The sequence below is a fragment of the Larus michahellis genome, chromosome 1 (genome assembly GCF_964199755.1).
Source record: "Larus michahellis chromosome 1, bLarMic1.1, whole genome shotgun sequence".
Lineage (NCBI taxonomy): Eukaryota > Metazoa > Chordata > Aves > Charadriiformes > Laridae > Larus > Larus michahellis.
In genome coordinates this window covers 8,740,146-8,808,086 of record NC_133896.1, presented here as the reverse complement: position 1 = coordinate 8,808,086, position 67,941 = coordinate 8,740,146, and the positions used below count along the sequence as shown (strand labels likewise).

Sequence of the window (67,941 nt, the reverse complement as noted above, 5' to 3'; positions counted from 1 at the left end):
ATAACATTGAATTTTAAATGCTTTACAAGTTTTAGCAGCATTTTGATTTTTGGCCAGGAAGTAGGGTCCATTTTTTTGAAAAGAAATACAAAGCGATCATGTACAATTTATATTAAACTGACACGCCCGACTGACGTGATACCATTATGCAGGATAACCAAAAGCAGAGACCTTGCTAATCTTAGAAACACAGGTCTGGAAGCAATCTCCAGGGCAGTGGATACCTCATCCACATTCCAGGCACTGAAACTCCCGGCCTCATGCAGCGACTCTGGGAGCCGCTTTTATGAAGATCATTATCTTTCTTAACCTCGATGCAAAATTCATAGAAATGGAGAGCGCTGAGAGCCAGGATTCACTTTACATCAGTCATGGTAATAGTCTGACACTCCTGGAGTCCTTATTATTCCATGCAGCAAAGAAAAATATATATATTCAGTTTTCATTGTGATTTAGACCAGACAGGCCAAATCCTGGCTGACAGAACCAGTCCTACCTGCTTAATGCATAAAATCATCCCCTGAGAATCCACTTTTGTCACCTAAAGAAGTTCTGCCTTTAATCACGTCATTAGGAGAACCACCTCTCAGATCTGCTGTAATGCAGAACTGGCCGGGATTGCCTCGGAGAGCAGCTTTGGACAGAGGGCAGCATAAACTAGTCTCTTAGTCTTCATTGTAACCCTGGAGCATAATGACGACATTTCTTCATGAAATAAACCAGAGGCAAATGCACAGATTTATACAGTTATTGAGTTGTAATTCTGGGGCAAAGAATAAATAAAGCAGAAGCAAAGATGATGGGGAGGGAGCAATGTCCCACTTGTGTTTGTTCGATAAAAGACGGTGTTTTTCAGGAGAAAAATACAGAAACATTGATCTTAGGTCCTTTCCCAGCCAGCTGATTGCATGGGCAGAGCTTTAAATTTGGGTGGAACCCAGCTGTCATTTTCACGGGAGAATTCAGCTTATACATATTATACATAATTTCATTTTATTATTAAAATTATAAGAGAAAGGACTTCAGTGTGACCCTACTCACTGGGATTTGCTTCCCAGCTAAGCCCTGTCTATACTGATGCTTAAGGACAGTCATGATTTCCTGCACCAATTTTATTGTAAAAGGGGATATTGATGAACCAAAAGAGATAAATCACATGAAATCTGCTTACGTGCCAGTGTTTTAATCACAGGGAATTGGAGGATTCCAAGTTCTGTCTTGGAAGGTGCAATAGGGAGTGACACAGAGATGGACAAGTTGCCTCATTAGGAAGAGTTCTGTGAATCAAGCTAGGTTTTTATTTCTTTGTTGTTTTTTTTTTTTTTTAGGAATTACATACGAATTCATATGAATAGTATTCCTCCTAGATAAAACTAAAAGGAAAGAAATCTCAATGCTTTCACACAGTAAAATACCATCTGCTTCTATTTAAGAAATCCACGATAATGGAACCCAAAACGCTTTGATCAGATGTTTAATGTGACTTTAAGAGTTTCGAATTAGTATTCCAGCTCAGCCTCGCAAAAAGTTGTCAGCTCCAAAATTGCTGCTCAGCTCCTTCTCATGGAGACCGAGAAACAAAAAAACAATATTTCACTCTCTGAGAACAATAAAAAAAGACTTCCCCACAAATTTGATGAGTTTGTTATAAGCACAGAAAACCCTGACATGTACTCAGAGTGTACACAGTCATAAACATCACATTTGGGTCAGAGCAAATGAAATGGCTCTTACTCCGAATCATCTATTTAAGGAGCATTGAAGAGACTCTTCCTGTAGACTGTAAATGGGAATTTTAATATCCCAACACATTAAGACTGCAAAATGAATACCCCACAAAATGAAGACTGGGTAGAAAGTTAAAATGACAGAACGATCTCTCTAACCTACAAAAAAAGATTAGGAACCTCAGATACAATTTCGTGCATTTCAAAATAAAAAGCTATGCTCCACTGCAGAGGCACTGACTGCTGTGACCTTTCAGGGATTTCTCCGATGGTGGTAGGACATGGCATGGGGAATGAAGAACAAAATCTGGTGTTGCTGTAGGCTGGGTCAGGACACTAAACACACTCAGGATTAACTCAGAAAGCTGGAACGAGACTCAATCAGACACAGGAGGGTGAGGCAGTCCACCCTGAAGGATCTGAATTAGAAGTGAAGCAGCTTCAGAAACCAACAGGCTGAGAGCTGCAACAAGGAGCCAAGGCAGGGTCACACTAGCAGGGCTGACACCAGCAAAGGCAAAGGCAGGGAAGAGGAGACACTTTAAGAAGACATGGTCCGTAGGTAAGGACTCAGCAGGACCTTGTTTTCGGTGAAGCTCTCCCTCCTAAGCTTCACCAGCACATGCTGTTGCCCTTGGACTGCTGTTGTGGCCCAGCCTTGCCCTTCTGTAAAAGGACTATGCTCTTATTGGAGGTGTCCAAGCTTCTACAGATCTTCAAGATGGGAAGTCTCTATACAGTGTGGGCAGGCATATAGAGTTATAGCATCATAGAGTCATAGAATGGTTTAGGTTGGAAGGGACCTTAAAGATCATCTAGTTGCAACCCCCCTGCCATGGGCAGGGACACCTCCCACTAGACCAGGCTGCTCAAAGCCCCATCCAGCCTGGCCTTGAACACCTCCAGGGATGGGGCAGCCACAGCTTCTCTGGGCAACCTGTTCCAGTGTCTCACCACCCTCACATTAAAGAATTTCTTCCTAATATCTAATCTAAATCTGCCCTCTTTCATCTTAAAACCACTACCCCTCATCCTATCACTATGGTCCCTGATCAAGAATCCCTCCCCATCTTTCCTGTAGGCCCCCTTTCAGTACCAGAAGGCTGCTCTAAAGTCCTCCCAGAGTCTTCTCTTTTCTAGACTAAACAACCTCAACTCTCATCCTGTTTTCACAGGGCAGGTGTTCCAGCCCCCTGGTTGTGTCCCTCCTCTGGACCCTTTCAAGCAGGTCCATGTCATTCTTATGTTGGGGGCCCCAGAGCTGAACACGGTACTGCAGGTGGGGTCTCGCGAGAGAGGAGTAGAAACAAGCAGATTTCCTTGACCTGTCTGGTGGGGAGTAAGAGCCCCTTCATAGGCAACCCACAGATTTTCTTGTATTTAAATATTCCATGGTTAGTTCTTTATGGTCAACTCTGGTGGTCACAGAGGTCACAGCAAGCTTTCCAAAGCTTGTGAAATATGGGCTGGGCTGGGTAGATAAGAGTGGTCAATGGCTGTGTCAAGGAATGGTGAAGGATCCAGGAGAGAGCATCAGATACTGTGAGAGCGTGGGCGATTCCTGGAGGCCCCACTGCATTTGGGACTGTTGGTTTCTCTAACTTTTTCCTGGTAGTATGGATGGATTTGACTTGGGGTCCGCATTATGGCAGAAATGTTTGCTGTTCCCTAGGATTCCTACGGAAATGAGAGATAAAACAGTGATAAAATCCATTACTTGCACCCCCCAAAAAAGAAAAGACCAATGGACCAAAAGGCTAAAAAAATTGCAAAATACCAAAAAGTATTCCAGAGCAATTCATGGCACACACTCCTTGTGAACTTGTTTATCTCAAATCTACTGGCAAGATACATTTGTGCCCTGTTAAAAATACTCAGTAAAACCTGCAAGACTAGTACGTGTTCACATTTCCCAGTATATATCAAAACATATCAAAAAGTGTAGTGTAATGTAGAAGCTGGCAAAGTCCTCATCCCTTTCTGTAAAAACAATTAATTCCTTGCTATTATTGTCAAAACCGTGTTTTTTCCTTCGGTAAATTATGTAAATTCTAGTTATATCAGTCTTTATTCTCTGAAATTCAAAAGTGCTTCAGAAAACATATTCTAAATTACTAAAATCCCAGGTTCCCAAAACCTGGGGATTATTCAGATTTCATATATTTTTCTTGTTTTGGCTGGAAAATAAGGAGTTAAGATCAAACATTTGTGCCTACCCAACTCTGGGACAAATAAACCTTTTAAAGGAAAAGAGCAGTTAATACAATTTATTGCCTTTACTTGGTTATGGAAAAGCTAAATTAAATTCATTTTCTGGATAAGTTACAGTGAAAGGCAAATGCCATATGGTTTTCCCTAGGATTTGTTAACCTATATTGAGCGATAACTGAAATCAGATGACTTTTAGATTATTCAGGCTAAGATATTTTAAAAGCATATGTATACGAGTACGTTTTAAATCTTCGAAGACATTAGCAGTCCTGCCCTTTCGCCTATACGTGATGTGCATGATGAGGAAGAAATGGCCACTCCTTTAGATTACAATGGAAATGAGATGTCCAGCTCCTACCTTCAAATCTCATCTCCAGCACCATTTCCACCCTAAATACAGGCATTTTCGGTCATACTCATTAATGGGATGCTCATAAACTAGCAAAAGCCAAAAAAACCCACTCTCTGAACCATCCAGCTGCTGCTGCATTTAATACTCGGATATCAAAATATCACAGACCAGACCAGACTAGGTTTATTCCAATTCTTTCTGTCTTTCCCATTTAATTTGTACACTTGGCAGTCTCTCAGTGTTGCCCACTTTGCAGCTAGTTTGTACAGGAAAAATTACACGAGGTGTGCGTATCAGTGAACCGAGGCGCCTGGGTTGAAAAAAGCCTGTACGCTCGCCAAGACAAATAAGCTGATCAGGTGTAATCACGAGGAAATTTTTAAGAATGTCATCTTTAATTCCTGTGAAATATGCCTTTGGGTTTCCCGATACAGTGAACACCTTCCTATAAAAGCCTCAAGGAACAAATAGAAATTGCTGAGGTTATTTCAGTCTGTAAGTGACTGCAGCCTCATGAAGACAAACTCCCTCTTTTCATTTGTGCCGGCTGCAGAATTGCTTCTAAATCTGCCTAGGATCTAATAAATCATTCACATCACCTTTTTCCCTTTTTTTTTTTATACATGAATATTCATGGTAATGGTTTGCAATTATAATTTGCAGGATGCTAAACTTCTGGTAAAGTTTGCACAGAAATAACCAATTCCTTTTTTGTTTTAATGATCACACAGCTTTAAGGCACTTGTCGGAACTGCCCTCAGGAATTCCGAAGGGCACTGCCAGGTAGTGAAACTCCAAGTATGCAGAGCGTGCTGCTAAGACGCAGGTGAAAGCTTTGATAGGAGAGAGAGAAAGGGTTAGAGGGGAACTCCCTCTTCAGTTCCTCATTTCTTTTTGTCTTGCCTTTGGGATGTCCAGAGAAATCAGAGTTTGGGAGTAGGCAGAGCTGAACAGCCATCTCTGGCTTTTTCGTGTGTCCTTCTGGCGCTCCTGGCTGGGCAAGATTTCCCCCCATTCAGCAAAATAAAGCCATTTTCTCTTCTGGGAATAAAGCACAAAGCTGAACACCAGGCTTGAAATAGCATCACACCAGGCATGAAATTTCTCTTTGGTAGGAAAGCTGATCCGTGTAGAGGGAGCATCTGTTCAGAAAGCCGTTCTGCCCGTCTCTACTCACGGGAGTTGGGTGTGAGTTGGGTGATTCGGTCCTTTGCAGACACGGTCTGCAGCGGGGGGCTGGCTCTAGACATAACCAACAGCTTCCTCGAGGGCAGCTCTGCCGCAATCCTGTTGGACTTAGTGGGGATGCACAACACTGAAAATGACCGTCTGGTGACCTGGTCCCATCTTGTTCTTATGTACTCTTATTTAAGCATAATTACTTTTATTACACTGGAAACTTCCTGCTTAAAAATTAAAATAATGCAATGGTACAACAAGCCCCTGTGCTTTTATTTAGGGCTGTTTTTTTAAATCTCAGGTCTCTCTTTACAGAGCTGAAGTACCACAGGGCTTTTCATGTCAGCTCAGGTTCTCCATGATTTTCTGAGAGACACTGAGATTTTATTAATATTTTGACCATGTAAAACATCCCAGTGGCATTAAAATGGCCATGAAACTTAAAAACAAGTAGTGAGTGAGTTTTCTTCCATTTATCCAGTATTGCCCCTTTGGGTATGTCAGGGCTTTTGCAGGATCCAGATGGCTCGTACTCAAAGATCAGGTTCAAACACAAACCTGCCTTTTTCTTCCCCCTTCCTTCCCTCCCCCTCCTTCCTCCCTTTATTTCCTTCTGAATTGCTAATACTCGAAATAGGATATAAATGCCTGGACGATAAGTGAGCGTTCACTTGAGGGTTTGACAGGGAATTAAGCTATTTTGTCTCCTAGCAATAGAGTGACAATCCAGCCATCTTTGCACGGCTGCTGTGGACTGAGCCCATCTCCCTCCCTCTGAAGCCAGCCCTGCTGGGGCAGGGGAGAGGAGAGGAGAGGAGAGGAGAGGAGAGGAGAGGAGAGGAGAGGAGAGGAGAGGAGAGGAGAGGAGAGGAGAGGAGAGGAGAGGAGAGGAGAGGAGAGGAGAGGAGAGGAGAGGAGAGGAGAGGAGAGGAGAGGAGAGGAGAGGAGAGGTGGAATCATGTCATTAACTAACATCAGCATGCAGAGGTATTGTGGGCTAGGAAAGCATTTTTTAACACCTAAAATTTTGAAAGTTGAAGGAAGATGATGCAGTACCGCAAGGCAGCTTGCAGGAGCTCATGACCATCTTTGCTTCAGATTCACAAGAAAAGACTTTGTATTTTTGATAGAAATCCCTTGCTGGATATGTGTCCTGGAAATGGAAACCAAATCACTGTCCTTCAGCCAGCAGGTAGGACTGGGTCGGGTCAGGATTGCCTGTGACTGTAAAGAAACAGAGGCAACTGTGCATGAAAGACTGCCAGGGCAGAAATAAGCAGGGTATAGACAAAGTGCTAAAGAGGCTTTGCAACTGCTTGTTTCCCATTTCTTTTTCCTGGCTATTTAATGCTTTTCTGAAAGCCTACAATGACAGCACATTGAGCTGTTTAGCTATTAACTATTTACTTGACAAATGTATTAACTTAATACATTCTTAATATGTTGGTGCAAGCTCTTTTACAGTCCCGAGTCAAACCATGGGCTGCTTGGCACAAAAAGAGATCCTACAGGTCTCTTCAGATCTGCCGAAGAAAATGGAAATGTGCAATTACTCTCTAGCAAGGATACTCCTGATGAGGTTGGTTTCTCCATATACAATTAACATAACTCTAATAAAAAAGGAGTGGCTTTCTGCAGCTCCTGAAATCACAGCTCTTCAAGTGAATTCTGATTCAGCATGGAGATTCCTTCCTTAATCAAGATGATAACTATTTCATTCAACGCATGGGAGCTGCAGTGCTGGCTGTCCCAGATTCTTCATGGCTATAAAAGATGTATGTGTAATGGTTTGTACCTTTCCACAGAATATTTATAGGGCGAGACTGTCAGCTCAGCCGTAGACGGATATTTTCTGAGGTTGTGAAATGGGGGAACCAAAATGCCGGCACCTAAGATTGTAATCCTATGTGCAACTGAAAAAAATTAGACGTGTAATTAATCTAAATAAGTCTGGAAAGCATGGCTTGCAGCAAGAGGGAAAAGATACCCCTTTTCCTCCATTTATTCAAAGAAGGTTAAAGGTGCTTTGTTTGGAGATGCCTCATTCACAGCCTGTACAAGAAATGTATTTTGGATTCTAGGTGGTTCCTTCCCCCTAAAAAGACACAATGAGAATCATCTCCAGCTGGAGGCTGTTGCTAAATAATTTCACGTTAAAAATAAGATAAGAAAGGTGACAGGAAAGGGGAGTCATGGAACAACGTGTGTAGGGTTGTGTGGGTCATATATTACCAGAAATCTTTAAGTCATGGGCAGATATTAGTCTGAAAGGTCTGCTCCAGCTGAAACAGAATTTCCCACTCCATGAAGAAATAACTAAGTGGGATTCGCAGGTTGTGCTACGCGAGGTGAGTGAGTTAGAGGCAACAACGGACCCTTGTAGCTAAAACCTGATTTTGTGAAACTGCTGAAAGTAAATGTGAAAGCAAAATGATATCACTAACAAAAGGCACATGAAGCCTGAAAATTTTATTCATAAACTCTCATTGAGCAGAAGATGATACTCAGCACAGCATTCAGCATTCAAAGGTTTGACGGGGAGAACATGAAACCTGCCAGCAAAGGTTGTTTTCAGCACACTGGATACCGGATGTTATGGTGACTGTTTGCCTACATCCACTTTTTAAGTTGAGAAATTCTTTGTCTCTGCCCCTCTCTCCGAGCGCTGTGGAAAGGGGAAGTCGATAAAAGCTCCATTGCAACTATAACAGAAAAAGAGCAAACAAGAGCCAAAGCAAACAGCAGCTGGCTCAACAAATATGAATTTCAGGTAACGGTCATAAACAACAGGCTGGAACTGTGGACGCTAATAAAGTGAAAGCAAAGGTCAAATCTGGCTTTTTAGCAACATGGTTTGGTTCAAAACGACAAAAAAAAAATCTTGGTTCACAAAAAAAACCCCTGTGATTCTGTGAGTAACGCAGACAACTCTTCCCCAGCAGTCCCTCAGATCCCAGCATTTACGGGAGTGGTGCCTCCAAACAAACCGGCAACGAAAACACACCTGGGAGACTGAAATTGCTGCCGATCCTCCTGACCAAACTCCCTGTGTCATAGCATTCCTCAAGCTGTTGATTTGCATTCGCCTGCCATTTCTTCGCTGATAAACAGACTGTAAACTGTTGGGAGCAAAACCACCTTTTTTATTCTTTCTGTGTGTGGTGGGTCACACAAGGGGGTTCAGGTCTTGGCTTTGACACTCTGGATCTATGGAAGCAGTTGTAAAAGTAGTAGATAATATTTCATCCTTAATCACTAGCATGTGCAGAGACCCTGGAAACAAACAGAACTCACACCGGTATCCAAGCACTGATGTTTAGGGAAGAGATTCAGCATTTACACAGTATCGAGGATATTAATTCATAGCAGGTCAAAACCCAGGGAAGGTGAGCCTTGGTGAGGTCATTGCTGGAGTTGGATTCTTCCCCACCTGGTTGTGGGATATTTCGGATGCAGCTGTGCTGACATGCCGGGGGCAGGATGCTGAGCCACACAGATGTCGATGCAGATCTAGACTCTCAGCTCCTGTGAGAAGCACTAACCCCAGATAGCTGTAAGTAATAATAATCAGATTTCATGCTTATCACAAGAAAAAAAAAATGCCATAATTGTCCTAATAGCTCTATAAACAGTTTATCCCACTATTTCTGTGTTTGCCAGTGCAGTAACCCAAAGACGAACAGCCAGGAAATACTTTTTCCATCGTGTGACATTTGGGGTCTATTGTCAGCTTGCTTTCTGCACCACGGAGCAAGCTCATTTGTGAAAAGGTAGAGGAAAAAAAACCCTCATCGGAATAGCCAAGAACTTTGTACTAAATGTATTCAGTTGGGCTGGGGGAATGTACTTCTGAGTCCGAACCATCTTGAAACTGGCTACTTCCACGGCAGAGAAATCTCTGACTGACCCGAGGACTGTTTAACTGATTAGAGAAAGCATAACAGATCTGAGAGGAGAAATTAAGAATCACTCCAGGAAGCCAACAGCCGTGATGCCTGGGGTATTCAGGAGGCAGGCTGAGGTCCAGGTCACTGCCCCGGGTCAGGACTAAAGCCTGGTGCTGTCACACACCTACTTCTTCATTTTGCGTTTTCATCCTGCCACAAGGAAGTTCTGCTTTTGAAACTCAGAAGCAAAGACAGCTGGAGGTAAAGAAGCTCTTCTACAGCTTCCCATGCTCTAATGAGGAATGTGGCTCCCAAATTATGACGGGCAAATGGCTGAACAAGACACACAACCTCCGCACAGTAACCCACGTGTCACGGAGGCCTGAAAATGATCCCAAACTGGCAATGGCTATCTAAGTGGCCATGTTAGAAGGCAAAATTAAAGAGGCAATTTCAAATTCAAGAGACAAATGAATACAAATGTTTGCCAATTATGTCATCTGGGGATACCAAAACTGCATCAAAAGAAGCGTGGCCAGCAGGGCAAGGGAGGTGATTCTGCCCCCCTACTCCGCTCCGGTGAGATCCCACTTGGAGTACTGCGTCCAGCTCTGGGGCCCCCAACATAAAAAGACATGGACCTGTTGGAGCAGGTCCAGACGAGGCCACAAAAAAGATCCGGGGGCTGGAGCACCTCTCCTATGAAGACAGGCTGAGAGAGTTGGGGTTGTTCAGCCTGGAGAAGAGAAGGCTCCGGGGAGACCTTATAGCGGCCTTCCAGTATCTGAAAGGGGCCTGCAGGAAAGCTGGAGAGGGACTTTTTACAAGGGCATGTAGTGATAGGACGAGGGGTAATGGCTTCAAACTGGAAGATGGTAGGTTTAGGCTAGATATCAGGAAGAAATTCTTTACTGTGAGGGTGGTGAGGCACTGGCACAGGTTGCCCAGAGAAGCTGTGGATGCCCCATCCCTGGAGGTGTTCAAGGCCAGGCTGGATGGGGCTTTGAGCAGCCTGGTCTAGTGGGAGGTGTCCCTGCCCATGGCAGGGGGTTGGAACTAGACGATCTTTAAGGTCTCTTACAATCTAAACCATTCTATGATATTGTTAATCTAACTTCACAGCATTTTTAGACAGTAAATAATGTTCTCCTTAACTCAGCAATGGAAAACCTGCCAGACTCATGATGATGAGAGAGAGAGGGAACAAGCTGCAAAAACACACTGGAATATGGTAGTGCTTGGACTGGCATTTAAAATTGCTCTTGCACCTTTGAGTGGAACAAAACTCTGCTATAACCATGTTATGAAACTGTGAAAACCTGTACAGGAGTCCAAACTAGGATATGTCACACCACGAGAACAGCTGTGTTACAGATGATGCCCCAGAGCCTAATGTATTTTAAAAGCACAGCTCAGACGTCTCCTTCTTAGAGAAAGGAAAATAATAATACATATTTTTTAAAGGATATTTTTGTTTAGCATTTTCTTATTGAAAATAGAGCTTAAAGCTTTTTTTTTTTTGTGATCAAAACCAAATATTGTTACCAATAACGGTATTATCAACAACTGTTTTAGAGAAAATTCTCATTTTTGGAAAAGGGGTGAATTGAAAATCGAGTAGTTCTAATTTCCAAGCAGGAAAAGGCGTAAGTACTTCATGCGAGGTTGAGCAGCAACGCAGAAGCTTAGTGAGGAGACAGGACTCCTGGCACCCTGCCGTGTGTGTCACCCTACCTCTGTACCACTCTTCCTTCCATATATTTACAGTAGTCAGGGATTTCCTATATACAGATGCGGGACAACATGAGTTTGCACAGTGCTGTTCAAATCAAAAGGTAATGATTACCTGCAATGAGCAAACAGAAAATAGAGACTTTTTTAAAGAAATCTGTCTGTCTCTCACATATGCTGCTGGTGAAATGTTTTTTCAGGGTGTTTTTTTTTCTCCTCGTGATAAACTTGACTCACCTTTTTCCTATTGCCAAAGCACAAAACAGACATTTTTGTTAATTTACTAAGAAGTTAACTCTCTTTGCAATTTTTTGAGACTAACCAATGTCATGAGGTTGCATAGAAATAATTTCTGGGAAAATACATCATGCTTTTGTCACTTCTTCGGTGCTGTATTCACATCTCCCTCAGCTCTTCGTGCACATAATGGAGCTATTACACACAGCGAGGTTAAAAAATATCTGCGAAGAAAAAACGGAACTTGACTGGCACACTCCATGAAGGTCACAGAGCGAGAGGGACTTCACACAATTTCACACAAAGGGCAAACATCTTATTCTACTGAATTTTGACAGGCGTCCACATCCAAATCCCTTCCTCTGAATGCTACCAAAACTGGGAGAAGGCTGGATGTAGGTACAACCTCCACAAGTGGCCTTTGCTGCCTCTCGGCCTTCACTTCAGAGATGAGCAGCTTCAAATTCAGGAAAAATTCAGAGCCGGGTTTGAAGCACATTGGAAATCTGCACCCGAAACCTACTTTTTAATGATGGAGTCCGACTTTCTCGCTACCGATGAAGAGCGTCTTAGAGCTAAGGCAATTCCATCAGCCTGAAAGAGGAGGAGATAAAAGGCTAGATCCTCCCTAAAGTCAATTAGAAGGGCTTCTATGGTCAAATCATCATTAGAAAGGGAAAGAAAGAGGAAGAAGCCAGGACTCAGTGCGCAGCATCCTGCATCAGAGCTGAAAGCCTAACTGGCGTGGCTCACAGCTGCTGCCGCAGCAGGCAACAAACAGCTCCGACATTAAAGGCACAGTACAGAAAAGCAAAAAAAAAAAAAAAAAACCAACAAAAAAACTCAAAACCCAAACAACAATTAAATCACTGATTTCAGCCACATCACTGTATATATATCAACAGTACTTATTTGTTCTTTTATTGAATGAAGAACTTCAATATTTACTCTCAATTGAAATGTACTTCTCTTGGCTGTTTCCCTACCTTCCCCTCTACTCTTCACAACTGTGTGTGACGTCTAATACACTCTAGGGATACATGAATTATTAAAAGCTATCTTTTCAAGCACTTTTTCAGGTGCTATGAAATGCCTGAAATGGCTGACGTTACAATTGACATTCTTTCAACCATGCATTTGGGCTGGGTATTTATCAAGATTTTTTTTCATATATGTAACCAGAACTGATTTTTTTTTTCCAAAAAAAATTAGGAGTTGCTAGGCCTTCTAACCATAGGGCTGTTTGCCATAGCTGTCAATATTTCTGATATTACAGTTGGAAAATATTTCTATTTGCCATAGCTGACACTATTTCTCAGCAGGGGATTTGCAAAGAAAAGCCTAAAAGGGATTTGCAATACTTGTGCAAGGACCTCAAAGTCAGGCTCTTTAAATTCTGTGACTCCTTGGATTTCAGCTCTAAATACCCAAATATCAATTACAAAAATTGTATAGCATTGGCTCCCAACATGGATGTTCCTGATGTAAATTCATAGAAACAGTCATGATCGAAGTTAAGAATATACTGAAGTATTTACACGCTGTGAATCCCGAGCACCGATATTTTTCATTTCTCAGCAGGACTGTGTTGAAAAAGGTGAAGATCCTGTAGATGTTAAATGCACATTTCCTCCGGCTCATATGGATGCTCACATTGTCTTAAAGGGAAGAACACGCAGGGAATGGATCTTAGGACTACGATCTTAACACTGATGACTTGAGACCTTCTTTCCAAACTAGCTTATTGATGACAGAATAATTAATTGGCATCTTGGTCACTTGAGGGAAAAAAAAGTGATTTTGTAATTCTTTTTTCTCCTTGTTAGTCCTCTAAGCAGAGACGCTTTTTTTCCCCTGTACATAGATTTTTCTGCTCACCAGTGACATGCCTCATCAGCTGCAGAGATAAAACAGAATTTCCTACATAGATAATTCAGACTCACCTGTTAGAGGCAGGCCAGGTGTCCTTTCACTGCTTGTTAGACTGATGGCTAAAACTGCTTTTTTAACGATATAATGCCTCAATTCATTTTCTGCCTGTAGATTTCCCTTGTTATCAATGTTAGAAAAGGCCGTGTTTCTGAGTTCCAGACACATTTTTGATTTAGTGAGAGACGGAGATGGAAATACAGATTCTGCTTCTAGCTGAAATGTCCCTTCCAAATTTCTTATTGTCACCGAGTGACCTCTGCCATCACCAGCATCTCCTTCTCCTGCGTCCTGTTCCTTCTAGATAACGAGTTGCCCTGAAAGGTGCCCTGCCAGCAACCACACACCATAGGTAAGGATTTGTGCTGATTTAATCTGAGAACAAATTTGTCTCAAAAACAAGAGCACAGATGAAAAGAGAAATTATAATGGGAACCAGGATGCAGGTTGCAGTATAGCAGTCACTGCTACAATACAGGAAAGCAGCCATATGTTCGCAAGTGTAATATTTTGTGCTTTATTTTAATTCTGGTTGGCTCGAGATGGTTAGAAAGCTTTTACAAATGAGTTGAAGGAATGAGTCTGATATCTGAAATGTAAATCCTGCTCGCTTCATTAGTAAGAGTGGTCCCACTGGCTAACTCCATCAGTTTAAACCAAGAATATGCTGAGAAATACTGGACAGATTCTGACAAGAGTCAGCCAGGTGGGATAACTCCCGATTTACAGCAATACAAATCAGGAGGATATGACCCACCTGGCATGAAAAAAAAAGCACATAGGAAAAAGATCTTCCAGATGCATTCAAATCCCTAAGAGGATCACTCCTTTTCACTCATAAAAGTGAGAGAATAATGTGTTTCGGTCCTACAGAGAGAAACTGCCACTATCAAAATTATCGTAATGAAGAAACTCAGAATAACACGCATCATTTTCATACTTGAAGCAAAGTTTTCTGCTTGGATGTGATTCGATTTCCACCACAGACAACGTACTGACATTTACTGAGGGCTTAGCACATCATTCTGCATCACGTCAAATATAGCGCAGCAGTATAACCTCTGCCCCCACACATATGGTTGCCGTTTGATACCAATGTGACTTGCATGAACGCTGCAGCAGTGTCAGCCCTAGGTGAGCAGACGTGTTTATTAATGCCTACCAGAGAAAGCTGCCCTGTAACTCGGACCACGGAGGGGAAAGGGAATCTCAGCCAATGGCAAAAGCCTGATAATAAATCTAGGATTTATTAGTTCGATCCATTTTTGAGCTGGTTGTGAGCTGAATCCTGCAGCTCCCAGGGTGAGGAGCCTTGCCATGACTCTGGGAAGGCATTTTAGCTTCTGCTCAGCACTTGCTTCTGAGCTGACCCCACCGAGAGGTGAGTGGTGACTGCACGCCTTTCAGCATAACCACATGGGTTCCCAAATCACTAAAAACATACATCACTGAGTTTAAAAACCAACCCAAACCCTATGGGGTCAATGTGCCAGACGGGGAGGCACATCTACAGGTACAGACCAGGCTGGAACTAAAGGATAACCTGGGATTAGGACAGTCCTCAAGCAGTATGTCATCTAGCTGAGGTTGAGTGAGGTTGGAGTATCCACCATGTCTTTGGTGAACAAATCCCTAAAGTTGGTTTCATCTCCCAGGGCTAGAGTAGCCCGGAGGTTGCTCTCAGCAACCAAGCTGGATAAATCGGCTCCTCGGGAATGAGGAACTTCTCTTGCAGCCTGAAGTCATTTGCACAACCCTTTACCGGAGCTGGGGGATCGTTGCTGGAGCACAACCAAAGGGCAGGACTGAGACGTATTAAAAGAGCTGAAAGGCTTTTTATTGCTGACAGTTGAATTCACGGACCAGTTTCTCATTTGATAAATCCATAGCTGTCGGCTACAGACGCTTCTGGGCAGATTCGTTGTATAAGAGCACAACGTGCTGTAACCCCAACTCTGATCTTGGCAGATATAAACAGAAGAATCAATTTCTCGCTCCTTTGTTCAAAACGTGGCTGTTTGTAAATGCTGACTGTAAACTCATTTTCCATGAGATCCGTGTCTTCATCCTTGCCCTCCACTATGTAGAAGAAAAGTATCCAAAATGCAAGACAGGAAAACTGGTTATGTGGTAAAGGTTGTACAATGCATGGTGATGGTACATGGGCAGTTCCTGCTCCACCGGAGCACAATCTGAGCAACTCGGAACTGAGGTTTGCAGTAAACCAGAAAAGACAGACCAACAGATAGCCTGCATCTGGACGGGACAATCTCCGTACTCTTTCACCCTCCAGAATTGCATCCTTAGTTGGTCTGAATCTGCACAGCTCAACTGACTGCAGTGGAGCGCGTTTACAGCAGGTAATTATTCATGCCTAGAAAGGTAAGGGTTGTTGGGACCACAGAAGAGCACGTCCATCTGTAGCTTGAAGAATTCCATTTATCAGAGAAGTTGTGGATGCCCCATCCCTGGAGGTGTTCAAGGTTGGATGGGGCTTTGAGCAACCTGGTCTAGTGGGAGGTGTCCCTGCCCATGGCAGGGGGCTGGAACTAGGTGATCTTTAAGGTCTCTTCTAACCTGAACCATTCTATTCCATCCTTCTGACTTCTGCAGAAACTGCTAAAGCAAAGGGCTTAATGAAAACAGGTGAAAGCATTGAAGTAAGTGTGGGGAAAAGACTTGTTGCATCATGTATCCCACCAAGGCAGGGATAGGTACCGAAAGCCATTAGTTTTCCAGAAAATTAATTTTTCACCTTTAATTCAGAGAGTGGACAGCAGGGTGCAGACTAAGGGACTGAACCGCTCACAACCAACAGCGAAGGATTTAGATCTGGTGAGTCTTGAATCATCCTTTAAATGCGCCGGAACACACGCTGTCAGCTGTAGGATTCTGGAGACTGTGCTACAGATTCAAGAGAGGGGCTCCTGAAGATGCAGATGTGGAAGCCCCGTCTGCATTTTCACATTGGGCTCAGGGCTCCCACTGGCGACTGAAGGTACCGATGGCAGTTTCACTGGTGGAACAAATTCAGGAATTGTGCCCCCAGCAAGTAGCTTTAAATTAACCTGATTATTTCATCCCAGCTCTTTGACAAATGAGTCTGATTTATTTAGCTCATTTGAAACAAGTTCATTTTAATGAAGTTATTTATATAGCTCCTTGATGCCATTAGCCAGATTACATGCTGTCCAAAGGGCATAATACATGATCTCATTTCCAACTTAACCCCCTTCTATTTCTTTCATCCTCTAACTTAAGTAGCAGGAGTTCACAACTTATGTTCTTCCATTTTCTCTCTAGACGGCAAAAAGTCATTTGACAGCTGCCAGGTAGTATTATCAGCTCATTTACTCACTTTTTCTCTAGCCTAGGAAATCAGATTAAAATGTGAAATATATTTCTGCTAAATCACATGGAAATACAGGCCTCTCTAATCCAGAAACATAACACTTTGTCACTTTTGGAAATGGATAGTGTTATCCTGGCCACTGCCCTGTAAAATGCCAAATTTGATTTACCGCTTTCATTGCTTCTGAAGATTATTCTCACCAGTTTTTGCACATCTCTGATAGGAAAAAAACAGATCGACTGTGGCTCGGGTTTCAAGCCCTACCCTGCAATGAATCTTCCAAGAGATGAACTCCTTGCACTTGTACTCAACCTCCCCGACATCAGGGGGACAGGCATATGGGCACGGAAGTCCACTTCATGGAGCACTTGGCATGGCTGAGTCTTGCCTTGAACACGTGAGAGAACCTCAGATGAGGGACACAGGTGCTTCAAATCACCACTGAAACTGGGCACTGGGTACAATCTTGCACACAGAATCCTCCATTCTTTGTGACTTCAAGTGGAATTGCAATCAGGAAGATAAATGCACCTGAAGAACTCAGTCGTGCAGGATAGGACTGTCATTATTGATGTTATTTATGAATTGTTGACTTTGGAAACTGCTGCCTGAGGCCCGGATATGCTTGTACTTCAGAGGCCTGTCCTTGGTCCTTCTGATGTAAATGCAGACGTTTCTCAAGGTGTCAGAGAGAGAAAAGTGCCTCTGGACATTTCTGATCTTGTCTGCCTAAATTAGCTTCTGTCTCTTCTTCTTGAGTGTAAGGCATTCACAGGAAGTGTTAGGCACCTACACCCTAAGAAGACCCATGCACCTGGCCATCACCTCAGAACAGGTCTCCAATGGACTGGTTTATTAAAAGGGAAAAACGTGAGAGGAGCACTGGTGCTCACTTCTTTTTGCATGAGAGCTGCTGGCACAATCCCTGTCCCGGGAGTTGGCGGGCTTGTGTCCCGGCTCCTCCTCAACATGGGGCATGGGTCCATGGGCATGTTGTCCTCAACAGTGAAGCCATCTAAAGAGCTTTCTAAGGTACTCCTCCTGCAACCACTTCTGCTCACACGTCCTGCAGCCCTCTCCCATGGCTTTGTAACAGCTTTGTGGATTTGTGCTGAAAACAGGGTCACTGAAAAGATCCAGGGCAAAGCAGAAAACCAACAAAAAATACTTATTTTCTTAACCCAGATCATTTCAGTCACATTGCATTCTGGCAGGGATGGTGAAGGTTGGGGCGGGGGCAGGGGCTGCTCTTCTTACACAGAGCCTGACGGTGAGCCCAGGGCAGGAATCCTGATGCCCAGCTGAGCAAGACAAAACAGGGGTCTCACACCCAGCTCCCTGGAGTGTGTGAGATTTTTACATTACACCCTCACTGGAGAAATCTGAGGCTAGTGACAGAAATCCTTGTTTGGCTCCAAGTGTGCTGGCTGCAGAAATAGGGTCTTTCTTTTTCTTGGTGCTTCTGGCCTTCAGCTCCAGCATTTTCAGCCGCTCTCCAAGAATATGGGTGAGGGGCTCCAGGGACCTCTCAAGCAAAGCAAGGAGAAGTGTGAAGAGTTTAAGCACCTCTAGCAGTTCTAGAAAGCAGATGAGGTCTATCCCTGACTTTTCAGCAGCTTTTTAGACCTTTAAATTTAGAGATTAAATAGGCTGATCCCACCCTTCACTAATTCCTCCAAATATTCTTTTTTTCAACAGGAAATGGTTTGGGCTTGTTTTCTGTTGTTTCCCAGAAAGAAATCACTGAGAAAAACCTTTAATCACACTGTATGTTGCAAGAAAAACAATCAGAAATAGGCCACAGTATCAAGCAAATGAGATAAAATAAAAAGAAACATTAAAAACTGGAGCAGAGGTGACTCTCAGAGGTTGTTTAGGTTGAGTCTCCAGTGCATCTACTGACACAAACTCCAGACTACCATTAAAAGGAGGCTGCAAGACCAGCATGGGCCCAAAAGGCAGGTTTTGTAAACACAAGGAAATCCTACATTGAGGGGAATAATGCCATGAATAGCTTTTCTTCCAATGGAAAGATTTAGGTTTGGAGTTGAGTTCTGCCTGCCAGCTCTGTGCTAATCCAAGGAGACAAAAATAAAACTGGCCAACCTGCTTCAATAGCTGAAGTTGGAAGCAGAACAACGAAGAGAAGAATTTCATTTCCTAGTAAAACAAATTGAGGAGCAAACCAGAATGAAAATAAAAAGTAGATGCTGCTTCCTGACATCCCCTCTGAGTTGAAGCTGGTTCCCAGCTCCTGGATATATCGCAGCACCACCTGCCAGCACAGAGTAGAATTACACGATAAATGGTACATTTTGCCTGAAGAAAACACTTTTTCCCTTTCAAATGCACGGGAGCTTTGTCATTGCTTTCATGGTAACCAGCATTTGGCAAACACTGCCAAAATGCTGAACCTACGTGAAAGATAAATCAACCTGCGGCTCCAGAACAGGATGCATTTTTCCAACGTGGAATACATCACTCTCCTCCCACAGCTCCTCCAAGAGTTCAAGACCATGACCGTACAGCTCCAATTACTGGAATTTTATGGGTAACATAGGCCAAAGAACCAGCTCTTGTCTCCTGTGTCGTCCCTCCCTCCCTGGCACAGCTGCCGCTCCCCTGCCCACCCATAGCCCCTGCCCACGCAATCCGCGTACGATGCCACGCAGAAAGCACCTGTCCGCTTTTGCCTGTCCCTCCTACAGCAAGAACTACCTTTTGCCACCCTCTCCTCATGCCTCCCCCTGCCATCAGCGCCTTCGATTTCGGTGGCACACAGAAAGTCGCTTCCCAACTGGGATCCATCTGCTCTTCCCATCTGCTCTGTCCTTTTCTCTCCCTTCTCTTCCGCTAGTGATTCTGTAAAGACTCTTTCCTTCTCCTCTTCTACTGTCCATACACCCATCCTACAGAAACCGGTTCCTCCTTCCTGTTCTCTGGGTATCCCCTGCAGCTCTCCTGGGTATTCGCTGCAGCCACCAAATCCTTTATGGATCCTGTGAATTGCACAGCTCCCTTCCTGATATACTCACTAGCAGGAAGGATGCATCATCCCAAAGCCACTGGCAGCTCAGACCCATGTAGACCTTGATGGCAACTTGCCCTCTTCTTACTGTTTATGGGACTCTGTTCCTTTTTCTTCTTCATATTTAGCTATATCAACCAAACATGTTCATTGGGATAGCTACTGCTGTGGCCCAGTCTGCGGGGAGAGCTGGGCACCTCTAGATGGCAACCCAGGTGGTAAGTGTGCTTGCCCATGCAGCCTAGGCTGACTGTGATCGTAATTTATGTGTCTCAGAAGAGGTTTCCGGAAAAAAAAGAAAGGAAAATGTCCTCCTTCCCAGCTTCACAGGCTGTCTATAGAGGTTCCTGAATACATTGACATTCTGTAATATTTGCCAGGACTCTGAGAGAGGGTAGGTGACACAGCAGGCATTCAAAACGTCTCACCAGAGGCTTTCAAGGTGGGTCAGTCCATTACAGCCTCAAGCAGGCACAAGTGAAGAAATATATGAGATTGTCACCAAAGACAAGGTCTCAAAATGAGCGACCACTCTCTACAGGATCTTTCCCAGGCCAGGCCCCAGAGTAATAACTTTTTGCACAGGAGATTCACTCTGCAGCGGAGAAGCCACACAAGCTCATGCCATGCTCTGTTACTCTTTCTCAGGCATCTCCCTTTCATGGCAGCTCTTCAGAGCCTGAGCAATCCTCCAGAGCCAGCACCTACCAAACTGCGAGCATATGAATGGACAAGTGTTATATAAATGCTAGATTTTTTTATACATAAAAATATTTTATTCTATAAATAAGTAATAAATATATTTGCCATGCCCATATGTAATTAGATACATATCCATGCAGACAGAAATATATGTAAAGATGAACAAACTCATAAACAAACAGGAATCAGACTGGTTGCAGGATAGCGCAGTGAGGAGAGGTGTCTTTCCCTCTAGGTTAGCTCCCTCCAGCTTGTGCCAACTGCCACCTCCCCTCAGAGAGTAACATCTCTGCGTCTGCAACAGCAAGATAGAGTTCCTCATGAAATGACGGAAAAACACACATACAAAGGCTTAGTCAGGGGATAATCCGCAAGGGACAGTCCAGCCCTTCTCTGTGGACTTGCCTTTTGCTTGGAGCAAAATTTTTATGACTGACATGAAGATGCATTTTTGGAATGTGAATCCCAAACTGCTGCTCAGCTCCCCGACGCCTGTCAGTGCAACTGGGAATGGTTGGAGTTACAGCAGTGGACATTTGACGGGTCAAATCTCTGGTTCAGTTCTACCAGCCCAAAGCAACAGAGGGAGAGGCTCACGATAAGTGGGTACAACCAGTAAATACATGCAGCCAAATGAGAAGAACCTCCAGAGCTGCTAATTCCAACAGCCTGGGGAAAAAGGCACAGCTTGTGACAGCATCTTTCCATGAAACCACAGACAAGAGTAAACCAGTTCAGGGTCTGAATTGGGACCAGTGCACCAGACTGCATTAAGCAAGGCACATCTTACATACCAAAGCAGAGCTGAAGGGCCATTTTTGTTCCCCTGTGAGCATCAAAGCTCCTTCTGCTGCCAGTGCAGAGACATACAACCGAAGATCCTACTGAACTGAAATTAGTAGTTCCTTCTGCACTTAATCATTTCATGCATAACACGAACTTCCAGAAGTCAAAACCCTTGAGATCCCCACTCTTTCTGCAGCACAGGGAGTGGAAAGCCCATCTTGCCTCAGAAGCAGGAAGCACAACAGGGCCGGCTTTGAGCAGCCGAGGTCTGCGTGTGCCCTGCATGGGGGGAGGGTATGGCCTGCCCTGGGACACTCACAGTAGCTCCAACCAGCTCTGAAACCGCTGAAAATGAGTCATTGTGTGCCAAAACACCAGCCAGTCAGGTGAGTGCGTGGAGCCCCTGCTCAGGCAGATTTAAAGCAGAGAGGCAAATGGAGGAGGTACATGTAAAGAGACAAGCAAAGGGAGACACAGCGGAGGAGACATGTGGCTGGAGATGTGCTCTTGGAAGGAGATGCGCTCTTGGAAGGAGGTGCGCTCTTGGAAGGAGATGCTCCATGCCAAAAGGGTGCACTCCCAAGGGACGCCCCACACTGGGGCAGGGACACCCCTGAGGGACTGCAGCCCATCAGTGACCCAGGCTAGAGCAGAGGAATATCATTCAGAAGCAAAAAGCAGCAGAAAGAGACTGTTACACACCCGGTAAGAGCCTGCTGCATTGTCACCTTACCAAATGCACTGGGATGGCCTAAACATAAACCCACCGGGCACCTAAGGGAAGCTGAATCTGCAGAAGGGGGAGAAAAAGTGTTTAATTCAGTGTTTGATTGTTTATGTTCTTTTTTGATACCCAAATCAGGGATCAGAAGTTGGTGCCAACTGGTAATAAATTAAATGTAAGTAAAAACTCCTCCAAATTCAGGACTCTCTTTCCCACAACAACTACGTCCTCTGAAGCTCCAGGGAATGGTCCTGTACCTGTCCATAGCAGGAGAGGGCTTACCTACTGGGATGTTGGTGCTCTCTACGCCAAAGGAAAGGAACAGCTTCACCCCAAATGTTTGTCTGAAAGTGCATCTCAGGGGAGCTGAGGACAGGAGGTGGCTGTTATCTCAGAACAGAAATACTTAACATATCCCTGGGAAACTAAAGTTAGGAGCCTAAGGGACTTCCCAGACAGGAGTGCTCTAAGTGGTTAGGTTGATCTGAAGCATTAGCAGTTTGGACTGCCTGCTGGGATCTGCAGGACTTCAATGTTTAAAGCAATTTTGGTAGGTTTTAGGCATGTTGATGCCAGCCAGTTAACATGAGGGAGAAAGACAGAAATAAAAGGGTTGTGCAAAGTGTCTCCTGCACCTTTGCTAATTGCCCTGACTTGACATCGGGGAGATCCCTGTGTCAGTTCATCCGTGCTACCTGCCAAGCCCTGTGACAGCTCCACCAGCCTTTTCTGCCCCGAGCCCTGAGCTGCACGTCACCTGCGATGCCGAGAGGCATAAGGCAGTGAGCGATGTGTTCATACTCCAGCCCATGGATTTGATAATATAAACAAGATCTATGATTTTCTCTTCCAGCTGCATGAAAATCTGCACCAGGGTTTCCTATACTGATTACTGTTCCTCTCTGTCACCTACTTCATATTTACACCATATAGTCTTACGGGTCAGTCCAAAAGCAAGCTGCTAAGGCCAGCCACACTGCTTGTCATCTTGTACGTCATCCACTCTGCCCACCTCCCAGTGCTTAATACATACGATTTAAGGGCTTCTCTAACTTCTACTTTTTGCTTTTCTTCTCTTGAATCTTACAGAATAAAACTTTTTTTCTTCTATTAAGAAAAATTATCTATACCACACTTTCAGTCTTCTGTACTTCCTGTCACCATCCATGTAATCAGATTTAGGATTATTAAATTTATGCCTTGCCTTCGGGATTTACGGTGAGTCATCAGCATGTTGATGACCCTTCATCTCACATCTTCTTCTTATCAAGCAGTGTCACAGTCTCACTTTCCCCCTAATGCCTGATGAGGAGTGAACACACTGCACCTCCAGAGCAATGCTAATTTAGCTTTAACTTCATCCCAGCAAAGAGAGAACAGTTCCATCTCCGGGACGCAACTGGTGGGTCCAGAACACATTGCAGTAGAGACACCTGGTGGCTAGCAGGAACATAGGTCCTCCGGAAGAAAACTGTATGGACGGCTAAAAAACTAACTGCTACTTTAAAAAGGGGATTGTTAGGTCCATAGCAAACTCTGTGTTTGATAATTTCATCAACTAAAGTAGGGATATATGCATGTAATTTTTCCCTTAACATGAGACAACTCAGGATCCATTAATATCATCTGCTTCACGGAACAAGAGTCCGTTAATAGAGTAAGGTTTCATCCTGTTCATGGAACGCCAGAGAACTCACTTTTTCTACATATACCTTGAACTTGATATAAAGTAAATGTTCCTGAGTGTGATTATATTGTGCATCTGTCAGGAAAGTGATATTATTTCCATTGCACAAACAGGGAATGCGGCACAAATGGATGTCATAATCCCAAAACTGCAAAAAGTCTTGCACACCTGTGACCAAGACACAGGACGGTCACATTCAGTTCGCTTTGCTCCAGCCCACAAAGTCCTGCCACATGATCGGGCAGCAGCATCTTACCATCTTCATATCTCACTATGACACATCCCAGGACACTACCACTACGTAAAAAGGAGGTACAGATTTTGCAGTTAAAATATTGTTTTCTACAAGGTACATCCAGATAAATAAGATAAAAAGACAATAAGGAGAAAGACTTTATACCCAGCATGAAAAATGTTCATAACAGAGGAGATAAAATATGGGGAAAAGAAGCATGGTATGGAAGGAGTCCTCTTTGTATTTGCAGCTTACTACACGAGGTCTTTCTAGAAATTTTCATGTGATGAAGACATATATGCAATGTCAAAATTATTGCTTCTTATATAGTCTGAACTCAGCCTCCTGATTATGCCTTTTGGTACAGCTCAACTAAGTAACATCCTGTTATTTTTAAAGCAAGACCACAGCCACCTTGGGGGAAAAAAAAAAAAAAGTCAAAACAGAGATCTACTTCCAAAAAGGCAAACATAGGGTCCCTGCTTCACTTGCTGCAAAAATTGGGGAAAAAAAATCAGAGACCTGCAAGAGATCATGGGTGGGTGAATCAAACAGCTGTATGCAACCCTAGAAAAGCGAATTATACCTCTACTTTGGCCAAGGAGTGCCTAAGGCCACTGGGCACTTAAACTTTTCCCTGGAAGTCAACCACTGGACATGGAATTTGAGATCCACAAGGTCTGATGTCCAGAAAGACCAAATACACAGACACCAGACTTAATTTAAGTGCACTTCGAATGAAACAGATGCTATAGATCCTGCTTTCAGCTCATCATCCCAGCTACCTTCTCCATGGTCCCAGCCATGCATTTCATCTCCATTCTTTCAACACCATAATTTTGTGTGCAATGTCTCCTCCCTACCCTGCCTTGTCTCCCCAATACAGTTCTGAGTCTTAGCCTCTCTGTTTCCATGTCCCAGCTACAAGCATTTGTTTTACAGGCGCAAATGCTGTTTTTTTCCTCATTACTATGTTTTAAGCTACAATAAGAGACAGGGAAACCAAGCTTCGGTATGGTCCCTTCCACAGAAACACCCTGGGAAGAGCAATGCAGGGAGGACCCTGATCGCCCCAGTATTCCAAGGTGTAGCATGCTCAGGGCAACAAGAGTGACCTGAAACCTTATGGCTAAGATGCAGTTGCCTCACTGTAGCCATTTAGCCCCATTTAAGATATCCTAGACCAGATAAGGCATCTGTCCTGCCTTGCCTCCCTCCAGTTGCTGTTTCAGAAGGACACAGGTCTCCCCTGGTCATGCTGACCAGTCCCCTGCAGGCATCTTTCGACACTTGGCATTTTAAGGTATTAAAAGGCACCAGATGTTTAAGATAACTGAATCCTGCCTGGCGAACAGATTCTTCAAGCCTCTCCTGAGGCTTTGGGATGCCTACAGCCTGTGAAGAAGGTTTGCAGAAAAGCTGTTTAGAGAGGGCATAGGCACATTTTAAAGCTCCCAAGGTTTGGGGGAGGACGTGGCTGGAGGTCCACCACATAAGGGAAGTAGCCAAAAAGGGGCTTTGTGGTAGAATCCCCTATGAGGACAGGCTGAGAGAGTTGGGCTTGTTCAGCCTGGAGAAGAGAAGGCTCTGGGGAGACCTTATAGCCCCTTCCAGTACCTAAAGGGGCTACAGGAGAGATGGGGAAGGACTCTTTATCAGCGAGTGGAGTGATAGGATGAGGGGTAACAGTTTTAAACTTAAATAGGGGAGATTTAGATTAGATATGAGGAAGAAATTCTTTACTGTCAGGGTGGTGAGGCACTGGCCCAGGTTGCCCAGAGAAGCTGTGGCTGCCCCATCCCTGGAGGTGTTCAAGGCCAGGCAGGATGGGGCTTTGGGCAACCTGGTCTAACAGAAGACCATACCCATGGCAGGGCTTGGACTAGATGGTCTTTAAGGTCCCTTGCAACCCAAACCATTCTATGATTCTCAACGTGCAATAAGGTTTTTACACATAAAACTGCAGGCAGGGGATTCTGCTCACCCTCTTGCCCTGATCTACCCGGTTTGTCTGTGAGGGGGCTCAGCAGGTCGCTTCTTTTCCCCAAGGCTCAGGGTGCCAGCTGGCACCCACACCATGAGGCAACGAGCACCACAAGCCACACACAGCCAGGAGTTTGTTTATTCTCGTTTTTACGGCTCGTTTTTGATAGCATACCATTTTTTTTAATAATTTTTTTTTCAGGTCATCAGGCAGGAGGACAACGACGACCGACCCATGAAAGAAGCGCGGCTGCAACGAGACGCTTTTTCTCAGGGCCGGACACTGAGGGGGGCCCTTCCCGCCCCCACCAGCGGCGGAGGCTCCGTGCGCTTTGTGGCGCCGCCGCCGCGGCAGCCCCGGCGCCGTGCGCTTTGTGGCGCGGCCGGCGGGGCGGAAGCGACGGCCCCGGGCGGGCGGCGGGCCCTTCCGGCGGGCTGCCTGCGCCGCGTCCCGCCGCCGCCTCCGCCTCCGCCTCCTCTCCCCCCCCCTCGCCGCTCGCTGCCGCTCGGCGCCTCCATCCTGGTACTTGGGAGTCTCCATCCTGGTTTCTCAAGTGCCCGGACCCAAAACAGGAAGTAAGTGCGCGGGGGCCTGCGGGCTGACAGGGCCGGCAGCGGCCGGGCAGCGGCGGCGGAGCGCGGTGGGGCCGAAAGGGGGATTGTGAGGGGGAGGCGGCCATGTCCGGCCCCGCGCCTCAGCCGCGGCCGGACAGGGCTGGGCAGGGCCGGGTTGGGCTGGCAACGGAGCTGGCAGCGGTTTCGGTCAGCGCCGCCGCCCGCCGAGAGCACGGGAAAATGGCGGCGGCCGCCCGGGACCAAATGGCGGCGCTGGTGGCCGGGGGGCAGCGGGGGGCTGAGGCGGGCCCTGAGGCGCGGAGCCGCCGCCCCGGGGGCAGTGCCGGGGGCCGGGGCAGGGCTGGCAAGGCGGCTGGCAAGGCCGCTGCCTGCCGCCGGCTCTCTCCCCCGGGCCGTTGTGTCCCCGCCTTCCCGGGGTGCCGCCGGGCGCCAGGACCGCTGCGCAGGAAGAAATTCGGGAAGAGGCGCGGCAAAACGGGGGAAAACTTGGAAATTACCAAACCTCGGCTCCCTCGTGAGGGCAGGAGAAGGGGGAGGGTGGCGTGCGGGGGTTCTTTTGTTTGATGTTTCTGTTTTAAATTCCCTTCCCCTTACCTTGATGTCTGTAATAAAAAGCCATCTGTAATAAAAAGCCACCATGCGCTTAAATCTCCCGATTTCCCCTTGCTGGGTCTGCGTTTGGGGTGTCCTGAGCTTGTGGCTTTTATCTGTTTGGTTTCCTAATCTTTTTTTTTTTCCCCCCCCCTCCAGCGAGACTTGTGATTTGAGGTTGCTTGGGGCTTTATTTTTAAGTGGAGTCTGAAATGTGTAACTCCGCCAAGATCAGGCGTTTCATCTAAAAGCGGTACCAGGCTTTTCTGCACTAGACTTATGCCCTCTGTTTTGCTAAAATAAAGGATTCTGGTCGGACAAGCCTTTTTTTCTTCGTTTTTTTTTAAATTCTTTTTGAGGTCTTTTTATTCTTGGTTGTGCACTTGGGCACGGTGAAGCTTATTACGCTTCTCCTACCTGCCTGTTTAGGTGACAGATAGTATTCCTGTGTATTTATTCACAAAAAGTTACCATTGCTTAGCCCCACCTGGCCACTGTGAGTTATGTATTGAAGTAATCTAGAAAATGCTTTTTGTTTGCCAGCGCTGCTTGGACCATAGATGTAAATTGGCTTCTTGGCAGCATAGTTAAAATCCTTTGAAAAACCAGGAGATGTATGTAGGCTTTGCGATGAGATGAACACATCTCATTCAGATCCTCATTTCCGTCAATCCACGTGAATATAATAAAGGCAACAACTTCATGCTTGTTTTCTGGACGCTTACTGAAACTTTCTAGGTGATGTTTTCTGACTTACCGAAAAGATTAAACATTAATTAAAACTTCTTAAATAGAATGCCTAAATATACTGATTTTTGTCTTAACCACTCAAAATTATAAAAGATGGGTATATAAGGAATAAAAACCTCCATGTGTCCCTACTGTATTTTACATATTCTAATAGTCCCTTATTTATGAGCGTTAATTCTGTGCTTGTCTGTCAGAAAGCAACAGAGGTGTGGCTTTGCTTATCGATCTTACGCCTTGTACAGTTAGGATAACAATCAACTTTTCAAATTGTATTGCATGCAAAAATTCTGCCTGTTGTTTGTAAGGTGAAGAAGTTACTGCAGTGCTTAAATTAAACTTGATTGATATAAAAAGAATATTTATTTTAGCACATACCATACTTACAAAGATTTTTATTGATGGTCATAACTTTGTGCCTGAGAGACATTTTCTGTTACTGAAAAAGAAAACTTAGAACTTTCTGTGTTGTTTTTTTTTTTTTCTTTTGGAGGCGCTAGGACTTATCTCCTCGACCGCCACCTCGTTGTGTGACATTTAAAGCATGTTCGGTGCTTTTTATTAAAATATCAATGGATAGGCTAGAACTCATGGAGTTCTGCCAAATTTGGATCAATGCAAATGAGAACAGTTTGTCCCATTGTGTCTCCCATTCGGTTTCTGTGATGGCCCATTTCTCTAAATACCACTGATGAGTAGAATGTAGCTGTTCCTAAAGGACTGTAATCTTGTGCTGATACGCTTTAATAAACCTTTGTGTGTCTCGAACTCAGGTCTTTGGGTCCTTGTGTTTGTTACCTGTCCGGTTCGCTCCTCTCTTATGTCCATTGCTGCAGATGTTAAAGACAATTTCTTTGTGGTGGATTTTTTAGATTTGGGTGGAACCCATCTGGTATGGGAAAAAGGTTTCTTGTTGAATAATAGCATAAGAGAATTGGCACTAGTTGAAGAGTAAAAACTCCTTATTATGTATTGTAAGAACTGACTACATAAGAGCCATGGTATGGAATACCCTAAGCATTCAGGCTTCCTTAAATATGAGGTATATGGGTTCCTGTCATGACTTTGTTTCCTTTGTGTTACTCTTGAACCCTTGAAATCCCAGTGCATCCCATGTGATTGTTCCAGTTAAATGCCTCAATAGCCAGAAGCCTCCCTTAATAAACTTCAATTTTTGCTTCTCACAGGATTTAGTGAAATATACATTACTTTTTGCCCAGTGCAGAGAACACAGCCTTTAATACAATTTCATGTAGAAAATTTAAAAGATTTACACCAGTCTACAGAATAGTAGACATAACATTCCATTAATAAGGAGGCTTAATGACAGAATTCTGTCTGCAAGGGTGGGAATACTGTTTTATAGAACTGCTTAATTTTTACAGCCCACAGAATAATTGACCCCCATCTGCCTGATGAAGATGATTTAGAATTACAGGGATGTGGCATAAAAATGTTAAATTTTTTTTGTAACTCAGTATAAAATCAGCTTTGTGGGTTTTTTCCTACCTAAATCTGCTGCATGTTTCCCAAATAAATAAGAACTGCTCTATTATGTAGCTTTAGTGGAAAATTTATATTGAATTTCTGTATTAAATAGGAAAATACTATGCCTACAAGAACTATCTGTTTGATTGCATGTTGAAACCTGTTTAAAACTGTAATGCAATTCTTAAAAATGTTGCATTTGGTAAATGCACCCAAAAATCTAACAAGTCAAAAAGTGCTTATTAAATTTACAGTGATTTATAAGCTGCTATCTTAGAAATTTAAGATTATGCTATCTTCACTGCATTTCGTAATACGCATCTGTGCTGTTAGTGTATGTGCATCCCACAGCGTTCCCTTCCCCCACAAGTTAACACCCTCCTTCAGAACGTAAAATATTAGTGGTAGATAGGTATTTCTGTAAAGAATGTGTTTGAATCAAGGATTAAAAAAAAGTCTTGGGTCATGCATTTAAAATTAAAGCAAGCTTTTAGTTTTAAATAGAAAGCAATGCATTTTCAAAAGCATACTTAGTGTAAGTTATGAAGAGAAGGTGATAATTTGGAGGTGACGAGACTGTACATGTCATAATTCTCACTAATTAAGAAACCTTCGCTGTCATTAACTTTGTATTTAATTTTTCCAAGAGTGGATGTGTAGGGAATTTGCAGGTGTCTGTATTAAACAGAATTTGCATGGCACATCCTAAAAGACCCCTGTGGTGGTATGGCGTTGTTTAGCATGGCTTCAGCTGTCATCCCGTGATAAATCAAGGACATCGGGCGAGTACAGTGTGCCTGCAGCCAGTATCAAAGAAAGCTGCATCAGAGGGCGTTGTCTCCTGCAGCAGCACTGTGCTTTCTCCAAGGAGCTCCCTGTAAACTCCAAGAGGTCCCATCACATGTCGTATTTGGTCTATCTTCAGCCTATGTGGTAGTTCCGTCATTATTGCAGCGTGAAGCAGTGATTTTTATAAGATCTGAAGATTATTTCCTATTCACACAGAAGAACCACCGCATTTACTCAAGATTTTTTTTCTCACCTTTCTGTCACTAATTCATGTCTTCATGGGTTAGCGCTCCTGTCCTGGTGTAAATATATCTTGAAAGAGTAAGTTAGTTTGTTTCCTTCAGTTTTCTTTTATTTGTATAGTCTAATGAATAAAAAATACTGTCCAAAACATGTATTTGACTTTGACTTGACTCCTCATGTTTTTTTGCAGTTAGTTTTCAGTTGAGGTCCGAAGCCATTAAAGTTCATGCAATTTTTTCCAGTCAGATCAAGGATTTGGCTCTTCCTAAGTTTTTATTGAGGCTTGGTTATGATTATTACCTTTACTCAGAAAACTTGAGATATGCTAAATCTCAAGTATCTGACACAGGACATTGTTGGTTTTTTTCTGGAAAGCCTGCATTTACTGTGCATATGAACATGGAAAAGAGAATCTTACATATTTCTTTTGGCCCTCCAGAATTATCCAGTTTGTTCCTTCCCAAGAAGTTAAATGAATAACTCAAAACGGAGTTGAAGAAGTTACAGTCTCCTAACTTAGTTATAACATTTTGTATTTCTTTCTTCATGTTTTAGAGTTAAGGATGCCTCTTTTTGTTCTTAAAAATCAGTACTGTAGCCGTGCAGCAAACATCACTTCTAGTACAGCATAGGGCAGAGGCTGTAGAACTCAGAAGCAGATTAATCCCAAGGAAGCTACTGCCTCCTACACTTGCATGTAGCAAGGAGCTGTTGCTGATGGTAGATATGAAAGTAAATTTGAGAACCCTCTGATTTAAAATGTCAACGGTATCTGAAATATTTGACATGTTCAGAAGGGTAATATCACTTCATTCCAGGAATCAGTCACTACATGTGCTTATAGATGTGCCAAATCTTCATCAAACTTGAAAGGTAATAAGTAATTTTATTGAAAGACTAGTAGCAGTTTTATCCTTCCAAGAAAACACTGCTCCTGGGAATCTTCAATACCAAAGAACATGTTTGATTAAAATTTAAATCATTTCTTGATGAACCAATATTGTTAACATTGTGCCGAGGATTTAAAATCCAGGTTGTGAATTCCACTTACGTATGGGTACATGGGTATCCCTGCCTGGTACATGAAAGCTTTGTAATGTAATTGTGATTATTTTTTTTTTAAGCTGTAGTTAGTGATTTTTTTTTCTGTTGTTGATACATGAGAAAACGCCATAAGAACTGAGCACTTCAAGGAGAAGTAGATGATATTTTCTTTTTATAAATCTCTGCCAAAGGCAGTCACCAACCCAGGTGTTCAAATCTCATGAAATCATTGCAGAGCTTCTGAATATTTCAGATGTAATTTCATTGAGCTTCTGCAGCAGAAAAGGGTATGTTTCGTTGTATTTGAAGGATTAGAACTCTTTTGTGGGGTTTTGTTTTATTTGAAAATTAGTAATAGTGCTAGTTTACATTGAAATTTTCATAAGCTTTGGGTTTCTTCGTAGCACTTTTTTAGTGGAAATGAGATTATCAAAGCACTTTGTATTGCTGTAGTTCACTGACTTCAGTGTATACTGCTTATCCTGGATAACTTTTTTTTTTTGAGTAATTTTTTTATACTAGTGATTGCTTGCAGCCGGTTTTTCTGTTGCTCCTGTTTCAATGGTAAAGGAAAAATACAAGCCTCACGAGTTAGTTCTATGCGTGGAAGGAGAATAAAACTTTGCAACTTAGCAATGTGTAAATAGTGCAGCTATGAGTAGTACGACACTATAAAAATATTTCTTAGTCCTGACTAGAGTTAGGTTATAGAATAGTAAAATTATTAAATGAGCAGTGTAACAAATACTAGTGAGACAAAAAATAGCAGATGTGGGAAAGTAATAGCCTAGGTTGGTGTTTAAAAGAAAAATTTAGTAGTAGATTGCAAATGCTCCTGAATAGGGAGTTTAGGTACTATTTTTAACTGGAAAATGAAACTGTGTGATGTTACCCTCTGCAATGTGTAATTGTGCAGGAAAAGGGAAGGCAGATGAATGTCTTAAACCATGGAATTGTTCATGTGAAAGGACAGACGTTCCTCATTCTCTGTGGCAATTTATGCTGGTTGTTTGAGATAAAGGAAGCAGCATTATGGTCGAAGAGGCAGTCTGTGTCAAGAAAAGTAATCTGTGTGTTGCTGTTTCAGGTTTGAGTATGAGCACAGTTGAAGAAGAGTCTGACACAGTGACAGTAGAAACCGTGAACTCTGTGACTTTGACTCAGGACACTGAAGGGAACCTTATACTTCATTGCCCTCAAAATGGTATAGAATTGTATTGCATAGTATTTTTTCTTCTTTTTTCATTGATCCAACCATCATACTTCCTTGCCCTCAAAATTCTGTGAGCTGCTTGGATTCAGCTTACTGCGCTGCAGTTTGTTCTGTTTCAGTTTAAAGAAGGATAAAGTGTCAAATTCAGTGTAAATCACAAAAGTCTGTATGTACATGCCCAACTGTTCTGATTCATTTCAGTGGAAATGGATTCTAAGAACCAAGCATGTACCCAAATTTCTGTAGACCTAAGGGGTTGGTTTGTGTGTAGTGGACTGTGGATGGAATTTACAAAGAAAATCTCACAGAAAATGTATGTTGAATAAAGCATGTGAACTGTTACTGCCCATAACTCAGACCGAGTTCCTGGGCAGTAGTAAAACACCGAACCAACCTATCGCATCTGCTTCTACCTTTTCTGTCAGTCCTCTTTTGTTAACAGAACTTAGTCCGAGGCTCCACTTTATTAACAGAAGGTAACCTGCATACGTTTTTTGTTGTTAGAAACTGATGAAGTAGACTCTGAAGACAGCACTGAACCTCCACACAAGAGGCTTTGCTTATCGGAGGATGATCAAAGCCTTGATGATTCCACTCCTTGCATTTCTGTTGTTGCAGTTCCAAGTAAGTTAAGTTTATGTTCTCTTGTAGCAAATGTTTCTGTTGGTAAAGGTTAAAAGTGGACTTTTTGGATCACATTAGTATATTTCGCATGTTTTATTTTCAAATTTTATTAATATACTTAGGTATCATCTTTACCTCTCAGAGCCTTGGATGGTTTTACAGCAATTGTTATCTGTACAGTACTGGCAAAATGAACCTGCCTTAGAGATAGAGGAGTGCAGGCACAGGTGCACTGAATAAGTTGAAGGATAAGTGAATGAACAACAAATTACATACTGTCCTCCTGCAAAGAGTGACTAGGGTTTTTTTAATGATCAAACACTATAGTTAATATTTCCATGTTTTGTAATATGGAAATGTGTGGTCGTTTTAAGGTAGAGATTGTTGTACAAAAGGTAGTCTGAGTACTGAATTGGTCTTAAGGAAGTTGGTTGAATATTAGAGAGTTCAATATAATCTCCCAAAGGGAGGCAAAACCAGATCTAGCAAGTTAAAATACTGATTTACAATACCTAGGGTGGATGTTTATTTGGTGGAACTTAGTAGAAACTCCTTAGAAGTAAAGGCATTACCATGCTGAAGGAAAACTGGGTAAAAAAGAATGCGGCTGAAAGATTTTAGTGTTGTCCTTTAGTAATTGGAAAACGCTGAAGATAGGGCTGGAAAGGAAGCATTAATACAGTACCAAATGTTTCCACCAAATAAAACACATTTTATTTATATGTTTCACATTCATTCTCAGTTATAGTCAAGTACAAAACTGAAAGTTTAAAAATCCATATTTAAATTTTACGAAGAGGAACAGTTGATAATCATCTTGATGATTTTACTGTGTCAACAAATAAACACCGATTAAGGCCTCTTTAAAATTTTCAATGCAAAGGTAGCAATTTATAATAATATGCATGTAGCATGCATAAAAAAATGTTACAGGAGTAAGGCATACAACTAACTTATCCATTCTGAAGTTTCAGAAAATGATCAGAGCTTTGAGGTGACCATGACTGCTACCACTGAGGTAGCTGAAGATGAGATTAACGAAGGAACTGTTACTCAGATTCAGGTACAGTAAAATTTCAAAACTGACCTATTTGATGTACATTTTTCTTCGAATTGATAAGAAAAGGAAAATAAGTATCAAAAAGGGCTTATTAAAGTCATAAGATTATTTTTAGGATGAAACTAATGTATTCGAGCACGGATCTTGTTTGTAAAATGTTCTTCTATAAAAGTGCAATTGAATCATTTTATATATGAAAAAGGTTATTAGTAGTTTAACTTCCTGCCCAAAGAGCAACACGGTAAACAGTGATAGATGTAACCCTCCACTGATAGTTACTTGCTCTGTGGTCATCTGCTTAGAAGACAAGTTTATCTGTTATTTCTGTCATTCTTTGATTATAAATTAAGCTTTATAACAGGCCTAAATATGTTTTGTCTTGTCACCAGTCCAAACAGTTAGATACAGTTCTCATTGTGGGTGTGCCATGTTTAAAAGTTCTAGATTGGAGATACTGGACATAGTGCTCTTTCCACCAAAGCCAGTGAGACTCTTCCTATTCACTGTACATGAAACAGGATGAAGAACATTATTTAATTAATTCTCAGAGCATCTCTATGTTAAGATGTTAAATCTTACTCGTGTGTTAAGAAAGGTGAATGTACTTTTAATGCCATATCTAAAAAGTGGCACTTTCTCAGCAGTCAGCAAGGTAACTGGGTGTACTGGTTTTGTTTTCCATCATGTTATGCCTCCATATTAAATACAAGGTGATAGAAAGAACTGAAGATCTTACTGGATTTCATATTGGTCTTTTAAAGATTCTTCAGAATGAACAGCTGGATGAAATCACCCCAATGGGCAATGAAGAAGTGTCAGCTGTCAGTCAAGCCTGGTTCACAACCAAAGAGGATAAGGATTCTCTAACAAATAAAGGTAGGATATTTCAAATGCAATTCTCCCACGCTCTAGAAAGGTAAGCTATTCCAAATGTCTCAGAACATTTTGCAGGTTGCATAAAGTAATCTCTGGTCTGCCTTCTTTAGTGAAGGTGTTTGAGAGAACTGATTCTAAAAATGTTGAGAGATGTAATGCATTAAATCTTCACCATTCCTCTTGCACATTGTATGCAAGAAGAAAGTTGGAACTGCAGATGCAGTTGGAGAGGAAGAGGTGCCATGCTTGCAGTGGTGACAGTGATTCTAGTGGCCATGGTAGAGGACTTCTGTGTGTCAGCACAGATGGTGCAGGCAGTTGTGTCTGCGTCTGCCTGGCTAGGAAGTGGGAAGCTAGAGTCAGAGGAGGGTACAACAGGAAAAAAATTCATATGTGCCTCAGGTTAATACATCTTCCTCCAAATAAGGCTTATTAGTCTAGCTACGGTGGTGTGATTTGTATTAAACGGTTTCTGGAATGGAGTTGCTTCAGAAGAAGAGGGATTATGCAGACGAGGATCTACTGAAATAATCACCGCTACTCCTAAAATTGCTGCCCCACTGGCATTTCTCCCTTTCAAAGTGCATCTGTGCAATCACGTAGTAGTTGCTGTACTTTAGAGCTTTCTTTTTATTCCCCCAGGGAAATGCCTTTCTAAACCTAGAGAAGCAGCTTAGCGTCAGATGAAGACATGTTGTCTCTCCAATTTCCTCAGTCTCTCTGCTGTTTTTCTCAGACTGAATTTACCTCTTCTTAGGGGAAAAAAAATATCTTTTTCAGTCAGTCCAAAGCAACTCCCTTTTTTATTAGAAAACTTTAGGGAAAAAAGTAATGGTTTTCTCTCACAGAAACAAATCACCTCTTACCCAGTGAGATCTACTCCAGAGAGCTGCGTGTCCTGATGAGTCAGTGAAAAAATATGGGTGAGACACGTAGTACCTCGGTGTTGGATACGGAAAAATTCAGAGAAAGGGAGCTGACCAACTCAGTCAACAACCATTTCACTCACTGATCCCAAGTGTGTGCTGACAGTTGCTTCTAACAGCCAATAAATAATTTCTCCCCGTTATCTCTGCCATTCTTTATTAGATTTATAGGGCTTCAAAGCTATTGGTTGTTCACTCCAAGGACGGGGGCAGAGATGAGATGGCAAAGAGATCCCTTTGCATCACGGCACTGAGGCACCTGGGTAGAAGTAGTGAGAAATCATGTTGCAGCAGTTGCTGTGCTCTAGGGTGAGAGAAAGCATGGAGTTTATGATCTTCCCAGTAGCCAGTGGTGAAGGGCTTTGGAAGCGGCACGTTCTCAGCTGTGATTGGAAGATCATGTACTGGTGATTTGGCAGAGAAATGAATGTTTTCATGTGACTTGGTGGCCTCATGTTTAATGTGTGTCTTGTTAAACATAGTAGAAATTTACTGGATTTGTTCCTTTTGTAACTGTCTCCCAGGAGTATCAAGTGACCGTAAATCACAAGTGGCATTTACAGTTCTGAATGAATGAGGGCACTAAGTATGGCGATACTAATAAAGACATAAATAATTTGGGGAAGACGTTTCCAATAAAATATATCTAGAAATATATTTGAGAATCCACACTAGCTGAAGTTTTCTTGGGGTCTCCATGCTCTGTCACAGAGATCAACTGTGAAAGTTGTGTGTCTCCTTTTACCGTAGCTCGGAGTTTGACATGTGTTGCCTGAGCTCATTATTTTATAGCAGTCTCCACCCGATAATGCTTTCTTTGAAGACCTGTGTGCAGGTTATAATAATCTTGGCACCAAATACGCAGATATGTGAAGTGCAAAATATACTTCCTTTCCTCAAATAGTTGGCTGTTAAAGATTACTCCATGTAAAGAGTAGTGATGTCCCTTTTAAGTCAGCTCAGATGCTTGGATAGAGGTGTGAATCACAGCTACAGTAGCAGGTTATTGTACTGTCTCTGTAGCTTTGGAAGAAGAGATTGAAGCCAGCGGGACCAAGGGAAGAGTTTTCTCTCATCGGTTCCAACGGAATTAGTAATAATGCCTGTACTTTTCATTATAATTGGATTTGAGTAAACAGTCTCTTTGGTGTGTTCTGCCTCTCAGCTCTGGTAATTAGCAGGCTGAGAAGGAAGTACCCTGATTTTTCTGAGCAGAGATGGGCAGGTAGCCAGCACACACCAGTATGTAAACTGGGTCACCAGCATAATCTTAATTATAAGTCATTGTTAATATTAAGTATGGTATGAGCATGAGCGGAAAAAAGATGAATCTATATATAAATTCAGGGTAGGAGCATTTTAACGTTTTATTGATAAACCTCAGGTTTGAAACTTTGTCTCTGAATAAAGTTGATTGGGTTTGCTTTTAAAGCTTAGCTGGCATTGTAGTTACTAAGGGCATAGAGACAAATCATAATGTTTGTTTCTATTGGTTTGCCACTTTTATTTGAGAAATAAAACACTCAGCACGAGTCTTTATCTTGACTGTGACCACTGGGCATTATTTCCAATGCAAAAAAAGAGAGAGAGAGGGAGCAGCTTGTCAAAATCGACTAGGTACAGCATTTATGTCTATGGAAAGCACCCACGGTAGGTATCACTGCTCACATGTTGGGAAGTGATAAGGCGTATAAGAGAACCCCCAGTTGTTGCCAATTCCTCAAGTTATATTTTGAGTCACATTATAAGTCCGTGCTTATGGAATCATTTGAATGCATGGAAATTTCAGCTGTCGGTTTGAAGATGGAAATTTTCTAGTTGTGGCTGAAGAGAAAGCCTGAAAATGTGACTTGACAGCGCATAGAGGAATCCATGTTCTGTTTTTAAAAAATTGATGTTTTTGAAGAGGGGTCTGACTCACATTATTTAAATATTAGTTGACAGTTACTAAGGATTGTTTATCAGTTCTGAAATAACATCTGTTTAAAATTCATTCCACTGAGTTTAAGTAGCTAAAATTACTACTCTCTTATTTGTTAATTGCAATAATGAGGGTCATGTGTTTATGATACTTTTGTTGTTGTTTTGCTGACTTTCACTTCAGTAATTAGTTTGTCGTTTCTATTTTCAGGCCACAAGTGGAAGCAAGGGATGTGGTCGAAGGAAGAAATTGACATATTGATGAGTAACATTGAGCGTTATTTAAAGGTATGTGTTAGAATATGTTACCTGCTAGTTGGTGTGGTGATGCAACTCCTGCTAGAGACCAGCTTTCTTTAGTACTTCCCAGAATGTGCAATAAGTGATTCTGATCAGTTTGTAGTAGAAATGGTGATTACCCACTTGAAATACATAAGATAATTATACCAATACACAGGATTTAAGAGTACGGAATGTAAAATTGCTTATAATTTGTGTACTTAATATAACCCATTTTAAAGTTTCACGTCAGAGAGCTCAAGTGGCTTAATCTCTTTCCCTGAATATACATCACTCATGAAATCTTTGGTGAAGACAGAGGAAAAAATTGCCCTAGGAATAGAGATAATTTTCCTTACAAAGCATCAAATGCAGCTTCCAGACTTCTTTGATGATGTATTTGTATTTGTTTACTACACTAACAGGATGCCTGTATCAGCTTTATTCCGCTTAATATACTGTTGTCAGAGTTCAGTGTAAAAATAGGCATGCAGTTAACATGCTGACAGTGATAATTGCCCAGAAGTCATATTGGTGGTAGGCTTACAGCTGAGAGTATTTGAGCTGAGTACTTACAGCTGAGAATACATAGCCTGGATATTACAGCTTCACCAGCCTTCATTTGTGAATCAAAAAAAGCCTTGAATTTAGTCTGCACTGGTATAAAAATCCCCAGTATTAGTGGTAGAAAGTGTGCCTGCCCACACATGTAGTAGAATTTCTGCCACAAAACCATTCGTAGGTAATCTTATTTTTTAAATCTAGAGAAGCTTTTTTTATCTAGCTAAATAACTTTTTGAGTTACTGGTAACTCATTTGATTAATTATTTTCCCGTTTATCTGTTTTCTTGTACTGCTTCAAATAGTTGAAATGTAGTGATTTTTAGTTTAAGCCGAAGTTAAAGTTTTCCTTTTGTACGTAGCTCCAGTGTTTTTGTATCAAATTTGTTTATAGTTTCCATCAGAACAAGAAGAGGAGTTTAACTGAAAAAATTGCTTTCAGATAAAAAATATCTAAAATTATTGAATAAATTTACATAGCACTTTTTGACAGCCTTCTGCTGTATAACCCCAGGGTAATTCCGCCAGAGTTTATTTTCCATGATATTCTAAATAACACTTCAATATTTGATCTTAAAATATACATTGGACAGATTTTTTTTAAAGGTAGATGAAAGTTAAAGTTTCCATGTCTACCTGGACTCCGGTGTAAAAAAAATAATAAAAAACAATCGCGTTCAAGGGTTTGTATTTAAGGTAGCTAATTTATAAATATTCAGTGTAACTTTTGGACTGTAGTACTTGAGATACATAGAATGTTGCATAATAGTATGCTACGCTTTAGTTCTTAAGTCTTCTACTTCTTCATTTCTAGGAGACTTTATTTAAGGTGTTTTGTTTGTGGTTTGTTTTGTTGTTTTTTTTTAAATGCTTTCTTCTAGGCCCGTGGAATAAAAGATGCCACTGAAATTATATTTGAAATGTCAAAAGATGAAAGAAAAGATTTCTACAGGACAATAGCTTGGGGTCTGAATCGGCCTCTCTTTGCTGTCTATAGAAGAGTTCTTCGCATGTATGATGACAGAAACCATGTTGGAAAGTATGAAAACCTCTAATGCTGCATGGTTTTATTGGTATGAGTGGGGTCATGTATTTAACATTATATGTGAGATGGACGAGTCCAGCCAAACACACCTCGCTCTTCCTAATCATAAGTCAGCTCTGCTGAATTCTGGGACATCAGCCTTGACAATAGTTGATGGTATCCAGAACTTCAAACAAAAATTTAAAAATTAAAAAAAAAAAAAAAGTGGAGAGAGGATTCTGATATGAATAGAAGACTGACACAAGCATGGATCTGCTGAGATGTAGTTTCTTTCTAGAGCTGTGACCTTGAGCTAATTGATTTTCATCCTTGTGCCCTTAGTTTGCCCATCTGTAGAGCAGTGGGTGCGGCACTGTCCAGAAGAGCCGAAAAGTATGTTAGATTTTAGTTTTTTAAAGGTAGTTGAAAATTTAAAATACCATCTCAATGGTGATTTTTATTTTTTTTTTACAGGAAAGTCCGCCTTAAGCCTTACTGTGATTGTGAACTGAGACAGGAAGGAAAAAATAGCTGCTTATTTGACAGACAATACACAAAATTCTAATTCTGTTCTTAGTAGTAAGATCACCAAGAATGAGAAATTTACTGGCAAATGAGAGGAATGTTAAACCAGATAACCTTAGAAATGTACTAATGTGGAAAATGGCATTTGTTCTTCTTTTGAAGCATTCAATCAGATTGTTTCTTACAGCTGAAATTCCTCAATCTCTTGTTGTAACTAAATGTGTACTGTGTGGCTAGTAGAACGAAAATATGTATGCTGTATGCTTTCTGTTTAAAATAATGTCTTTTTATTTACCTGTTGCTTAGGTATACGCCTGAGGAAATTGAAAAGCTTAAAGAGTAAGTATTTCTATTAACAAGGCTACCTTGTTTATGTTTAGTAGCTTGAGGTTTTGTTATATGAAATCACTGAAAAGTTGCAAGTAAATTTGACTGCTCCAACTCGATCAGAAAATAGTGGTTACTAAATTAATCTGAAGAGAAATTAAACTACTACATTTGGATTATTTTTAATGTGTTTTCTAATGTGTATTCAGGACATTAGCAATATGAAACAAAGTTCCAAAGCAAGCCTTCTGTTGAAACTTGAAATGTTTCAGATTTTTACAAGCATGGTCAACGTTTGCAGTTACATTTGTGAAAACCAGAAAATCCTTTTCTTTAGGAAACCTGAGCAAAGGTTATTTCTAAAGAAAGTGGCAGGTCAAGGGTAGGATCTCCCCTATGAAGTGTTAGAGATGCATAAATTGTCAGTCAGGCTCTTTGATTTTGACTATGAACCTGATAGATCGAGGAGGCGCTGCAGACTTTATCTCCTCTTGCAGCTTTCCAGGGTTGAGCAGTTTGAAGAAACCATGTTGGGCTGAAGGAAGGAAGGGAGTCTGTTTCATTGTGTTGATGGATATGCTTGGATCAATTTAGCTGGTTTGTGTCATTCGCAAGGTGCCTGTTGCTCCAGATGTGTCAAAAGTGGTCATGGCTCCACATGTTAAGCAACCTGTTGTCACGTGTGGGAGGAAAATAAAAGTTAAAATTATGAACATGATGATGCAGCATTTTGCCTCATTTAAATTGTAGGATGCCTGGGTTTTCATTGGGCACAATTTAGATTTCTCAAGTGATCTCTATACCAGCTGAAAAACCTTGAGGAATTTGAATGGATGTTGGGTGTTTATTTAAACATCCATGTTGTATTTAACACAGTAATTAAGCCTCACAGCATTCCTGCAATACAGTTAGATATTAAATGTTTTATAAGTGAGTATCCTGTGGCTTCGCTGGCCCAAAAGGCTTCTAAAAACACATAGAAAAATTAGGAGTGATGACAGAAAATATGTTAATGCTGTAGTATCAAAGTGATTCCCCATTCTGTCTTTAAGCCTGTAAACTGCACATTTATCCTGTTTTTATTAGAGCATAATTGGTACTTCGGTAATCTGTTAACTGGATATAGTGTTAATGAGCACGTTTCTATTTAGGCTGAGAATAAAGCATGGTAATGATTGGGCCACAATAGGAGCTGCACTGGGGAGAAGTGCTTCATCTGTAAAAGATCGCTGTAGATTGATGAAGGATACCTGCAACACAGGTGAGGTAAATGCTGCTGCCAGTAAGGGATATTCTAGTTAAAACTCTGTCACCTTTGCTTTTGTCAATGGTGTTTTCAGAGATGTGTAACTCTGAACTGAGGAACTTCCAATGTGAAATCTGGGGACATTTTTAGCACATACTTGTTATAGGTTTCTCCAGTTTCACTTCTTAAAGATCAGAACACGCAGTTTATTTTTGCAGTACGTATGTGTGTGCCACTGGAGCATATTTTATTGAGGTGAATTTAAAATTACTTTCCCTGGTGTTTAATGTTTGTAAACACACACTGCATATTTGGTGTGAGTTAAGAGACAGATGCGCTTCAGGAGTAAAGTATGTTTATCTTGTAGTGTATATATTCCAGTGGAAGGAAGATCGAGTCAGACCTCATGTAATTACTGTATACTAAACTGTTGCGTGGTTAATTTACTTCAACTAATCTAATTCAGGTAGGTTGGACCAGTTTGCTTTGGGTCAGTATTTTGATTAAGTTCTATGTGGCTTCATTTATCTGCGAGAGGAAGAGAAGAGAAAGAAACTTGGCAGCCAAAACAATGGAATTATAGCGTCATAGAATAGTTTGGGTTGGAGGGGACCTTTAAAGGTCATCTAGGCCAGCCTCCCTGCGATGAGCAGGGACATCTTCAACTAGGTCAGGATTATGCATTTATTAATCAAGAATGGGTATAATATAAATTGTTAGTAAAGAAGAACAGTTATATCATCTTCACAAGTCAATATTTGCATCTGGAATAAGGTGTTAGGCACCAAAGATAAATGTCTGTTGACATGTTACAGATCAGAACAGAGGGCCTCTGCTGTTAGTTAAGTTGGAGGGCTTTTCTCTTTTTCAGGAAAGTGGACAGAGAAAGAAGAAAAAAGACTAGCAGAAGTAGTGCATGAGCTAACTAGCACAGAACCAGGTGACATTGTCACACAAGGTGTATCATGGGCTGCCGTAGCAGAACGGGTCGGGACACGCTCTGAAAAGCAGTGCCGCTCTAAATGGCTCAACTATCTCAACTGGAAACAAAGTGGGGGCACTGAGTGGACCAAGGAAGATGAAATAAATCTGATCTTGAGGTTTGTTATTTTAGTTACTTTTCAAGGTTCGTAATACATGACGCTGGCAGGATTCCATTGGGGTCCCTTTTGCTGGTTTCTTAGACACTAAAAACTCTAGAACCCTCCAAAAAATCACTGCTGTGTTTACAGGTCGCAGAGATTTATTATTGAACATATTTTTTGTTTTTTGTTTTTTTAGTGAATGTTAGTGTTCGTGAAAGGTGTCAGATTGAAAACCCGGGAGACTGAAGTCTTCTTTATTCCACAGAAAAGGTACAGCACAGGCAGCGACCGTGCAAGCTTCCCACACGTGGCCCCACCAATGCGCTTTAACCCTTAACTGGAGGGTAGTTCAGTCTCCCTGCCCGTTCAGTCCTTGGCCTCTCTGCTGAGATGACCAACAAGGGTCAAGTGTGGTGGTGGTTTCTGTGATGTGGACGTCTTGTCTACAAAAAACTAAACCGAAACTGCAAATTAATTTCATGTAGGCCACCAAACACTGATTGGATATTAGCATCTTTGACTACATTGGAACTGGCAACCTGGTAGCAACTTTGGAAATCTTTTACTCTCTCCGGTCCTCCTCCCATTTTGAATGCCTTTAACTCAGGCTTTTTAGCCAGTGGATTTTTATGGGTTGATAGTTTTGGGTGGGAATAAAAAGCAAAGACATATAGGGAATCTAAACATTATTTACAGAGCAATATTCACTAATTTGCTGAACCTGTTTGACTTGAACTTAAAATGAGGAACGTGATTCCACATTTCAGAATGTGCTGGTTATGTGGTTATAATTATTAATATTTCTATACAAATGGTATCTGTTTTGGTCTGTCCGTATATCCTTAACTCATCCTACAGGGTTGTTTGGTTGGTTTTGGTAGCTTTTTTCTTTTTTCCCTTTTTGGTTTTTGTTTGTTTGCTTTTTGGTGGTGTTTTTTTATTTTAGCTAGCAAGAGTATTCAGTGCTATTTATTTCTTTGTGAAGCAAACTTTTCTTATCTTCCACAAAAGTCTTTACCCTGTCACTGTTCACCTTTCTTTCATATGCTCCAGGTACAGATGAGCTGGAGGCAATTCAGAGGTATTTGTAGCATTCAAACAGATTCTGGTAGAATCCAGTGTGTGCATAACATCTGCCAAAATTATGTGAAGACTGTCTCTCACCTGGAGAGCCTGATGGGATTAATTTATGAGGAGCTGTTTAATACTGTAGTTAACTTCATCTACTTTGGCTAAGAAGCATCTGAGAGGAGGCAAAAATCTATGTTAAGGACGGATGAGTGTTATTTAGGAAAAAACAGAAGTAAATATCGTAACATGAAATTAATTAAGTAGAAGTTCAGAGTGAATCTCAGGAAGTATTTCCTGCCTTGGAGATGTGTTTGGGGAATGGTTTTCCAAAGAGAAAAGATGCAAGTACCATCATTTGGAATGCTTCACAACAATCTGATCAAACTCCTAATGTAGATGTAAATAAGGAGAATAATTCTGCATGGCAAGGAGATGGACTGGATCATCTTAACAGGTCGAGTCCATCTTCTGTTGTTTATGATTCTGCTTGACCTCTGGCAGCGTGGAGCCTTGGAAGCCTATGTCGATTCATGAGCTCTGGTGGACTATTCACTAGCATGCCATTTTGCTGCTGTTACGTGTGATAAGACCAGAGATGTGCAACACCCCTTCCAGTCTGGAGGGTTGTTTCTAACTGGTACGTATTTTCTATATCCTGCCAGGATAGCGGAACTTGAAGTTTCTGATGAAAATGACATCAATTGGGATTTACTAGCTGAAGGATGGAGTAGTGTCCGCTCACCACAGTGGCTTCGGAGTAAATGGTGGACCATTAAAAGACAGATTGCAAACCACAAAGATGTTTCATTCCCTGGTAATGTACTACTTGCACACTTGTCTTCTGAAAGCTCCTTTCACAAATATCAAAGGAATAAGGCTGCATTTTGTTGTCTACCTACAGCATTGCTGGCCAAAGAGCACAATGCTCCTTTGCTGGAAGTTACTGCCCACTCGGGTCTGCTGGCTGAGTTGCTCCCACAAGTAATCCTTAACTGTTTCAGTTGAAACAAGCCAAACTGATGTATACAACTAAACAGTAGATTTTGCCAGTTCCCCTCACTTTGGCTAAAGTGAGAGCATGTATATAAGCCGCTCAGCTGGCAGATCTCAGATGATATGTTCTTTGGTAATGAAGGCAGCGACCTCTTCAGGTGGAAAAGGATATGTATCTGCAGCCTAACAGTGTCACCCCAGGTTAGATCTGTTACCTTTAAAATGTAATGTCTGTGAGGTGCCAAAACTTACTGATCATAGAATCATTTAGGTTGGAAAAGACCCTTGGGATCATCAAGTCCAACCATCAATAGTTCAGGCAATAGACGGAACAGAGATCATAGAATGGTTTGGGTTGGAAGGGACCTTAAAGATCATCTAGTTCCAACCCCCTGCCATGGGCAGGGTCACCTCCCACTAGACCAGGCTGCTCAAAGCCCCATCCAGCCTGGCCTTGAACACCTCCAAGGATGGGGCATCCACAGCTTCTCTGGGCAACCTGTTCCAGTGTCTCACCACCCTCACAATTAAGAATTTCTTCCTGATATCCAATCTAAATCTCCTCTCTTTCAGTTTAGAACCATTACCCCTTGTCCTATCGCTCCACTGCCTGATTCAGAGTCCCTCCCCGTTTTTCCTGTAGGCCCCTTTTAGGTACTGGAAGGGTCTATAAGGTCTCCCCGGAGCCTTCTCTTCTCCAGGCTGAACAGCCCCAACTTTCTCAGCCTGTCCTCACAGCAGAGGTGCTCCAGCCCTCTGATAATCTTTGTGGTCTCCTCTGGACCCATTCCAACAGGTCCATGTCCTTCTTGCGCTGAGCACTCCAGAGCTGGATGCAGTACTCCAGGTGGGGTCTCACCAGAGCAGAGTAGGGGGGTAGAATCACCTCCCTCGGCATGATAGCCATATTTTTTTTTGATGCAGCCCAGGATGTGGTTGGCTTTCTGGGCTGTGTGCACACATTGTCAGCTCATGTTGAGCTTCTCATCCACCAACACCCCCAAGTCCTTCTCCTCAGGGCTGCTCTCAATCCATTCTCCACCCAGACTGTATTTGTGCTTGGGATTGCCATGATCCAGGTGCAGGACCTTGTGCTTGGCCTTGTTGAACTTCATGAGGTTTGCACAGGCCCATCTCTCATGCCTGTCCAGGTCCGTCTGGATGGCATCCCTTCCCTCCAGCATGTCAACAGCACCATACAGCTTGGTGTCATCAGCAAACTTGCAGAGATCTACTACTAGCTGCGCAGTGAGGAGGAGGGGAGGAAACAGGAGTATAAAACTTCCCAAACATGTCTCTCTTACAGCTCTCGTTCTTGGTCGGAGAAACTATCATCTGAGCCAAAGGGTTATTTAAGTCTCTGTGACCTTTCATTCAGTCCTCCTTTTCTTTTGGGGATAGGAAAAAAAAAAAATGAGAGCGACTAGTCATGTTATAATTGAAGGTGTAATTTAATGGACCCTTTTGCTGTGGTCATCACTGTAGGTATATATTAGTCATGCCTGGAGGCTGCAATTGAGAGGGTAGCCCTGTTATGCTTAATATGGTATAAACCATATGCTAATAGACAGTTGTTGCATCAATTAGTTCATAATATCAATACGCCACTGAATCAACAGGATTCACTCTCTTTTCCTAGACAAAATGTCATGCTGTCAAGAGGGGGAGATGTTTAAGCAGTTTGCTGTATTGGATGCTACAAAAGCAGAGGCCTTAGCTTTTGTAACCTCATATATGTCACCCTCTCAGTGGGATCAAAGTGATCATCGGGAAGAAAGGTGGGCAGTTTTATTGGAGTAACGGGCCACTTCATGCACAGATGAAGAGTTGTAGTATAGCCACTGCGAGTTTAATTCTCTCTTGCTTCCTATTTCCAGTGACGCTTCTGTCAGCCTCTTGAACAAATCTGCTTACATGTGTTTTAAGATTGCAGGGTTTATTTCTGATAGCAGCATTACACAGCTTGTGGTACTGGCACTTGATTGTAGCTTTGGGATGTACCATACATGTTTTTAGAGAGGTCCAAAATTTTATGAGCTTTTTTTTTTTTTTCCCCAGGCAACCTAAAATTTCTTGGTTCCTTGAGAAAATCAAGTTCACTCCATTAGATGACTATAAATGTGTTTTATGTATGTGCTAAATTTCTAGTTGATATATCTCTACAAATTATTTAGGTTCCAAATTCAGAAGGATTTTGTTTCCTTTTTTCATCTCGGATAAATCTCACATGCCGCATTCCAAATGTGCTTCTCCAGCATGCTTTAGCATGAGTATTCTTTCTCTCAGTGCTGATAAAGGGTCTTAAACAACTCCATGAGAACCAAAAAAACAATCCAGGGCACCAGCTTTCGGAAAACAAATCTGGAAGTGGATTACCAAACACTAATTCCAGTTCGGGAGTTCAGCACGTGCAGATCCGAGTGGCTCGCTTAGAGGAGAACGCAAGCAACGCACCAAGCCCTATGGCAGCTTTGCAGATTCCAGTCCAGATTACGCATGTCTGTAAGTAGCTGAAACGAATGACACTCTGTCCTCTAATGAAACCTAAAGCTTTCTTATGTTAAGATGGTGAAGGAGGAGTGGGCGTGTCTTAAAGAATTTTATTAATTCTGCTTTGGTCTTCTTGTAATTTCAGACTAAAGTTTTCTGGATTCCATTTGCCTGTTTCTAACTTGACTAGGCAAATGTAGGTATTACTGTGTCAGTAGTAACAAGAAGCTGCAGTTGGAGTGCCTGGACGGACATAGGCGTTGTAGCTGGCTGGCTGTATGTGTCAGGCTTCAGTACACAGGCTTCTTAATGGAGATGCAGAATATATGTTTATTCCTTAAATTTCTTCTGGTAGCTCTTATCTAGAGCAACGGCCATCATGTATAATATCTCTTTTTGTATAATATATACACTGCTGTGCCCAAGTTCTGATGAAGAGCACTCAAGCAGGAAGGTGCATATAGTATTTTTTTCTAGTCCTGCTTTGTATTACACAGTTACTTCTGGGCACAAACACACGAAAGCATCAGTTGCTGAGTCACACTGATGTTCAGCTGATGATCTTCTCTAACCACTGTGGGTGGTTTTTTTTAAGTTGGTGATTCCCATCCTCTTAAGGATGAACCTTGCTCATTATCAAACATTTATTACCAGGTCTACTTTGATTGTAGTGCTTATTGTTTGTTTTTGTAACTTAATTTATTAAGTAACTCCAGTCACTCCAATCCAGCCACCCCATATGCATCCTGTCTCCATTGTCTACTGTTTTGCACTGTTTGTTATTTGTGAATTTTCTTAGGAAGATTTAGTGCTTCAGTCTCGGTCATTACAAAATCAATTAATCAGGCTAAGAACTGTTTATTCAAACTGACCAGAAAGGCATTTTGTAGACAATTTTTTGATTATAATTTCATTATATTAGCCTATCTTAATCTACTTAAGTGCCATCTTCATTTTTTTTTTCTGGTTTATTTCTTAATTAAAATGTCACACAACACCAAGCCAAGAACTTTTTACCTCTAGTAATACATCAGCGGCCACATACTTTGAACCAAGCTTGGTCAAAGCTATTGGGTTTTGATGAGCAGGCAAGATGTGCTGGTATTCTGTAGCCTTTAGTCCTTTCTGAATTGAATCCTGTAGTGGTTATTTTGTGATGTCACTTGCCCCGTCTGCCTAACAAGCATTTTTCCCCATTTTAGTCTGCTTTCCTGAAGAATTTCTGTTTGTGTAATCCAAATGAGTTTTGTATTGTGTCTTTTCTGTCTGTTTCCCAGTCCCCTGAGAGCTGAACCTATTAGCCACTTACAGCTACATCTGATAGAAGGCTCAGGGTTTCAAATGGGTAATTCCTGTAAGCTTTATGAACAGAACTGGCTAGGTAAGAGACAGGCCTCGCTTTACAGCTGTCTGCTGCTAGGTGCCAGGAAATCTGCAGCAGGCAATCTTGAACATGCCACTACAACAATAAAAGCTTCAAAATCGGAGCTTGTATCTTCTTAAGAGACCAAAATTACTCTACTTTGAAGCCACAGGGTCTGAGATGGCCAAGTTTCCAGTGCTTGGAGCACTGCTGTCATCATGTGGGTCTTTTGCCCTTTTGGTATTTATGGAATTACTGGATAATCCCAGGCAAAGTATTAGTTTGCCTCCAGCTTCCTGGAACTTGTGAGTTTTTTAAGATTAAGTAAAAATCATAATTATGGTTCTGAATAGGTTCTTTGGTATCTTATAAAGCTTTGGGTACAAGCTGTTTGGACGTGGTGATCTTGAAGTGTCTGATACATAAACTGTTTTCAGTGCTTCTGTTCGTTACTTTTAGAATTAATGGAGATAATTGGATAAATAATTACACGCTTGTAACAATACTTTCAGCTTTTATACACTGCAGTCATAACACACAAGGTAGGCAAATATCTCGGGGAACATGTGATGTTTCATCAGTGGTGGACATACTGTGGAGGGCAGAAAAGGTTAAAAATACCCCAAAAAAAGAGATCTGTGGGAAACATAAGAATATTAAACCTGACACCACTTTAAAGCAAGTAATATGTGATCCAAATGATATCGCTATGTCAGAAGATCTTATAAATCTCATTACAAAAAGCAATTAGATCACGTCAGATAACTTTATTTGTCTACTTTTATCCCTGTACACTAAACCCATACTTCCTTTCTTTTGCTCTTTTGGATTATAGAATGCCCTCTTTAAATAGTATCAGATCTTGGGTACCAATTAGAGAACCTTGTCATTAGGATTCCAGCCAGTTTTCTTTTTCTTATTATTGGAATTAACAGTACCCCACCATGTAGTAATTATAGTATGTTATGCTCTCTGCAGGACTGAAACATTTTGGTTTACATAGTTATTTTTTTCTTCTTTTCTTCCTTTTGCAGCCTCAACCGATTCCCCTGCTGCTACTGTTGACTCTGAGACAATAACACTAAACAGTGGAACACTACAGACCTTTGAGATTCTTCCAGTAAGTAACAGAGAACTGTTATTTGTTACCACTTTTTTTTTTAAGCACTTCTTAGACTATGCAACTGTGCATTTCCCAGAAAAACAGTTCCCAAGTGGAAAGAGGAAGTTAAGAGATCTAAAACTTAAAAGTTCAAAGTAAACTGTATTTCTCAAGGTGTAATTCATTAGGGCTGTGGAGTAAAATGTGAATTACAGTTAAATGCTTTAAATCTGTCTTAGTGCCTTAGTGTTATCAAGTCTTCCTTTGTGCTTGGTTTTTTTTTTTTTTTTGGTTGAAATCTGACATAACGGAGCCAGAGGAAGCTCCCAGCAAATAAAGATTCTCCCAGTTCCATTGTACTGTAATTTATAGAACATTTTCTTTTTCGTCTCAATGCTAAGAGTAAGTTGAATTTGTTCCTTTTTTAGCTGCTGTTGTACAGCATAATACAGTCCTGCTTGACTCTTAGCCTTAATACTTGTCGTGGTAGCCTAAGGCTGTAGATAAGTTTCTTTCTACTTCTTGAGTGCAGTACAGCAATCGGTACAGCAGAGATTGGATTTGTTTGTCTGTTTTCCAGGGGAGTTACAGTTAGGCTAGTTCATGTAATTAAGGATGCTCTGAGCGCTCGGTGTGGACCAGGAAGGCAGTGAATTTGGATATTAAACTGGTGTTGTCTTTTGTAGTCTTTCCATCTCCAGCCGACCGGAACACCGGGCACATACTTACTACAGACAAGCTCAAGCCAAGGCCTTCCTTTAACGCTGACGACTAGTCCTACCATGACCCTGACAGCTGCTGCTGCTCCAGCCTCCCCAGAACAGATCATAGTTCATGCCTTATCAGTATGTATTTTGAGCAATGAAAAGCCTGGAGTTTGGGCAGTTGGGGTAGGGGAGCATAATAATGCAGGCCCCTATATGTGCATGTTAAATTTGTAAAGCAGTTCTTAGGTCATAGCCATGTTACTTTGCTTAAAATACTGAGAGTGAGAATTTATTTTTCTGTGCTGTTCCAAAAAGCAGCTTCAACTTGGTTGAAAACGGCTTAGTAAGCAACTTAGTTCTTACTGTGGCTGAACATGATGTCTCCATCTAGTGGCTTGTCCCACCAAAACAAAACACTATGGTTTCCTGATGTTATTCTCACAGATGAATGCTGGTGTTCACAAAACTTTTGTAGTAGTGAAAGTACTACTTCTTATTAGAGGGAGGAAAGGGGAAGCCAACTGGAGACTGAATAACAAAAGTGATGCAAAATTCAGGAAAAACCACTCTGATCTTCTGAATCTACAGCAATCCTCACCTGAACAGTTGCTTCTGTTTCGTATTACATACTTACTTCATTTGTGAATTACAGAACAGTTGGCACCAAATTCAGCCTAGTAATTCATCATTTAAGGACAGGAAAGGTCAACAGATGATCTGGGCTGACACACTATATACGTAAGACTCTAAATTACACTTAGTAATGAGTTCTTTGAATCCTTTTGCTTTTATTTGCTGAAAGATTTGAAGATACTTGGAAGAAAGTGTCTCACGTTTTTTGTTTGTGTCTGTTTTTGCAAATGCTGCTTGCAGCCAGAGCACTTGTTAAACACAAGCGACAATGTTACAGTGCAGTGCCACACGCCAAGTGTCATAATCCGCACCGTTGCTGCTGAAGACATCTCCTCCTCTGTCACTCAGACAGAACTTACTGTTGATTCAGACATTCAGTCGGCCGACCTGACGGATCCTCCTGATACCCTTGGAACAAATACTTTTCCAGATGATATCCATCAGTCCAAGCTGAGTGACGAAGAGCAGTCAACCTACAATGAAGATGATGCCTCCAAATTCAGCAGCAGGAATAGTAGTGAACTGATGGATGGAGTTATGGTAAGAACCGAGGAGGAGATTTCAGATGCCAGCCTGAAACAGGAAGAGGATTCTCACTCTGATTTACCCAGCACTTACGTTACCGAGGTAAAGGTGTGCATGATACTTGGTGTTTTCCGCATTGCTGCAAGGAGAAAGATTTCATTGCATCTTTCACCTTTATGTTAAGCTATTTGTATGAATATATCTGTGATTTCATCTATATCATAGTTTGTAGAGCATTTTGTTGAGATCCTCTATCCTTGAGCTTTGTTAATATGTTATGGGTGTAAAAGTGTTAGGATTTAATTTGGAACTGAGTGTATTTGGCTTCATCTGGAGCATTGAATACCTCACTAGCTGCTTCACTGCTCAGGGTACTTTTGCATGATGACTGTAGAAAGCAGGAATATTAGTGGAACCAAACGATTACCTTCATCTGATTACTATTTGATGTTGTTGCTTTAAACTAGGCTGTTAATTGTCCAACACGCATACTTTATGTTGATAGTTTGATAGGCTGCTGAGCAAGGGAGGTGAGGTAGAGTATTTAGCTTTTGCTCTATGGTTCTAATAACATATTTCTAGGAGCACCACAGTTTCTATTTTTGAGGACTTCTATTAAACATAGTACTCCTGTTAAGTATCTGTTAAATTGGAATTTGAAGTGTTTAAGCCATCGCTGTCTCTGGCCTCAGTTTTGTGCAGCTCCAACAGCTGAGATGCAGAAATTAGTTTATCCAAATCATTTCAGGCATTTGGATTGTTTATACTAAAGTCCTCCATCTTTCAGTTCCTGGAGCTATCATGATGAGTAAGTCAAAGAAGACAGATGTTAAAAAGAAGACAGTTCTCTTCAGTGGGTAGAAAATACCTCTTTCCTTAGAAGCTTGATTAGGCTAGACTGTGGAAGGATAATGAGTTAGATTCAAATACCCCATCCTGTTCTCTAAAACACCGTGGTCTGCAGTTGCTGTAATTCTGCTTTGTCAGTCTTGCAAATCCATTGTTGATATGCTTGGACTTTGTTAGGCTTTGTCTTTGAAAAAGTTAATAGACAGTGCTTATCCATTATGCTCTTCCTAAGAGGAGGATCTTTGTACGTATTAACAGTCTGCTACTGCAGAAGTATTTGGATTCTGAACACATCTGAAGCTCGGAATTATTCTTCTTGTCTCATGGTTGACATGGTTGTGATAAGATTCTCAACAGTTTAGGCAGCCCATCAGCTTTCCACTCTGTTTAAAATTTCAGCTTCTCAAGGTAGAGTTAGTAAACCTTTGATACAAACCTAGTTCCTAATTAAACTTTGTAGAAATCGCTTATGGGTAGCAGGATATAAAGAGGTACTAAACTTTTTTTCTGTACAGAAAAACAAACTGAGTTTGTAATTCTAATTTGCCATACACTTCCAGTCAGATCCAAGTTTGACGTGTATTTAAATTCTAGGAAATAGTGAACTGTCTGTGAATGATTCTTAAATCTAGAAAGACATCCCTAAATTTTGCTTTCTTTAAGTCAGTGTTATTTTTATGCATTTGCCAGTATTGTATTGTCGGTGTGGGTGTGGGTAGTGAGAAGCAGGCAGTCATGCTGCAGGGTTTTATTATTTCTGGCTGGGAAAGGTGCCCATTTGCCACAATGGTTTCTTTAGTTTTTTCACGCCTCCTTTTCCCAGTTTCAAGCCTTGCGACATACTGCTTATCGCGGGCAGGTTCAGCTGTGCTCTCTGCAGAAAGCTGCTTTTGCAGATGAGGTGTACCATGCTTTGCAGGAATGGGTACACGTGTGGACCAAGTCTAATTCACTGAGCTGCAGCACAGGTAGTCAGCTTCTCTTCAGCAGCACCAGGGAAGGGGTTTTCAGGCAGTTGCCTTTGCAAAAAAAAATTGTGAAACTATGTAGGGAAGCAAGTTTTCCTGAAAACCTAGGTGGAGGAACTTCATGATTTTCTTGAACAGAGAGAGCTGTAACCTCTCCCAAACATTTCCTGCTCCCTCTGAAAACAGGGATAAATCCAGGTACCTTCCATTCTGGCAGCAACATTTGCCTAGCATTCTGCATCAGTGATTCCTGAAGCTTGAACAAACCTTATGCATGTTACACACACAAACTGGAATCCAGATACCTCTGCTTATTCTGGTAGTACTATTTCGGATGTCTTTTCACTCTGCCGGAGTGTGTTGTGACAGTGAGTAAGCCAGATGTATTACTGCCATTTCAGTGCTAGCACTGCAAGAGCCAGCGAAGAGGCGGCAGCAGCAGCTGTTATGGAACTGAAAGAGGGTGGGGGTATTGACACCTGGCAGGAATCAGCGTGTTGCCAAGTTGTTGGTATAATGACACGCAGCTAATAAAGTTTGGAGCCACCCTACAGTCAGCAAGTTACAGGGCAAGCAAGGCATAGCATTAAAATGGGTCTTTTGAGCTTTGTGTCCAGTAGTTAAAACTTGACACAGAAGCAGGAGATGTGAAACTAAGTATTAAGTTCAGGTAAAGCTATTGTGTTTGTGGGGCTCGTAAGTACTGTAAAGGTATTGCTTCAGTGTCTCAGAACATCTAGGCAGCAAGTAGTGAAAAAGCTTAATTATTCCTCTTTATAGACAAAATGCTTGATGCACAAGAGAACGTTTTATCACCACCTTGCAGTCTCTCCTTCCTCTCCCCCTGCCCTCATACTCCTCACAGGGTAGAATTCTTCTCATCTCGTTTTCAGATGCCTGCACTAGGATGAAACGTGCCCTATAAATGCGTAAGTAAACTAGCTCAGATGCTGACATTTCAATTTAATGAGATAAAACCCATCCAGGGAGTCTACTGCATATTATGGAGGATGGCTGACCAAAGCAGGTTTTTCTGTTTATGCTACCAAGAATACAGCATCGCGTCCTGTTCTTCTGTGTTGTGCAGGACCTGGGTTCTCCAACGATAGAAGAAGAAGTTGATCAGCCTACAATAGATGATGAGACTGTGCTTATTGTTCCTTCTTCTCATGGTTTCATCCAGACAACGGATGATATAGACAGCGAATCAGTCTTGCCCCTGACAACTCTAACAGGTACATCAGTCCCTTCATACGGTTGAGGCTGCACTTTTGAGTTCCTGTAAACACCACTTCATAGATCCTCGCTTTCTCTTAAATAATTTTCCAGGTCATTGCTATGAAACTTGAAGCAAGTTGGTTTCCACACTCATATCAGTAGAAGTGGAAGAAAGTCCCACTTAATCTTGTGGGAAAAGGATTAGAACAGCAGCTGCTTCATCACTTCTGAACTGTTTCCATCACCCTTGAGCCTTGAATTAGTACACATAGGCTAATAAGTAACTCTTTCTTTAGTGTGCATTTCTTCGTGCCTGGTGCTTGAATGAAATTTGTTATTTGAGAGAAAACCAGAAGCATCGGAAATGTACTCAATGCCTCTCATGGGGAGGGGCTGGGCTGTTTAGGGGCGTGTTTGCACAGCACTCGCCTAGAAAGGCTCGCTAGCTTGTGCCACGCTTCCCAGTGCCAAGAGTCATCTCGGACTTGGAAGCAGCACAGAGATATTCTCTCACTGCTGCACCTAACAAGTACTCCTTTCCAGAGGAAGGGATCTCCTTGCAGAGCCGAGCCATCTGAGGGTCAGCACTGGGCCCGATACAGGAATACCTGATGAATACAAATGTGACTCGTGCTGGTTGCGAGTCATAGTCATAGCCTACCTTGAAACTAGAAATCGAGAAATGACTAGTTTCATTTGAGCAACATCGCTTAAAATTGGTTAAAATTCCAGACTGCACTTTCTGTCTCCTCAGTATTTTATGTCTTGTTATAATGGCACAGTAAGTAATAGCTCTAACGTGCTATGTCTCTTGACAGATCCCATCCTGCAGCATCACGGAGATGGGTCACACATTATCGGCTCATCGTTGGGCAGTCCCGACTCAGAAGATTCAAAGGATGTTGAAGATTTAGTGAGCTGTCACTGAGAAGCAGTCATCGTGTCCGTTTTCTATTGACCATGTTTGCATTGTAAAATTAGTACAACCCCTGTGCCACATTTCCAAAGAAAGCAGTCGGTCCGTGTTTTTAACCAGAAACTTTCAGTTTGAAATGACTACGGTGCACCTTCTCTGCTCAGGCTATTTACCTCATTTGTAAAGGGTTACAGAGCAGCCAACCGAAGCCTGACGTACCGCGTCTCAGCCAGGGTGTTTCAGTGTTTTAAAGAAATCTGTTGCAGTGCTCACTGCTGGGATCCACGTGGTCAACTCTGATCTGACTTGTTACTGGTGTGCAGAACCGCACATCTGGAAAAACTGGGCAGAAGTCAAGGATTGTGGACCGTAGCCTCTTAGTGCCGCAGCAAGAACGAGTTTGCACATGTTTCATGAAGAATGGGTGAGGATTTCTGCACTTACTGACTCTTGTAATACATGGAGTAAGAGACTGTTACATTTCAGGAAGAAATGTATTCCATCAAAGACTTCAGGGAGCGTGGGCAGCATCATGGAGGAATGGCCTGTGTTCCCATCTCATCTGGCTTGTTAGTACGTCTACAGCATAGGAAGACACAGATGTTTATGGGACTTGCCTGGTCTGCTCATTCCTGAGGATTCCGTTGCTGGCAACGGATGGAGCTCAAAAAGATCACTTGTGGAATTCTTTTTTTATTTTTTATTTTCTTTTCTTTCATCACTACAGCAAGCTAATAAAAAGGGAAGGGCTATGAGAAAGGGAAGCTACTGGGACCCGCCAGCCTCGCCCCCACAAGCTCGTAACTTCTTTGATTGTTGTGAGTAAGGCTGGAACATTTGACTCTCTCACTGTTTACACGACACTACCAGCCACCTCTCCAGAGGTGATTTATGCAGCAAGTCAGTAGATGGGGGGGGGGTGTGTGTGTGTGTGTGGAGGTGGCAAAGTCTTGGAAAAAAAAAAGCTCTGTGAGAATTTGGGCACAGCGCCCCGAGGCAAAGGAAGCCAATTAATTCCTACATTCAAGGGTTGAAACAGACACTAGGCTGAGCAGCAGCCTGTTAGCTAGGGATTGAGAGAAAAAGCTATAGAAACTAAAGACTCATGTATAAATTATTTTATTTATTTCTGTAATTAGCTCTTCATAATCAAGAGTTGGTCTTTTTCAGTCTGTGGTTTTTGTTAATGTGAAAAATAAGTTGTAGTTTCAAATGGTTGCCTAGGGAACAGAAATAATTGTATATTCAGTTTAAACGAAATAAAGAGTATTTGTCTTACGTAACTGTAAGATGCCATTTATTTATACTGCTACAGGTCCTTGCAATGCTGCAGTTTATTTGTACAGTAATAAAAAAATGCCGTTTTTTCCAAAATGAAAAAGCTTGTGCCATTCTGAAACATCAGTACAACTGGAATGTTCATTAAGTGCAACAGTAGCTCTTCAAAAAAAAGCAGAATGTCACGTCTTATGGCAATAATTCTCCCCAACAAGAGGGACATTACATATACATTTACATGAAAATCATGTACTGATTTCTCCTTGCACAACCCGCTTCTCTCCTCTCAGGCTGATTGTCCTCACTTAAACGTCTCGGGTAGCGCTGAGAGCTGAGCTGAAAGCAGTCTGACACAGCAGCATCGTTGCTGGGTATTCCCAATGTCCATCATTTGCCCACTTCATGGAAGTACAGGTTGGCACATATACATAACATGACGATAGAAAATAATATATAGTAAATTAGGTTCCTAAATTTAGGTTCCAGGTCTCCTTGTCGATACCAGTAGATCTAGAAAAGAGGAGGAGTTCGTATTAAAAGGCCAGGTCCTTCTTCTGAGGAAACTTTCTATAGTAACTGAAACAGCAGCTTCCAGAAGTTGGTTTGTGGTTTGGGGATTATTTTTTTTTCAGTAAAACAGCCCAGCTTCATCTGATTAGAGAAGACTGGGTGTAGAGTCCAGCGAATTTTCTTAACAATTAAGAAATACCACCTACGTTTTCTTAACATGCTTGTGGAATACACAAACAAGAATTTGGCAAGGTGTTTCCTACCCAAAACCATAGCATAGTTTGGGTTGGAAGAGACCTTTAAAGGCCATCTCATCCAACCAAACAAGGCTGTTCGTGAAACTAGGGTGCCACATTGGCTACGAAGACATGGGTTATCTTGTCAGCTTTGTTGAAGAGGGTGGGTCGGTTGGTTTGGCTTTTAAATATTCAAAACTGTCTACACGCTGGTTGATGACGACACACGTCAGGTTTTGCACTGCATGGTCTACCTTGGGCAGAGTCATGGCTACCAGCTGTAGAATCAGAAACTATACTGACTGGGCAACGCAGAGCACCTTCCCAGCTTACCCAGCAGTGAGGGGCTGGGACCGTTCAGGTCACAGCTGGAGGAAGGAGAACACTCTGGGTAAGAAAAGCTACAGCAGAGGAGGGAGCCACTGAGAACTCCGACCTGCCCCTTCCCTTGGCCAACGCTTGGGACCAGCTCTCTTGGGATGCTGCAGCTGTTGAGTAGAGAAACCTCTGCCACTACCCAGATGAAATGCCACCTGCTGTAGCTTCTCGCCACCTCTTGCTTCTCACCAACTCATCCCCTGTGCCTGAAAGGCCACTGACTTCTACAAGTGCCCAGCTGTCCCCACCGTTGAGTGGGGAGCGTTTTGCTCCACCCCTAGTCTTCTGCAGGGCAATCCATCCCTGCATTCCCATCTCACTGCTCTGCTCTCCAGGTTCCTACTTTATGTCTCCACTGGCAGCTACAGGTGACACTGTCACAGAGGTGACAAGTCTGGCATCACAGCTGGTCTGCAGGCGTTGGCTTAGTTCACACGCTCGCTCTGCCGTGAACGCGAAACTGCTCACCACTCCTTCATTGTCAACTTGTTCTATGGAGGCAGGAAAGCTTCTCTAGGAGAGCGTAAAAAAGGAGGCGGCGCCACGTAAAGCAGATTTTACTCGGATATCACCCTCAGTCACGCACTCAAAAGCTTGCACGGCAGCCGTGGCGGTACTTACAAGTATGCCGGCAGAAATGCAACACAAGGAGATGCAGAAAGCGAAAAATATATTCACAGGTTTTGGAGGTAGTTGCGGGAAGACAAAAGCACTGATTAGTGTGACCTGTATGGAGGAAAACAAAGGTGAAGACTTCGCTCTCTTCCGAGCTGCCAGGAGAAGAGGCTCTCCCTGGCAGCCGGTGAACCGCAGCGCTCACGCCCACCTCCGCACGCCCCTCCCTGCTTTTCCGCTCCCACGGTGAGGAGAGGTGGAGGGAAATGTAAAATTCTGGAGGAAAACTGCTTTGACACAACTGCAGACTTAAGGGGTGGGGAAAAGATGAAAGCTTTGCTCCTCTGGCTTGTTGCTGGAAACCATCCTCCAGATACCCGGAGAGCCAGCAGGCGCGGGGGCACACGCTGCCCGTGTAGGACCATCCCTTCAGCCAAGCTTTCCACCAGTTGGAACCTTGGCTGTCCCTAACGCCTCCCTGCACCTCGCCTTGCCGACGACGATGGTGCCACCACAGGACTGATGCTCTCCAGTCGTGATGGCGTTGGGTTCATCTTTAAAGCTTGGGGAAGGCATAGCTCGAGACAAAATGAAAACTTTGGTAAAACTCCTATAAGCCATAAATAGAGGGAAATAAATCATAAATAGAAGGAAATAAAGAGAGGCGAACACGTTCTCCTGGATCACAAGCACATTGCCATCTCACCCAGCCTCACGCTCAGCCGGGAGGGACAATCTGCCCACGGACTTGGGGCTTTTTATTGCACAACCGGAACTTAAAAGATGGCTTGAAGAAAGGTATTCTCCTTCCCCTCTCCTCAAAGAGTTTTGAAAGACAGATGCGCCCCAAAGTGACTACCTGGGCCCCAAATTGCAGCCTGTTCGGTCAGTGAAGCTTCACCACCCGTTTTGGGGAAAAATTCTGGTTTTCACCCCGTCACCTAAGGGAGGTGCGAACCGCGGGATCGAACAGGGGATACTTACTACAAGCAGCAAGGACGTTAAGCCGCCAACGACTAGATTGATGACTCTGTCCTGCAGAAGAGAGAGGACAGTTACACGCACGCCTTGCCAAAAAAAATACCTCAAAACCCACATAAAACAGAACGGTACTGGAGACTGCCGAGAGCAGCCCATCGGCCAGGCCCCACGTCATCCCCAGCAGCGCCATCGAGGCTCCCGGGCCAGCTCTGCCAGGCGGGAGGGTTCTCCCTGAGTCCACGGACCTCAGGGAGGTTGTACCGGCTGCGTCCTTGGGCAGCGGGTTTGCTCCCCTGCCACTGGTTCCTTCGCTACAGCCGCATCGGTTACAGTTGTGCAAATCCTTTTAAAAAACATTTTAAAAAGTGGGAGTGCGCCGGCGGAGGTTGTCAGAAAAAGCTTGGTTTAGCCTCAGCACCTGAGAGTGAACTTCGATGGTGTCTTCGTTCTGGCAAGGAGGTGAAGTGTCCCCCCCCGCCCCAGCCCTGCCCCGCAAACACCACCAGACCTGAGCACGCCTGGGGGTGGCTCTGCTTGGATGGACAGATATTCCCCCCCACTTCTTTCTGCTACACCCCATCCGTATCAAACGCTTGGCTGGGAGGGGACAACCCTGTGGCACCTGGGAAGAGGTATCCCTCGGTGTCAGCATCACAATCCCACCCCAGATGGCATCAGGGCAAGGACCAGCAGTGACGCCGGGCTCAGGGGAGCGCCCAGGGCAGCACCCCGGTACTGACACACTCGCTGGAGGAAGAAACGATTTGATGCAAAAGGAGACCGTTCCCATCCCCGCCGGGATAGCTGCCTCCCCCCTTTCTTCAGGGCGCTGCTCTGAGTATAAACGTCTATCGCCCAAGTCGGACTGGGTTGCGCGCAGCCAGGGGTAACCCCCCCCTAGGGCTGGCTCCCCGGGTAAATGCTGGAAGAGCAGCAGGAAAGATGTGCAGAGGAAAAACCCAAAATTCAATTAATTATACTGAGAGTCATTAAACAGGTACGATTAAAAGAAAGTGAGAAAAGGAGAGTCACTGGTGAGAGCTGAGGCAGCATCTTGTCCAAAGACATCCCAGCCAGCGGGCAGGACAACCCAGGTTTCCCTCCACCTGGTCTTGCACCCTTCCTTCCGCTCCTGGCATTAGATTTTGGAAGCTGATCTGTTCAGGGAGAAGCCCCAGGTTGTGAAGAAGTACCGCGTGGCAGCAGCGGGGCAGGAGGAGAGAGCAGAGCACGCAGAGGAGAAGGCAGAAGACCACCAGCCCTGACCCGAGGCTCGGTGGAGCTCGGGTGCCGGAGCTTGCGGTTGGGTAACGCGCTGTGCCCTGGCCGGTGGCTGTTGGGTCCCTCCAAGCCCCGAGGGAAAAGGCCACAGCAAGATGAGTTTTAAAACCTTCTATTAGTCCCTGGCTCCTCAACGTAAAACCAGCCCCGTTATGCTCCTACAGCTCAGAGGTGCCAACCCTGGGGGCATGGCGGTGGCTGCGGCAGCGGGAGGTGACCCACCTCCACAGGGAATGGTCACCAGCACCCTCCGCACAAAGGTCCTCCTCCAGCCAGGCACAAACCCCTTCTCCTCACCGGCGTTCACCCACGCGGTGTCGGCGACGCGACGGCAGCCTCTGGGAGCCATCCACGAGGTACCCACCACCCACCCGAAAACGGAGCCAAGAGAAATAACTCCGGGTAAATAAGCGAGAGGGCGGAATGCAAGCGCGCTCCCTCCAGGAGAGCACACTGCGGCGCCTCGGCTGGGCTCCTCCACCCAAGCTAAAGGTAGTGTTGAGTTCTTTAGCTGATTTAAGCTAGATGGTACGCGGAGGGGTCCCTACCCCCACAGCAGCTCCGGTATCGGGCCCTGCCGGGAGAGGACGGCGGTTTTGCTCTGCCTGGCCCTGCAGACCCATCTGAGCCCACCAAGGTGGTTTTACAGAGGGGGACCGGAGCTTGCATTTGGGCTCAGCTCCCCATGGACCAAAGGGGTGGCCGGAGGCGAGCAGCTGGATCCCTTCTCCCTTTGTGCCGTGGGGAGATGGGTTTCGAACAGGGACGGGAAAGCCGAGGGGCCGGCTGCGGAGCCATCCCATACAGCTACCCCAGCAAGGGCACAGCCACAGCCTGCTCCCTGCAGACAGCCCGGCAGGGACGGACACACGGCCACAGATCTGCGGACAGGAGACACCATCCAGAAACTCAGGCATGATTAGTTTTCTCCTAATTAACTACAGTCTTGGAGGGCGGCAATTTCCAGATGGGAAGAATTCACCCGTTTTGCCAGGAAGGGACCGTTCTGCCGGGAGAAAACGAGGGGGTCGGCCTCGGCGGTGACCACGGAGCATTTCTCTCCGCCTGTTGTACGGGGTGCAGGAGACAGCGTCCCCCCGGCACAGGGATCTCTCATCTCACGCCACCGAGTGACGGACATCACAGCGACAGCCAGATCCGGTACGGACGCCGGCAGCGGAGCGGCTTTGCCACGTGGCAGCCATTCCCTGCGGGTCAGGGCATCCCCTTCCCCGCGGTCAAACCCGCGGTCACTAAAATTTTCCAAATGCGACACCGGCAGAAGAAGGTATTTCAGGATCCGCGGATTACAGCCACTGATCCTGAAATCCCAGGCTTGGCAAAGCGGCGAGAGGCTGTATTCCCCGGTGCCCGCTGACACCTCAGCCCCAGGCAGCTTAGCACAGCAAAAAGGTTAAAAATACACAAGCAGAGGCCGAGACGGCTAAAGGGATTGGGGATGACGGAGCCTTTCACCTCCACGCCGCGTCCGAGCGCGCAGCCGCTGGTGGACACCGACTGGGCACGGCAGAACGGGCTGGAATGAGCCCTGTGTCCCACAAGCCGCGGCAGCCAGGTGACACAGCCAGCTCCTGCCACCAGCACGGCTGAGGCAGGGAGGATTTTTCTCCCGCATCACTATGTATTCCCTGGCTCTGAGAGCGGCTGGAGTAAAAAGATTACAAAGAAAAAAAAAAACAAAACAAAACAAAAAGAGGATGAGCACGTGTGCTGCTCCCTGCCTGGCCGGCGCTGCTGGGAGGGCACCTGCACCGGCACAGGGCACTTGGACACGGACACTAACTCCTGAGACAGCTCAGCAGCGTGTGATAGAATCATAGAATCACTGAGGGGTTCGGGTTGGAAGGGACCTTGAAGATCATCCAGTTCCACCCCCCTGCCATGGGCAGGGACACCTCCCACTAGACCAGGCTGCTCAAAGCCCCATCCAGCCTGGCCTTGAACACCTCCAGGGATGGGGCAGCCACAGCTTCTCTGGGCAACCTGGGCCAGTGCCTCACCACCCTCACAGTAAGGAATTTCTTCCTGATATCTCATCTAAGTCTCCCCTCCTTCAGCTTAAAACCATTCCCCCTCATCCTATCACTCCACTCCCTGATCAAGAGTCCCTCCCCATCTCTCCTGGAGCCCCTTTAGGTACTGGAAGGGGCTCTAAGGTCTCCCCAGAGCCTTCTCTTCTCCAGGCTGAACAACCCCAACTCTCTCAGCCTGTCCTCACAGCAGAGGGGCTCCAGCCCTCTGAGCATCTTTGTCGCCTCCTCTGGACCTGCTCCAACAGGTCCATGTCCTTCCTGTGCTGAGGGCTCCAGAGCTGGAGGCAGCACTCCAGGTGGGGTCTCACCAGAGTGGAGCAGAGGGGCAGAATCCCCCCCTGGCCCTGCTGGCCACGCTGCTGGGGATGCAGCCCAGGATGCGGGTGGCTTTCTGGGCTGTGGGCGCACGTTGCTGCTGAGCGTTGAGCTTCTCATCCACCAGCACCCCCAAATCCTTCTCCTCGTGGCTGCTCCCCGTTCAGCCAGCAGCTGGTTCCCCAGAAGGGCAATGAATCCCACAGTTCGGCACTGCACAAGCTGCATTTCAAAACAGGAGGGTTTCTGGCCTCTCCTCCGACTCCGGGGAGGGTGCTGCAGGGCCTGGAGGCACCCAGCCGGCCCTAGGGAGCTGCTGCGGCACAGAGGTCTCCCTCCAGCTGCCTCTGCGTCAGGAGATGAGGTGAGGAAGGATCAAGTCCTTTCAAAGCAGGAGAGCACAATCCAAGATCCTTCAGGGTTTGGGTCAGGGTTACTTCAAGCAAGAGGGAAACTGAGGCAGGACTGACGGTGTATCCGCAGCACGGGCTTTGACAGAGTGACAGCCTTGCTCTTCACCCCATTCCAGCTTGGCACCTTGCGTAGATTGGATATTAGGAAAAATTTCTTCACCAAAAGGGTTATCAAAGATTGGAAGAGGCTGCCCAGGGAAGTGGTGGAATCGCCATCCCTGGAGGTGTTTAAAAGATGGGTAGACTTGGTGCTGAGGGACATGGGTTAGTGGTGGGTTTGGCTCTGTGAGGTTGATGGTTGGACTCGATGATCTTAAAGGCCCCTTCCAATCTAGACGATTCTATGATTTTCTATTCTATGCTTTGGTCCTCCAAGTCAGGGGCTTTTGGGCTGAGCCCATGGGGAACAAGCTCCCGGCAGAGGCTTGGCCAGGACGGGGGAACAGGCTGGTCCCCCGGAGGGTGGGTAGCTGGTGGCATCTCTGCAGGCATGACGGAAAAGCCATTTTTATGCCTTACATCAGCAAGTCCAGATGGTCGCAGCAATTGCAGCCCGTTGCGGCCGGAGGGGACACCTCAGCCTAGTGCCGGATTAAACTACGCGGAGCAGCGGACAGTATATCGCAGTACACGAGAAGAGCTGTGCTCACTGCCACGCTGGCCACCCTCCCACTTCAAGACAGAGAGAAAGGCTGTTGTGCCCTCAGCAGCTCCTCGTTCCCATCTTGGGGTGCTCAGCCTCCTTCCCCTGCCTTCTGCTTCCAACCCACAGCAGTTAACGCTCACGCGCTTGTACTGAAACGCTCCCATGGCGGAGGAACCCGAGCAGCTTCTACTTTCAACTTCTTTCCCAAGAAGTCCTGCATCTGTGAGGCTCTGTCTCCTCTTCATCACCTGACTGCTCATGCCTTTGCTTTGCATCATCTCCTACCCGCTGGCTGCCAGTGCTGCATCCCCAGGAACCACAGCTCAATCCACCAGCCTTGTCTTGCTCCGCTCGCCCTTCCCACCAGAGACCTCTTTGGTACCAGCTTGTCTCCAGCCTCTGCTCAGCAGCTGACACAGGAGGGCAAGCGTGGGAGGAGCAGCTGGACCACGGCAGGGGAAAAAGACCAACGCTGCTGCTCAGCTCTCTCGTCCCCACAGGGTGGCTTTAGCCTCAAAGCCACCAGCTTGGAGACCAGGAAAGCATAAGAGGGCATCCCCATCTCCACATCCATCGCCAACCGCCGGCAAGGGTGCAAGGCCCCTGATTTGCGCATGGGGCTTCCTGGGGCACAAGCGTTGTCCCTCCCTGAGGCCTCATGTCCAGTCCGAGCAGAAGGTCCCAGTTTGCTGGAACCAGCCATCACTTGGAGATCCAAAAGCAGAACCAGGGCATGGGCAGATGCGCTTCTCCCGGCAGACTTGCTCCCATTTTAAGGCAAACTTTAGCTTCACCGTTTCCAAGACAGAACATTTCCAGCTCCGGACTTCACCAGCAACCCCAGAATCACGGAGGAAACCACCCCAGCCCAGACCAGCGATCCTGTGTCCGTCAGACATGGCTACGGCAGCGAGACACCATGAGCCACCGCCGGTCCCATAGGATGGATCACAAAAACAGCCACAGGAGATGGGCGGGGGGTGATGTGCAGGACACTGGACCCCCGTTCAAGCCCAGGAACTGCAATTAGCACCCCGTGTTGATGATTTACCGCGAGTGGAGCCTCAACCAGAAGGAGACGCGGGGGTCAGGGATGGAAGGCTTGGCCTGGGCTGGAAAATTCGGAGTTTGCCCACCGGGATCACTGCCTGGCTCCAACGGCACAGCCCAGTCCCCAGAAGCCCCCACCTCCGGAGGCTTCCCAAAATCCCCGGCCAAGGACCATCCACCGCAACCCCGCGCAGGGCACAGTGGTGACGGTCCCCTCGTCGCCAGCGCTCCCCATCAGGGCTGGCGCCCGCTGGCGGGGGCGGGGGGGGAGACGACCCATCCCCCCTCAATTCATGGATGTCCTCCACTCATGTCCCCCCTCTTCGATGTCCTCCTCCTATCCCATACCATTCTTTTTTCCCCAAAAAAATTTAGCTGCTATCACTTTATTTATATTGTCATTAATCGTTATCATTTCAGCAGCATTTCCAAGTATTAGGGGGGGGGGGGCTGATGAATTTCATACACTTTTGTGACTAACTCCGCACGATTTCACCCCTCCAAACCCACGTCGATGGGTCCTACCAGGGGACAAACCCTAAGCCCCCAACCGCCCCCCAACCAGCTGGAAACGGGTGGGCAGCGCCGGGTTCTGGCCATTCCCGAGGGATCCCAATGCCGGGGAGCCCCCTCCCCAGCGCAGCTCCCCCCCCCATCCCCCAAAAGCCGAGCGGCACTACGGGGGATTGACACCTGAAGAGTCACCACCACGGGGAAAAAAATTAATTCCCAGGAGGGTAATTAAAACGAAACTCCCAAAAGCGGCTCCCCCCCATCCCCATCCCCAGCAAAGACCCCCCCCCAAAACCGGGCGGGATGCAGCTCAGGGCTGGGGGGGGCTGCAGCCCTAAACCCCGTTTTGGGGGGGCTGCGGGGCCACGCATGGCTGGTTGGGGCACCCTGGCTGGGGTGACACCACCCCCCCCCCCACGCCCAAACCAGAGGGTCCCCCCGACCCCGGGGGTCTCTGCACCCTGAGCCCCCGCTCCCCACCACGGCAGGGGGCGGGGGGGGGGTCATTTGGAAGTTTATTTGTTTGACAGGGGGCTGTTTTGGGAGTTTACTCGGGGAGGGGCTCTGGCTTTGGGGGATCGCTCTGGGGATGCGTTGGTTTGGGTTGTTTTTTTTAAATTTGGGGTTTTTTTTTAAATTTGGGGGTGGTTTTTTTTTGCTTGTTTGGGGTGTTTTTGATGGATTATTTTTGTTTTCAGGCGCTGATGAGGAGGGGTTTGTTTTTATTTTTTTATTTATTTTTTGGTTTATATTTTTTTACGGTGTTATATATATTTTATTTTTTTTCCTGCAAATTTGACAGGCTTGCTTTCTTTTGCAATTTTTTTTTTTTTTTTTTTGGGGGGGGGCTCCTTTTATATTTTCCCCTTGGGCCGCAGCTTTGTTGTTGCTCTACTAATTTTTACTGCTGGTTTTGTTTTGGGTTTTGTTTTGTTTTTTGCGGGGGGGGGGGAAATATGAATTTTTTTTAATTTTTTTTTTCATTATTATTGTTATTATTCGCAGGATTTGGGCAGGTTCCCGCCCGGCGTTCTCCTGCCTGCGGTACTCGGTGCTGCTTCTCCCGAGCCCGGGAGCTGCCGTTACTCGGGGGGGGGGGGGGGGGGGGAAGAGGAGGGGAGGGAATCCTTCGTTCCTGGGGGGGGGGGGCGGGTATTTTCGTTGGGGTTGGTTTCAGCAGCATTTTCTTGGCGGGGGTTAATTTTGCCGTTGCGGGGGGTGTTGGGGGTCCCCATGCGGGCTCCGGGCGGTGTTTCCCCCCCCCCCCGCCGCCCTTACCCTGGCCGAGGTCTCCCCGAAGAGCGGCCGGTTGTCGGCCCCGCCGGTGCCGTACCCGCGGGCGGCGAATCCCTCCATGGCGCGGGGCCGGCGGGGACGAGGGGGCTCGCCCTCATGCTGCGCCCCCGCTCCGCGCCGCTCCGCGACCCGCCGCGCCGCTCCGCGACCCGACACGCCCCCCCCCCGCCCCCCCCGGGCTCCGGCACCGGGCACGCCCCCCCCCCCGGCACGCCCCGCCCCCGGGGGGGCTGCGGAGGGGATGGATGGGGGGGGGGGGAGGTTATACGCGTGTCTGCGGGCGCACGGGGGTGTGGTGGTGCTGGGAATTACGCGGGCGCGGAGCGGATCCGCGGGAACTGCGCGGCTGCCGAGTCGCCAGCGCCGGCCCCGTGTCGGGTCGGGGTCGGGGGGGGTCGGGGGGTGGGAGAGGAGTTACGGTCACCGTGTCTATTAGTTGTTATATTTATTTGTTATCCAACAAAGCTGTTATTTAAACAAATCTCATTATTGATGGCGATATTGGGGTTTGGAGACATCAAGCTTTTATTTTTGTTTGTTTTATTTTTAGTTATTTTTTTGTTTGCTTGTTATTTTGCGTGGGGGATTGTTAGTTTATTTTGGGGGGGGGTTGGGTTTTTTTTGTTATTTTGTTTTTGTTATATTA

General features: G+C 44.2%; 2 protein-coding genes across 2 annotated transcripts; one reads left to right on the top strand and one right to left on the bottom strand.

Annotated features, from left to right (window-relative positions):
- Positions 1-26,115: 26,115 nt before the first annotated feature.
- On the top strand, positions 26,116-57,012 carry DMTF1 (cyclin D binding myb like transcription factor 1). Its single transcript, XM_074573342.1, has 17 exons — positions 26,116-26,326; positions 32,316-32,432; positions 32,946-33,065; positions 34,034-34,128; positions 34,887-35,001; positions 38,059-38,135; positions 39,569-39,726; positions 40,543-40,575; positions 41,715-41,824; positions 42,681-42,909; positions 44,628-44,779; positions 47,245-47,460; positions 49,846-49,931; positions 50,600-50,758; positions 51,494-51,880; positions 54,683-54,830; positions 55,632-57,012. The coding sequence occupies exons 2-17, from the start codon at positions 32,324-32,326 to the stop codon at positions 55,739-55,741; spliced, it is 2,304 nt and encodes a 767-aa protein (XP_074429443.1). The 5' UTR covers positions 26,116-26,326; positions 32,316-32,323; the 3' UTR covers positions 55,742-57,012.
- Positions 56,446-67,705, bottom strand: TMEM243 (transmembrane protein 243). Its single transcript, XM_074573343.1, has 4 exons — positions 67,278-67,705; positions 59,731-59,781; positions 58,753-58,857; positions 56,446-57,517 (listed from the first exon to the last, which is right to left on the bottom strand). Exons 1-4 carry the CDS (start codon positions 67,353-67,355, stop codon positions 57,395-57,397), a joined length of 357 nt encoding a protein of 118 aa, XP_074429444.1. The 5' UTR covers positions 67,356-67,705; the 3' UTR covers positions 56,446-57,394.
- Between the last annotated feature and the right edge of the window lie 236 nt (positions 67,706-67,941).

Coding starts and splice junctions, on each gene's coding strand:
- DMTF1 (XM_074573342.1), top strand. CDS start 32,324: ATGAGCACAGTTGAAGAAGAGTCTGACACAGTGACAGTAGAAACCGTG. Junction 35,002..38,058: donor GGATTCTCTAACAAATAAAG/GTAGGATATTTC, acceptor TTCTATTTTCAG/GCCACAAGTGGAAGCAAGGG. Junction 42,910..44,627: donor GAAATAAATCTGATCTTGAG/GTTTGTTATTTT, acceptor ATATCCTGCCAG/GATAGCGGAACTTGAAGTTT.
- TMEM243 (XM_074573343.1), bottom strand. CDS start 67,355: ATGGAGGGATTCGCCGCCCGCGGGTACGGCACCGGCGGGGCCGACAAC. Junction 58,858..59,730: donor TAACGTCCTTGCTGCTTGTA/GTAAGTATCCCC, acceptor TCCTCCATACAG/GTCACACTAATCAGTGCTTT. Junction 57,518..58,752: donor GCATTTCTGCCGGCATACTT/GTAAGTACCGCC, acceptor CCTCTTTTCTAG/ATCTACTGGTATCGACAAGG.